Source organism: Salvelinus fontinalis, unplaced genomic scaffold, assembly GCF_029448725.1.
Source record: "Salvelinus fontinalis isolate EN_2023a unplaced genomic scaffold, ASM2944872v1 scaffold_0301, whole genome shotgun sequence".
Lineage (NCBI taxonomy): Eukaryota > Metazoa > Chordata > Actinopteri > Salmoniformes > Salmonidae > Salvelinus > Salvelinus fontinalis.
In genome coordinates this window covers 69,945-142,033 of record NW_026600510.1, presented here as the reverse complement: position 1 = coordinate 142,033, position 72,089 = coordinate 69,945, and the positions used below count along the sequence as shown (strand labels likewise).

Genomic DNA, 72,089 nt, shown 5'->3' with positions numbered 1-72,089 from the left:
TCCACTCTCCAGTTCCTACACTCAGAACACTGGGTCTATGTCCCAAATGGCACCCTATTCACTATACAGTGCACTACTTTTGACCAGAGCCCTATTCCCTATATAATGCACTACTTTTGACCAGAGCCCTATGGTCCCTAGTGCACTACTTAGAGAATAGGGTGCCATTTGGGGAATACCCCGAGGTTCCTCTCACCTGGTTCGCTGCTCACACCTGTGCCTCTTCAGGCCCCCACTCTGACTGTAGCTCCTACAGCACTCTGTGCATTTGTACGGCTTCTCTCCTGTGTGGACAACCATGTGCACTTTACAGGACGCGGAAGTGACGAAGCACTTGTCACACTCGGAGCATTTGTACGGTTTCTCCCCTGTGTGTTTCCTTCTAACGTGGTCTTTCAGTTGGCACCCCTGTTTGAACCTCTTCCCGCAGTCCTGGCAAGAGAACGGCGTCTCCCCGGTGTGCTGTCGCCGGTGGATCATAAGGGTGTGCGGCCGAGCAAAGGTCATGGGACACTCTGGGCAGGACAGCGGGCGCTCGCCGGTGTGGCTCAGCCGATGATACTTCAGACTCATGTAACGGACGAAACACTGGCCGCACTCCGGGCACACGTACGGTTTATTCCCGCTGTGGGAAATCATGTGGCTCTTGAGTTGTGCGGAGATCTTGAAGCCTTGGCCGCACTGGGAGCAGACGTAGGGCCGCGCGTCGCCGTGGAACCGCATGTGGCGGGTCAGGTTGGATTTGAACGTGAAGGTCCTGCCACATTGGAGGCAGGCGAAGGGGCGCTCCGCCGTATGGATTGGTCGGTGCTCGACCAGACCGCCTTTCCGGGAGAACGTTTTATGGCACACCTCACAGGAGTACGGCTGGTACCGGGTGTGGATCCGGGAATGTAACTCCAGCGTGGTTTTGGAGAAGAACTTCTGGCCGCAATCTGGACACGGGAACCGGCGGACCTTCTGGTTGCGAGGCCACCATTCCGTCTCGGACCGCAACGCAGCCAGATTGAATGGCTGAACGGTAGACGACCGCAGCCGCCTCCCATCATCCTGGTGGTACAGGGGGACATCCTCCGTCTTGATACCCAGGTGATGTGCATCTGTCCTGGGGTCGCTCTCTGTAGGTCCCCTGGTGTTACCCATCTCTGGGTCGTAGCTCTCTGGCTTCACAGAGTTCAACCAGTGTTCATCACTTCTTGTACCGATAGGCAGCTCGTCCATCTCTTGTTTCACCTGGTTTAGAATAAAAGAGCTTTATTGTCCCAGAGGAAACTTCAGTGGTGGTTGTATGATACGTCAAGATATCTAGTAAAACATATACCAGCAGCATTCACACAGACATATATCTAGTAAAACATATACCAGCAGCATTCACACAGACAGATATCTAGTAAACATATACCAGCAGCATTCACACAGACAGATATCTAGTAAAACATATACCAGCAGCATTCACACAGACAGATATCTAGTAAAACATATACCAGCAGCATTCACACAGACAGATATCTAGTAAAACATATACCAGCAGCATTCACACAGACAGATATCTAGTAAACATACACTGCCGGTCAAAAGGTTTAGAACACCTGCTCATTCAAGGGTTTTTCTTTATTTGTACTATTTTCTACATTGTAGAATAATAGCGAAGACATCAAAACTATGAAATGACACATATGGAATCATGTAGTAAAAAAAGTGTTAAATCAAAATAGACATTTTTCAAATAGCCACCCTTTGCACACTATTGGCATTCTCTCAACCAGCTTCACCTGGAATGCTTTTCCAACAGTCTAGGAGGAGTTCCCACATATGCTGAACTTGTTGGCTGCTTTTCCTTCACCATGCGGACCGACTCATCCCAAACCATCTCAATTTGGTTGAGGTCGGGGGATTGTGGAGGCCAGGTCATCTGATGCAGCACTCCATCGCTCTCCTTCTTGGTAAAATAGCCCTTACACGGCCTGAAGGTGTGTTGGGTCATTGTTCTGTTGAAAAACAAATGATAGTGGGACTAAGTGCAAACCAGATGTGATGGCGTATCGCTGCAGAATGCTGTGGTAGCCATGTTGGTCAAGTGTGCCTTGAATTCTACATAAATCACAGACAGTGTCACCAGCAAAGGACGCCCACACCATAACACCTCCTCCATGCTTTACGGTGGGAAATACACATGTGGAGATCATCCGTTCACCTACACCGCGTCTCACAAAGACACAGCGGTTGGAACCAAAATCTCCAATTTGGACTCCAGACCAAAGGACAAATTTCCACCGGTCTAATGTCCATTGCTCCTGTTTCTTGGTCCAAGCAAGTCTCTTCTTCTTGTTGGTGTCCTTTAGTAGTGGTTTCTTTGCAGCAATTCGACCATGAAGGCCTGATTTACACATTCTCCTCTGAACAGTTGATGTTGAGATGTGTCTGTTACTTGGGCTGCAATTTCTAAGGCTAGTAACTCTTATGAACTTTTCCGCTACAGCAGAGGTAACTCTGGGTCTTCCATTCCTGTGGCGGTCCTCATGAGAGCCAGTTTCATCATAGCACTTGATGGTTTTTGCGAGTGCACTTGAAGAAACTTTCAAAGTTCTTAATTTCCTGTATTGACTGACCTTCATGTCTTTAAGTAATGATGGACTGTCATTTCTCTTTGCTTATTTGAGCTCTTCTTGCCATAATATGGACTCGGTCTTTTACCAAATAGGGCTATCTTCTGTATACCCCCCTTCTCACAACAAAACTGATTGGCTCAAACACAAGAAATTCCACAAATTAACTTTTAACAAGGCACACCTGTTAATTGAAATGCACTCCAGGTGACCTCATGAAGCTGAGAGAATGACAAGAGTGTGCAAAGCTGTCATCAAGGCAAAGGGTGGCTATTTGAAGAATCTCAAATATATTTTGATTTGTTTAACACTTTTGGTTACTTCTTGATTCCATATGTGTTATTTCATAGTTTTGATGTCTTCACTATTATTCTACAATGTAGAAAATTCACACAGGCAGATATCTAGTAAACATATAGCTGTAACCTTCAAACAGACAGATATCTAGTAAACATATAACTGCAACATTCAAACAGACAGATATCTAGTAAACATATAGCTGTAACATTCAAACAGACAGATATCTAGTAAACATATAACTGTAACATTCAAACAGACAGATATCTAGTAAACATATAGCTGTAACATTCAAACAGACAGATATCTAGTAAACATATAACTGTAACATTCAAACAGACAGATATCTAGTAAACATATAGCTGTAACATTCAAACAGACAGATATCTAGTAAACATATAACTGTAACATTCACACAGACAGATATCTAGTAAACATATAGCTGTAACATTCAAACAGACAGATATCTAGTAAACATATAACTGTAACATTCAAACAGACAGATATCTAGTAAACATATAACTGTAACATTCACAAATGCGATACAAGATCTCAATTAAATGTTCATTTAAAAGCCACAAGTTTAAACCTACCTCTTGTTTTATCTCGTCAGGCCTCAAGATGGCGCTGGAGAGTTGTAGACTTATTTTGGGTTTGTTTTTGGTTCCCTTGGGGCGACCCCACCACTTAGGGGCCGGTGATTCCTGGCTAGAAACACTTTTGCTGTCAGCAGAGTTGTTTCCTTTTCCTGTGGATCCTTTTCCTCTGCTGGTGGTGAAGTTTTTCTTCATTGGTTTTCTGCCTGGTTTCTTATTGTTCTTCTGAGCAGCGAGAGACAGTTGATCCTTCGTTAGTCTGTGGAGTCTCACGATAGGTAAAGAAACAACAGCAGCCATTTTGAGTTGATTCAGGCTAACGCTATGCAGTAAATCTCCTCCCTCCATTTTGAGTTAATGTAAGGCGCGTTCCTCTGCTCAGAAGTTGCTGACGCCTGACCTCACATAGCCTGGATATGTATTTTAAGATTCAACTAACCAAATCATGTTATAGCAATCTGTCAGTCGAAGACACAGTTGATGGCGTGGCAGGCAACCATTGGTTGATGAATGCAACGTCTGAGCAGGGGAACATTACCCCTAGTCTCAATCTGGGCAGAGAAACTGGTTCTGTCTCAGGGTCTTGTAACTCTAGGCTGGAACCCTGTGGGGGATGTCTTGTCCTCTCCTTTAAAGACAGAGCTGGTCATCATCTGTAAGAAATAATGGATTCAATGGAGAGAAAGTAAATAAGCATTGAGAAAATTAAGAGTACAATGTAAGATTGAAGAATATAAATTTGACTCGGAAACCAATAGCATTCTCTCCAAAGTAGATATATTAAATAAACTATAATTGGTGAGAAAGACCCCCTTACTGGTTTTTAAACCTTTCACATCCCTAACCTAAAAATCCATGAAATAATTATAGGATAAATAGATCTTCATAGTGAAATTCAACACTATATTTTGCTGCAAGAGAGATCTCTTTTTTTAAGGAGAAAAAAAAAGTCAACCAAATGCATTCTGTTGGTGCAAAACGAAGCAGTACCTAAGTTACTTTTGGATGAATAATGCATTGATTACATATTGACAGTTAGATACTTGCAGCGAAGTGTATTTGATAGCTTACATTGTGGAAAGCGATAGCTACTGTAGTTACTCAGTTGATTGGCTGATTTATGACGCTTGGTCAGCTTGGTCTGGTCTAATCGCGCGAAAACAACGAGTTGCTCCTAAATAGAATAACACGCACTGGACCAGAGCTAGCTAACCATCAGCTAGCTAGTTACTACTGCAAGAGACATCAAATAGCCTACCTGCAGAGACGAAGGCAACAATCTGAGGCGGGCATGGGTGTTCAGAGTCGGTTTACTGAGAAGCCAGTACAGTAATATCAGGAAATAATTGCAATCCCCGTTTGCAATAAACACTTTTGCATTCAAAGATAAACAATAACGCACATGAATCCACAGCGCAAGGGAAGTAGTGACTGGTTCTGCTGATTTTGTTCCACGTTCACATTCTCAATGCTGCCACCTAGCGGATCGGATGAATCAGACATATCGTCCCATTTCCAAGCATGTTCTATAAGAGAAAACGATTCCTATAGACCTACCCCCTAATTCTTATGGGTTTCCCATATTGATCTGTACGTGTACTGTCTGTGAATTAATTATCTGTTCGTAAAACCATAAACATATCCACATGGTAAACCACGTATCTACTGTTTGAAGAGACAGTATATATTTGCTTTTCATTCATTTGTTAAATCATTTTATTTGGTCATAAAATTATACGCTAATTCTATTTTATTTATTTTAAAAAATATATATATATTATTATTATTAGTAGTATTTCATTTTTTTCCCATCATTTGATGTAATTATTTTTTACATAATTTTATATCAGCATACAAATGTGTTAGATAAAACAATGCATGATACAGTATTGCTTAATATTTTTACCTTGAATGACATATGACTACAATTTACATTCACACAAATTACAGGAATGAGTCTAACCAAAGCTTAGATCAAAGCTCTAATTTAGTAATAACACATTGATAATCATTTTCTCAGTAGTCAACCTTTCACTGTCCGTTTCTCTCCAAGTTCCCACCATCTTGTATTTTGCTCCATAAGTCACCAACGATCAATTTGAACACAGCTCCAACTGCCACTAACATCACCATGGTGACCACCACACCAGACCCTCCTTTCTCCCTTACTGGGTGTGTGTTGACATTGAAGTGGTTTCCACCATTGCTCTCCACCATCTCCTCTATCTTCTCCAGCAGCTCAGTGACCTGAGTGTGGTCACCTTTCTCCTTGTTGTTGAAGACATGATATCTGTCCCTGCAGGTACTGATTAGTTGTAGCAGTTGACTGTTGTCCTTCAGTAGGTCCTCCACTGGTTTCCCCTCTAGCTGTTCTCCCCCAGTGAACAGCACCATGGTGCACATTAAAGACTCTTCTCCAAAGTTCTCCTGGATCCACCTCACGACGGCGTTCCTCTCCTCCTCTGTGAACCTCACACCCAACCTGATCACCAGCAGGAACACGCGGTGTCCCGGGGCGGCGAGAACAACACACTCTGCCCTGCATCGTTTCCATGGACACCCGTTGTGTCGATGACGGTGACATGGCGGCAGCGGCAGCGGGGGAGTCGGTCCGGTCGGTCCGGTAGCGGTAGCAACAGCTGGCCCGGTCCAACACTGGCACTCTGTGGTCACGGCAACCAGAGAGAAGAACGCCTCAGAACGCCTCTCTGACCAGGATGGCGTTTCCTGCTGCACCCCGACCCTGGCAAGTGTTACTAATCAGGACCAGACTCAACACTGACACTGGTTTGATTCACAACAGTGAGGGACGACTTCCTGGACACAGATTTAACCTAGCTAGTCCTTGGCTAAAAACCAACAATTCTCTTCCTCTTTAGACCGGGACTTGGATAGTTCACCCACATTACATTCAGCTGTCTATGGACAAGAAAGACCTCTCTGATGAAGATAGGCTACCCGTCCTGTTGGGGGAGGACGCTATGACAGCAACAGATGCTTTGGACCTCTCTGATGAGGATAGGCTACCCGTCCTGTTGGGGGAGGACGCTATGACAGCAACAGATGAGGATAGGCTGCCCGTCCTGTTGGGGGAGGACGCTATGACAGCAACAGATGAGGAAAGGCTACCCGTCCTGTTGGGGGAGGACGCTATGACAGCAACAGATGAGGATAGGCTACCCGTCCTGTTGGGGGAGGACGCTATGACAGCAACAGATGAGGATAGGCTACCCGTCCTGTTGGGGGAGGACGCTATGACAGCAACAGATGAGGATAGGCTACCCGTCCTGTTGGGGGAGGACGCTATGACAGCAACAGATGAGGATAGGCTACCCGTCCTGTTGGGGGAGGACGCTATGACAGCAACAGATGCTTTGGTTTTGTTTACCTGGCCACTGTTTCAAATCAAACTGTTTAGCATTTACGGCACGAATCCAATGCAAGTCAATGGTACCTAAGCAGTTTCACACTTCATGTCCAGTTCACCTATAAGTAACTTCATTGAGCTACACAATACATTTTTATATCCTTAAGGATGATTTGAAAATTAAGCGCAAAAAAATACACACTATAGCCTTTCTCACTTTGTGCATTTCTTCACTTTGTGCATTTCTCTCCGGTATGGACGACCATGTGCACTTTTGGTTGGATTTGAACATGAAGGTAGGCACACTCTCAGTTTGATTACCAACTCATAGAAGTAAAATGGATATGGCCCTTAATGGTGTTGCCTATGCTGTCACAGAAGCCACCATGGCACAGATGCAAAGAAGGGCGCTCTATCTACCTCTATGGTTTTGACCCCGCCTACTCTGTAGATCTCTCTCTCTCTCTCTCTCTCTCTCTCTCTCTCTCTCTCTCTCTCTCTCTCTCTCTCTCTCTCTCTCTCTCTCTCTCTCTCTCTCTCTCTCTCTCTCTCTCTCTCTCTCTCTCTCTCATTGGGTGAGTTCGTTTTGCATGGCCAAATGCCCCGGGTGGGCGGAGTTTGCACATTGTAGACCATTCCATTGGTCCTTAAGTGAAATCTCCACCCACCCAGGGCCTATATTTCTTTATCTCTCTCTCTCCCACTCACTCCCTGCACCTGCTCTGTCTCTTCTTTGCCTGTTGTGAGTGTCGTGTCTGGACTTTTCCAGTGCAAATGGATATCAGTTAAGGTTTGTACTGTATGAAGAAAATATACTGTATCGTAGATTTTATATTTCAGTTTAAAGTGTTTAAAAATTTGATTCTAACAACTTCTGGGTCTTGAATTTGTAAAGAAAGTGAAACTAAATTTAACAGTGCACCAGCTGGTGGACACACGCACACAGGACCAGCAGTGAAAAACAAACCAACAACCAACGAAAGGAGAGGGATGGCGTACCGCCTCCTTTCTTCCCTCCCAGAAGAGGATCTCTCCTGTCCTGTGTGCTGTGACATCTACAGAGACCCCGTCCTCCTCTCCTGCAGCCACAGCTTCTGTAAACCCTGCCTGCAGCAGTACTGGGAACACCGGGAATACCGGGAATGCCCCATCTGCAGGAGAAGGCTGTCTGCTTCCGGATCCAGACCGCCAAGGAACCTGGTCTTGAATGACCTGTGCGAGGCCTTTGTGAAGGAGAAGGAGCTGAGGGCTGCGGCGGCCGGGTCATATTTGGAGGGTTACTGCGCTACACATGGAGAGAGACTGAAGCTGTACTGTCTGGTGGACAAGCAGCCCCTGTGTGTGTGGTGTGTCAGATCTCCAGGCTGCACGAACAACACGCCTGCTGCTCTCTGGAGGAGGCGAGGGAGGACCTCAAAGTGAGTTATTACTTCAAAGTTGAGAGAAAGTAGTTGATGCAGCTACTAAAGCAGCTGTATTGGGTAAAAACTATTTCTGATTTGAATAGCAGAGAAGACCAATATTTCATACGTTCTATTTTTTTGTCTAGCTTGTTGGGAAAGTTGTCAAATTAGATGATTTGTGTCAAAAGTCAAATTTACAGTTAGTAGAATGTTGAAAGTCCCGGCTTTAGACTGTATTTCCATTTTCTCCTTCATATACGTTTTAGATATGGGCATGTGAGGTATGGGCATGTGAGGTATGGGCATGTGAGGTATGGGCATGTGAGGTATGGGCATGTGAGGTATGGGCATGTGAGGCCACCCGTGGTTGGTTAGATAACTTTTAACTGGATAGAGAAGCTCAACTGCTATGCTGTCACTCAATTCATACCCAGCAAACAGGACCCCATTGGCCCCCAAGGGGCTGGCCCATACAAGCTCACACCAGTCCAACACGGGTTGACCCACACCAAGCCCAACATGGGCTGACCCACACCAAGCCCAACAGGCTAGCTTAATCCAGTCCAACACGGGTTGACCCACACCAAGCCCAACACGGGTTGACCCACACCAAGCCCAACAGGCTAGCTTAAACCAGTCCAACACGGGCTAGCCCAGCACAGGCCAGCCCACACCAGTCCAACACGGGCTAGCCCAGCACAGGCCAGCCAACACCAGTCCAACACGGGCTAGCCCAGCACAGGCCAGCCCACACCAGTCCAACACGGGCTAGCCCAGCACAGGCCAGCCCACACCAGTCCAACACGGGCTAGCCCAGCACAGACCAGCCCACACCAGTCCAACATGATGTAGAGGCGGGGGCTCGTTAAAATATCCGGCGGCGTGGTTTGAAAATACTCGAATTTGGTTGAGTTAAGAAGGGTTTAGCCAGGGGGGTTTAACTTGACTTATCATGTTCTAGCGACTCCTTGTGGCGTGCTGGGTGCCTGCAGGCTGACCCCGGTAGTCAGTTGAACGTGTTGTGTTAAGCGCGGTTTGGAGGGTCATGTTTCGGAGGATGCGTGAACCCAAGCCCCTTGGGGAGGTGCAGCGATCAGACAAGATTGAAAAAGGGGGTAAAATACAACAACAAAAAAATAGTACACAGCCAATGAGTCTGTAAAAGACTGAAATAAGTGCATGTTGTATGAAAAACTAAAACTGGTAACTGTGTGTGTAACGGAGGTGGCTTATGGTAGAAAAATGAACATTCAATTCTCTGGCAAGAGCTCTGTTGGATATTCCTGCAGTCAGCATGCCAATTGCACGATCCCTCAAATGTGTATGGAACATTTCTTGGATCTTTTATTTTGGCTCATGAAACATGGGACCAAGACTTTATATACTGTGTTTTATACTTTTGTTCAGTGTTTATGATAGCAACTACTTTGTCTTTCTGATACAATGTAACAAGCAGCTGATCCAAAATGGTGGGCTTATTTTAGGCAAAGTGAGGGCTGCCCTCAATGGAGAGGCCATGCGCGAAGGTACATCAACCCTATGTGGGGCTAATATTTTAGCCTGCATTGGGGCCACATTGTGCCAACGTGGACATGTTTGCTGGGTATTGTGTTAGTGTTTTGGATCCATTACAGAGATATTTTAAGCATCGTTTGACCTTATTTTGTCTCACCCATGAGAGCAACTAGATCTGCACATTATATTCACTTTTCAGTTCAGCAGGTTAATACCTGTCTGGTAGTGGTTCTCTATCTGTCCTACTCTTTTCAGTTCAGCAGGTTAATACCTGTCTGGTAGTGGTTCTCTATCTGTCCTACTCTTTTCAGTTCAGCAGGTTAATACCTGTCTGGTACTGGTTCTCTATCTATTCTACTCTTTTCAGTTCAGCAGGTTAATACCTGTCTGGTACTGGTTCTCTATCTATCCTACTCTTTTCAGTTCAGCAGGTTAATACCTGTCTGGTACTGGTTCTCTATCTATCCTACTCTTTTCAGTTCAGCAGGTTAATACCTGTCTGGTAGTGGTTCTCTATCTATCATACTCTTTTCAGTTCAGCAGGTTAATACCTGTCTGGTAGTGGTTCTCTATCTATTCTACTCTTTTCAGTTCAGCAGGTTAATACCTGTCTGGTAGTGGTTCTCTATCTATCCTACTCTTTTCAGTTCAACAGGTTAATACCTGTCTGGTACTGGTTCTCTATCTATCCTACTCTTTTCAGTTCAGCAGGTTAATACCTGTCTGGTAGTGGTTCTCTATCTATCATACTCTTTTCAGTTCAGCAGGTTAATACCTGTCTGGTAGTGGTTCTCTATCTATTCTACTCTTTTCAGTTCAGCAGGTTAATACCTGTCTGGTAGTGGTTCTCTATCTATTCTACTCTTTTCAGTTCAGCAGGTAATACCTGTCTGGTACTGGTTCTCTATCTAATCCTACTCGTTTCAGTTCAGCAGGTTAACACCTGTCTGGCGCCCGAACATAAAACTTTCTCTTTACCTCTCTAACACTGCTACAAACTGATGTCTGTATTGGTACAACATGTCAATGTCATATTCTGTTACACTGTTTCTGTCTCAAATGGCACCCTAATCCCTATATGGTGCAATACTTTTGACCGGGGGGTGGGGGTGGGGGGGGTGTGGGGAGGGGTGTTCGTTCCAGGGGATGACTGATATCATGCACTCCATCTATGATACAGTATGGTGGGAATGTGTTTGTCAGCAGCATACCACCCTGCGTCCCACTGCTGGCTTGATTCTAAGCAGGGTTGGTCCCTGGATGGTAGACCAGATGCTGCTGGAAGTGGTGTTGGAGGGCCATTAGAAGGCACTCTTTCCTCTGGTCTAAACAAATATCCCAATGTCCCAGGGCAGTGATTGGGGACATTGCCCTGTGTAGGGTGCCGTCTTTCAGATGGGATGCTAAACGGGTGTCCTGACTCTCTGGTCACTAAAGATCCCATGCCACTTATCATAAGAGTAGGGGTGTTAACCCTGGTGTCCTTGCTAAATTCCCAATCTGTCCCTCACACCATCACGGTCACCTAATCATCCCCAGCTTCCAATTGGCTGATTCATCCCCCTCCTCTCCCTGTAACTATTCCCCAGGTCGTTGCTGTAAATGAGAATGTGTTCTCAGTCAACTTACTTGGTTAGATAATATAAAAAATGTACCCCTGTATGCAGAACAATTTACCCATGGAGCGTGTCGACAACTTATTCCAGGTAACAGAACTAACCACAGGTCTGAATACTTCTGTAAATGTGATATTTCAGTATTTTTTATATACATTTGCAAACATTTTTAAATGTGTTTTTGGGTATTGTGTGTAGATTCAGGGGAAAATAAACAATTTCATCCATTTTAGAATAAGGCTGTAACTTAACAAAATGTGGAACAAGCCAAGGTGTCTGAATGCTTTCTGAATCCACTGTGGGCCTTGATTCAATCCTAATGTGCTTGTAGACAATGCTTTTATTTAAAGGCAGAGTTCCTGCGTTAGTGGAGATCACATTCAAGGTAAACACAGCAGATGTTGGCTCATTTGGAAATGACCTTTAAATGCTTTAGCACAGTTTCTAATTGGATCCAGGCCCCAGGGTTAGATACGTCTACATCCTGTGGTTTCTAATTGGATCCAGGCCCCAGGGTTAGACAATTCTACCTCCATTGTTTTCTAATTGGATCCAGGCCCCAGGGTTAAATAAGTCTACATCCAGTGTTTTCTAATTGGATCCAGGCCCCAGGGTTAGATAATTCTACATCCAGTGTTTTCTAATTGGATCCAGGCCCCAGGGTTAGACAATTCTACCTCCATTGTTTTCTAATTGGATCCAGGCCCCAGGGTTAGACAATTCTACCTCCAGTGTTTTCTAATTGGATCCAGGCCCCAGGGTTAGACAATTCTACCTCCATTGTTTTCTAATTGGATCCAGGCCCCAGGGTTAGATAATTCTACCTCCATTGTTTTCTAATTGAATCCAGGCCCCAGGGTTAGATAATTCTACCTCCATTGTTTTCTAATTGGATCCAGGCCCCAGGGATAGTTAATTCTACATCCATTGTTTATCACAAGGGTTTTAAAAGGACCCTCTAGACATAACCTCCTTATTGTTGCATTCTGACTTTGTGAACAACCAAAAGGTCAAATAGAGGTTATTTATATTTGTCCTGTTTCAGATGTAAGTGTGTAACCTGTACAGTGTGTGTGGTGTGAAATGGAAATAGTTTTTTGCATATCCCCCTCCCCTTGAGACACCCTCGGGGAGGAGAAAGGGTTGCATATTCAACTGTTTCTCTGTTAGAAAATGGACAAGAACAAAGAGGGTGTGGTCACCATTGAGGAATTTCTGGACAGGGTGCCCATATTTAGCCCCACAGCCTCCACCCTTAGCTCTCCTCTATCCCCAAACACAGACTCATTAGGGCTGTCAGGGGGGTAAAACCCCTCCATGGATCTCCACTCTCCCATCCGGCCCAATATCTACTGTCTGTTTACGGAATTCTGTGTGATTATTTAGTTAGTAAATATATAAGCCAATTTGTATATTGCTGATTCATTATGGAAACCAGAGTTCGTGCGGACAACCAATAATGTTCAGATGAGACTGAATGAGGTCAAGAATAATTGATGACTGAAATGGAAGAGATTTCGATCTGTAAGAGTTCATTCGGAAGACGGAACTCCTTTAAATAACTTCTCCGTGGTGCCCCAGGTTATTACTGAGGTAATTGTTACATGATTTAATTCAATCACGTAATCAATTAAACGTTAGGTAATCAATTTGATAAAATAGCATGTCATCACATTAATGACAGTCACAGACACTACAAAGTGATTAGAAACGTTGCATCAGAACCTTGAGGCAAAATATTACCATAACTTTGTCATAAAACCAATAATAAATGTATATGAACATACCAAGTAAACATATATTATGTGTATCATCTTACAGTACTGTAATATAATAATACAGTACTGTATAATGTAATAGAATAGTACTGTATAATGTAATAGAATAGTACTGTATAATGTAACAGAATAGTACAGTACTGTATACTGTAATAGAATAGTACAGTACTGTAGAATGTAACAGAATAGTATAGGACTCTATAATGTAATAGAATAGTACTGTATAATGTAACAGAATAGTACAGGACTGTAGAATGTAACAGAATAGTACAGGACTGTAGAATGTAATGGAATAGTACAGTAATGTAGAATGTAAAATAATAGTACTGTAGAATGTAACAGCATAGTACTGTAGAATAGAAGTATTGTTCCTGTGAGCAAACATCAAGAAGAAATTAAAACATATTTATAATGTTCTCAGCCTTCATATAAAATATAACTGGACATCGAGGCTATTTCAGAAAAACAAAGCAACGTTGTCTTCAGATTCTGTTCCACGTTACTTAAAAAATGAATGGAAAAATATTTAACATAAAAATTATTTACAAGGTTCCCCCTCTTATTCATCATAGTTTAAAAGGCAGAACTGGTCCTAGATCAGCTCTCCAACTAAGTGTGAATACAGTAGTCCTGTGTCTCAGTTGGTAGAGCCTGGTGTATGGGTTCCATTGGTTCTGGGTTTCTTGTGTTCAGGTCTTCTGGGTTTGTTGTGTTCAGGTCTTCTTGGTTCTGGGTTTGTTGTGTTCAGGTCTTCTGGGTTTGTTGTGTTCAGGTCTTCTTGGTTCTGGGTTTGTTGTGTTCAGGTCCTCTTGGTTCTGGGTTTGTTGTGTTCAGGTCCTCTTGGTTCTGGGTTTGTTGTGTTCGGGTCCTCTTGGTTCTGGGTTTGTTGTGTTCAGGTCCTCTTGGTTCTGGGTTTGTTGTGTTCAGGTCCTCTTGGTTCTGGGTTTGTTGTGTTCAGGTCCTCTTAGTTCTGGGTTTGTTGTGTTCAGGTCCTCTTGGTTCTGGGTTTGTTGTGTTCATGTCCTCTTGGTTCTGGGTTTGTTGTGTTCAGGTCCTCTTGGTTCTGGGTTTGTTGTGCTCAGGTCCTCTTGGTTCTGGATTTGTTGTGTTCAGGTCCTCTTGGTTCTGGGTTTGTTGTGTTCAGGTCTTCCTGGTTCTGGGTTTGTTGTGTTCAGGTCCTCTTGGTTCTGGGTTTGTTGTGTTCAGGTCCTCTTGGTTCTGGGTTTGTTGTGTTCAGGTCTTCTGGGTTTGTTGACTCTACTATAGATCGCAGAGGAGTCCTCAGCTGCTTGTGCTGCTGTGGGTCTGAAGAGAGAGAAACAGAAATTAAACAGAATCTGCTGCCCCTCAAAAAACCTTCATATACTCTTTATAGTGCATTACTTTGACCAAGGCCTATATGGCTCTGGTGAAAAGTAGTGCACTAAATAGGGAATAGGGTTCCATTTGGAACACAACACAGTTCCTCAAAACCACCACTCTCTCATTATATTGTTGGGTTTGTAAGGAAATGACATCACTAGTGGCCACTAGGGGTCAACTCTTTCCCTTATTAATGATGTCATGGTCTTCTCGTCCAATAAGCAGCAGCATATGAATGAGCTGTAATCAAGAATAAAGCTTGTTTACAACCAAATCTAAAAACATATGTAACTGGAATGTTATAGGAGGGTCAGATTTTCTTTTGTGACTTCACTTGTTTTTGAGAAACTATCCCCAAGCATCTATTCACTTCCTCCTCCTCGTTGTTCAGTAAGTGGCTCCAAAAACACCCACAACATCCTTTAAGAAACTAAAAAGCTCTAAGTAGTCTTTAGTGATGCAGGTCTTTACATGTTGTACACATGAAGTTGTGTCATTCTGAACTTAATCCACAACGTTATGTTCCATGTTGTTGAGACTTGAACGATGCTTCTCGTCCGTTCTAGCAGCATGATACACTGAGAATGGAACAGTTGGACGGGGAAACAGCAGGAGTCACACAAAATAGAATATAACGTTGTGGATAAAGTTTGGAATGACACTTTCATGTGTACAACTGTTACATCTAAAGACCTGCATCACTATACTGAGAGCTTTCTGTTTCTAAAAGACAGATTTGTGTTTTTGGAGCATTTGTTCATGTTTTTCAGAGCCTCTACTGCACAACGAGGATGAGGAAGTGAATTACTGGTTGGGGAAAGTTTCTCTAAAACAAGTGAAATCACAAAAAAAGGTGTCTGGACCTTTCTATAACATGGTATTTACATACAAAATAGAAATTTGGTTGGAAAAAAACAACTTCTGCTTTAATGTGGTGTATCACAATGCTCTAGAAATGTCTCTGTTATTTTAATGGCAGAATATGCTCACCGGTTGGAGTTACTGGGCCAGTTGAATTTCACAACATCGTACTGGACATCCTCGTCCTGTTTCTGGGGTGGATGCAGCTGGACGGTGGAGTACAGAGGCACTTCCTGGTTTTTGGAGTGAGAGAAGTGGACACTGGCATAGAGAACGTCATCCTGGTCGATGGTGGCCGCTGTCTGTGCTGCAGTAGGGGTGAATGCCACGCTTGATACGTTTTCATACACGGGACTAGAGTCTCCCTGATGGGAAGAGAGAACAGACAATATGAGTAGAAATGTCCCACAAAGCAATACAAATAATCTGATAATAACAGACTCACCTGTACATTCTCTGATGTGTCTCTTGTGTCAGAGGTGGATTTGGAGGCCTTCTTCCTGGTTTGCACATTAATTTATTCATTATTGAACGAATCAATGAACAAAGTAAGTTAATAAAAAAAGAGTTAGAGTGAAATAATCGTTTAAAGAATCTCTCACCTGAACCACATGAGTCCAGAGAGACAGAGGATGAGAACCAGAACAACCACTATGATTCCTACAGCTGCAGTCAGAACTGAGGTCTGTTTCCCTAAATTAAAATATGGATGATATGAGTCCTGGCATTTTATAAACTGAACATAAACATAGTTCAGGACAATAATACAACATTTGTTAACTGATCTAATCTCAACGTATATATAAAACAAAGTATGATAAGCCAAAGTATAATTATTAATATTAGTTTGTAACATAATGTTGTATTGAAATATTAAAGATGAAACTTCACCTGGTAAAATGATCATCAGAGCTGTAGAGTTCCTAGATCCTCTTCCATTCCAGGCCTCACAGTGGTAATGTCCATTGTCCTTAGACTTGAACTTACTTATGTTGTATATCTGTCCAAATCCATTTAGAAAAGTCTTATTTTGAAAGTACCAGGTGTATTTGTCCACAGGTGGGTTGGCATCACTGCTGCAGGTCAGAGTCACTGAACTGCCCTCCACTATTTCACCAGAGGGACTGACTGACACTGAGGTGTTCTTTGGGCCGTCTGGTGGACAATATGTAACAACAATGTTTTAAATAGTGTTTTACTTGTGATTGAAATATGAATTTAAATGTGATCCTCTGATCAAAAGATGAGGTTAGATGAACTAACACTGAACGTCCACAGACACAGAAGAAGAGTTGAGACGTCCATATTTATTCTCAGCCTCACAGTAATATTCTCCTCTGTCCTCAGAGCTGATGGTCGTGAAAGTGTATGTCTTTTCAGATCCTGTCAGTGAAGCTCCATTCTTCTTGTACCAGGTGTATTTGTCCACAGGTGGGTTGGCATCACTGCTGCAGGTCAGAGTCACTGAACTGCCCTCCACTATTTCACCAGAGGGACTGACTGACACTGAGGTGTTCTTTGGGCCATCTGGTAAAGGAGAATTTGTCAGAGGGGTAGGACATATTTACGACAGTAGTATATTTACAAATGACATGTCAAAAATATATTCTCTGTTAATATCATAAAACTAAAACTCTAACTCACACAAAACGTTAACAAATACTCATTTGGAGATGATATGCTTAAGGACTAATTAATTTAATTACAATTGTTTTGCTACCTCAGCATTCAAACACTGAGCTGTACTTTACTCACACTTCACATCCATGTTTATGGTCCTAGACCTGTCTGTCCCCATCTCATTCTGGGACTCACAGTAGTACTCTCCAGTGTCAGATGACTGGATTTGATTGAAGACATGCTGTGGTCCTGCCTTACTCTGATAGTCACCTCCATTCTTCTTGTACCTCCAGGTGTAACTCTGGACAGGTGGGTTGGCATCACTGCTGCAGGTCAGAGTCACTGAACTGCCCTCCACTATTTCACCAGAGGGACTGACTGACACTGAGGTCTTTGGTTTATCTGATGTAAAATACCAAAAATTATGTCAAAGTAATATTATCAATGAGTAAAACAATGATTTTGTCTAAAATGATTGATAAAGTAAGACATCTCTCTTTTCCCTGAATACATGATACTTGCTAAGTAGAATACTGTACTATTATTGTACTGTACTCACACACTGCAGGAGAGCTGAGGTCCTCATTGCCTTTCACAGCACAGAAGTAGCTGTCTACAGCATTAGGGAGGACTGAATAGAGGGACATCTTCTCAGTTACAACCTGTCCGTTCTTGTACCAGATGTAGGTGGGGTTGGGTTTGTCAGTCAGAGGACAGGTGGTGCTACAGGTCAGTGTTCTCTGTCCCTCTGCAGCAGGAGTCACCTTCACCAGCAGACCTGAAACAATATGTATAAAACCACATACACCTCTGTGTTAACAGGATGGTTAATTTATTTTCTCCTGTAATTCAATATGATATTTTATTGTAAAATACAGTGTAGTATTACCTGTGACAGACAGAGTTGTTCCTGGGAAACTATGACCCCATTCAACGTTGTATGTTTTAAAAGTGAAACGATACTCAGCTGAGTCCTCCTCTCTCACATCTGTGATTCTCAGGATGGAGGGACCTTCGTTTCTCCATGTCTCTTTGTCAGTGTACTTCACACGACCTGCATATCCTGGGTCTGTGGTTAGGTCTTCAGGTGTCGACTTATCACTTCTAAACCAGAACGTTGATGTGGTGTAATAATAACCAGCATAAATACAGGATATGTCCACTGTTGACCCCTTCAAGACACAGATTGTCTCTTGGTGTAAGTCACTCTGTTGCATCTCTGACCCTGAACACCTGAAACACAGTGACATAACAAGAGGTCAACTGGATTATATTCTCAGTTCTTTCTAGAAATTCTATAACTTCTCAAATCACACAGTGAAACCAACACACAGAGGTTAAACAGTATTGTTAATTAAATAAACACTCACACACAGCAGGAGAGTGGAGATCCTCATGGCCTTTTACAGCACAGGAGTAACTGTCTTCATAGTTACTGGAGACTGGGTCTTTGTACTGGGGGGAGGTGCTCTCATCTAGATGTTGTCCGTTCTTGTACCAGATGTAGGTGGGGTTGTCAGTCAGAGTACAGGTGGTGCTACAGGTCAGTGTCTTATACTCTGAATTCTGTTTAGGAGTCACATTCACCTGAAAACCTGAATTAAAGGGGAGTAAAAACCGAGTACATCGTTTAAAATTAATGATTCATTTCCTGACTCTTCAACACTGTATAATGTGCTGTGCAGTGTTACCTGTGACCTGTATATCATAATGTTCTGTAAGTGTAGTATTACCAGTATATCATAATTGTCACGCCCTGGCCTTAGTATTCTTTGTTTTCTTTATTATTTTAGTTAGGTCAGGGTGTGACATGGGGGAATGTTTTGTGTTTTGTCGGTTTTGGGTGGTTATATGGTAAAGGGGGGTGTTGGGTGTAGTGTATGGGTTTGTGTTGAGTGAATGTGTCTAGCTGTGTCTATGTTGGGTGTAGTTGTCTAGGAAAGTCTATGGTTGTCTGAATGGGTTCCCAATTAGAGACAGCTGATTTCTGTTGTCTCTGATTGGGAGCCATATTTAAGGTAGCCATAGGCTTTAGTTTGTTGTGGGTAATTGTCTATGTTATACGTTTGTAGCCTGTGTGTGCACTACGTTCTTAGCTTCACGGTCGTTTGTTTTGTTTTGTTAGTTTTTTTTGTAAGAGTGTTTCTTTTCGTGTTACGTCTTCGTCATCAATATTAAAAGGAAGATGTATTTCTCACACGCTGCGCCTTGGTCATCTCTCTCTCCTATTGACGATCGTGACAATAATGTTCTGTAAGTGTAGTTTTACCAGTATATCATAATGTTCTGTAAGTGTAGTATTACCAGTATATCATACTTTTCTGTAAGTGTAGTATTACCAGTATATCATAATGTTCTGGAAGCGTAGTATTACCAGTATATCATATTGTTCTGGAAGTGTAGTATTACCAGTATATCATATTGTTATGTATAATAATAATAATGTATATCATCATGTTGTGTAAGTGCAGTATTACCTGTCACAGTCAGACTGGTTCCTGGGAAACTATGACCCCATTCAACGTTGTATGTTTTAAAATTGAAGCGATACTCAGCTGAGTCCTCCTCTCTCAGATCTGTGATTCTCAGGGTGAAGGGAGCTCCGTATGTTCTAGTGTACTTCACACGACCTGCATACCCTGGGTCTGTGGTTAGGTCTTCAGGGGTCGACTTATCACTTCTAAACCAGAATGTTGATGTGGTGTAATAATAACCAACATAAGTACAGGATATGTCCACTGTTGACCCCTTCAAGACACAGATTCCCCTCTTGGTGTAAGTCACTCTGTTGCAGCTCTGACCATCAACACCTAAAACACAGTGACAAGAGGGCATGATTTTTATAGTGTAATCATGAGCTACAGCAATCCAGAATAGTTATGCCATCCTGTATTTTGTTGCAGTTTGGTTAGATAACTGTGAGGGATGTTTAGCAGACAGAAAGTTCTACTTGAAAAGTTATACTAGAAAACTGAGTTTCATTCATACTCACACACTGCAGGAGAGTGGAGATTCTCATTGCCTTTTACAGCACAGGAGTAGCTGTCTTCATAGTTACTGTAGACTGAGTATTTGTACTGGGGGGAGGTGCTCTCATCTAGATGTTGTCCATTCTTGTACCAGATGTAGGTGGGGTTACCAGTCAGAATACAGGTGGTGCTACAGGTAATTGTCACCCAATTTTGCCAAATTGAAGGAGTCAACTTCACCTGCAGAGCTGGAGTAGATCACACCATTAAAACCCTGCATCACCTGTTCTCTAGTTTAATCACATGATGCAAGACATTCTCAAACTCATTTAATTCTCAAATCTGTTTCATATATACAAATCCAATTTCTAGACCTAAATGGACAGTAGATATTAATTGAACAGACTAGCAGTATAAAGCCTGTACCTGTTACGGACAGAGTGACTCCAGGATTATAAGAGCTGTCGCTTTCCTCATCCTCAGATGAGGTGAGGAGAGAAGGATCTTCAGACCAATATGCGGAGTCAGGGAAATATGCCATCTTTTTATTTAATACAAAAACTGATGACACGAAAACAAACACTTTAACAAACTACAAAATAAGAAAACGACGTACACGCAACCTGAACATAAACTTACATGGACAAACGTAAACTCACGAACAGGAACGGACATCGAAACATACGAACAGCCAAACAGCTCCAAAAGTGAATACATCTAACATAACGAAGACATCACAGGAGACAATCACCCACAAACAAACAGTGAGAATGCCCTACCTAAATATGACTCTTGATTAGAGGAAAATGCAAACCACCTGCCTCTAATCAAGAGCCATACCAGGCAAACCTAAACCAACATAGAAACAGATAACATAGACTGCCCACCCAAAACACATGCCCTGACCATAAACACATAAAAACTAACATAAATAGGTCAGGACTGTTACAAGGATCACCATAATATCTCCCTTCAGTCTGATCTGTTATAAACCTGAACTTGTATGTAGCTGAGTCTCTCTCTCTCAGGTGTGTGATTCTCAGTGTGTGACCATTCTTCTTATCCCCATGATACTCCAGACGACCTGTATACTCCGGGTCCTGACCTATATCTTCAGGTTCTACCCCAGTCTCCCATTCAGTGAACCAGAAGGTTGATGTGACTGTACCACTGGGATATGTGTAAGAGCAGGACATCTCCACTGTTGACCCCTTCAAGACACAGATACTCTGAGTGGTGTAAGTCACACTCCAGCCATACTGGCCCAGTACAACTGAAACACACAGTCACACAACACAATGGTGTCAGAATGATGACAAGGTATATTGGCTCACACTGAAGGTAGGATTTGTCCACACTTTGTTGCCATAGTTCCTGATTTGAGTGTGAATGGAAACCACAGATAAGCATCACTCAGTGAGTTGTGAAAGATAACTATTTAAAGTGAAGTGGAGACTCCTAACAGAACACACCAGAATATCATTATGACTCTTAACCTTTTAGAAATGTCTGTAGATTGATAAACAGAGAACTAAAAGATAAGAATGAGACCATACCTGCTACAGACCAGAGAAAGACCACCAACACACTTCCTGCTGTTCTCAAGGCCATTGTTGCATCTCCCACCCTGCAGTCTTAGAAACATAAACAACAACTCACTCTATAGCTGGTGAATAACTACATACAAACCATCAGGGGCAGCAGGTAGGGCTCTAGTCAAAGTAGTGCACTCTATAGCTGGTGAATAACTACATACAAACCATCAGGGGCAGCAGGTAGGGCTCTAGTCAAAGTAGTGCACTCTATAGCTGGTGAATAACTCCATACAAACCATCAGGGGCAGCAGGTAGGGCTCTAGTCAAAGTAGTGCACTATATAGCTGGTGAATAACTACATACACACCATCAGGGGCAGCAGTTAGGGCTCTAGTCAAAGTAGTGCACTCTATAGCTGGTGAATAACTACATACAAACCATCAGGGGCAGCAGGTAGGGCTCTAGTCAAAGTAGTGCACTCTATAGCTAGTGAATAACTACATACATACCATCAGGGGCAGCAGGTAGGGCTCTAGTCAAAGTAGTGCACTCTATAGGGAATATGGTGTAATTTGGGATGCAGATATAACAACACATCATCATCACAGCCTTGAGTGGATGGTGTGTAAATAACATCACAATAGTTTGGTAATATGGAGTGTCAGCGGTGTCGGCAGGTAGCCTAGTGGTTAAGAACGTTGGGCCAGTAGCTGAAAAATTACTGGTTCAAATCCCAGAGCTGGCAAGGTGGAAAAATCTGCCAATATGAGCAAGGCAGTTACCACCAGCTTGAATGATAACTCCTATCCCCAAGCTGTGAGGCTGAACAGCAAGTCAAACATACCTTTTATATCATCATTATACGATAGTGTCTGTATTCACCAAGTGTCTCAGAGTAGGATCTAGGATTAGTTATCTCATTTAGATCATAATTATATAGACCAGGAGGACCTGATCCTAGATCAGCACTCCAAGTCTGAGACCCTTGAGAACATGACTTGTGGCTAAAAACTAAAAAACATATTTCAAGATATCAAGAGTACTTACAGACTGAAGGGGAGAGGTCTTGTAGAGTGAGTCAACTGACTGGTAGTGAGTGGGAACTGCTAGTAAGTGTCAGTTCTGTGGTTGATACATATTTAAAGTAGAACACAAGTAGCTGATGCAGAACTGTCCTTTCCTTCCTCTTTAAGTCATTAACATGCATGAGGAACAGAACAGCACATCAGAATAGTGTTTACTATAGCCTACTATTTGGAATGTTTATAATATATTAGAATGTGTTTACTATAGCCTACTATTTGGAATGTTTATAATATATTAGAATGTGTTTACTATAGTCTACTATTCAGAATGTTTATAATATATTAGAATGTGTTTACTATAGCCTACTATTTAGAATGTTTATAATATATTAGAATGTGTTTACTATAGCCTACTATTTAGAATGTTTATAATATATTAGAATAGTGTTGCCTTGCCCCTCTCAGTTCTACATGGAACAGGTCAAAGTTCTATATATATATATTTATTATTATTTATCCAGCCTTATTTTACCAGGTAAGTTGACTGAGAACACATTCTCATTTACTGCAACAACCTGGGGAATAGATAAAAGGGGGATGAATGAGCCAATTCAAATCTGGGGATGATTAGGTGGAACGAGGGCCAGATTGTGAATTTTAGCAGTGGACACCAGGGTTAACACCCCTACTCTTACAATAAGTGCCATGGGATCTGTAGTGACCACAGAGAGTCAGGACACCCGTTTAACATCCCATCCAAAAAGACAGCACCCTACACAGGGCAATGTTGCCAATCACTACCATGGGGCATTGGGATGTATATATTTTTAAACCAGAGGAAAGAGTGCCTCCTTCTGGCTCTCCAACACCACTTCCAGTAGCTTCTGGTCTCCCATCCAGGGACTGACCAGGTGAACACTGCTTAGCTTCAGAAGCGAGCCAGCAGTGGGATGCAGGGTGGTATGCTGCTAACAGTTGGCTGGTTCCATGGACTTGTAAGTAAGCATTTCATGGTAAGGTCTACACCTTCCATTAGATTTTCCTTCTATTCTACAAACCCATTCAATTCACACTCCTCATCAGCTGCATCAAAGTGGTACTGAAGGTTCCAGTGTTCTAGACTAGAGCTCTACCTACTGGAATCTCAACATTACTGCAGTGTTCTAGACTAGAGTTCTCCCTACTGGCATCTCAACATTACTGCAGCCTCCAGTCCTGATGTCCTTATTCATTTGTGCAGTAATATGAATAGAATGAATGGATACTGTTCCATTAATTCCAGCCATTCCTCCTATATCTCTGCCCACCAGCATCCTCTGTTGTACAGTACTAGTAGTAAGTTTATCTAGCAGAGGCATCAATGAACATCACCATAGCCTGCTGTATTGACTGTGTAGTGTGTTGTAGTCTGCTGTCCATAAATAATGTAATTTAGCAGATGCCTTTATCCAAAGCGACTTACAGTTAGTTATATGTGCATATATTTTACGTATGGGTGGTCCAGGGAACAAAACCCATCACGTTGCAGGTGCCATGCTCTACCAACTGAGCTACAGAGGACCATATTCTATAAAGTCTAATGTGCATATATAGATTTCTGATATGATTCAGGAGGCCTGTCAGAGGACAGACAGGAAAGGAGAACAGGAAAGTGATTGTGTTCATCTAAACCAACGAACCACCATCACTGTGTCTCATGTTAATACTACTCCTAAACACAACCCACCATCACTGTGTCTCATGTTAATACTACTCCTAAACACAACCCACCATCACTGTGTCTCATGTTAATACTACTCCTAAACACAACACACCATCACTGTGTCTCATGTTAATACTACTCCTAAACACAACCCACCATCACTGTGTCTCATGTTAATACTACTCCTAAACACAACCCACCATCACTGTGTCTCATGTTAATACTACTCCTAAACACAACACACCATCACTGTGTCTCATGTTAATACTACTACTATACACAACCCACCATCACTGTGTCTCATGTTAATACTACTCCTAAACCTCTTATGAAGCATCCACTCACTCCAATCACTCTTTCTCTCACTCTTACTTTCGGCCATTTTCAAAATATCTCCACCACAATCTGTTGCTCTCAGAGCTCTTAAAATAGCATGCACAAGTCTTTATGTGAAATCACATGTACAATGTACCTCCCATCTTTTGTAGCTCACAATATAGTTCAGTATTTGTCAATGGTGCCAATAATGTTGGTCGTGACTGTATATCCCACAATAAGATTAATATGTCAAAATACATTTATACTCACACACACACAGTTATACTTGACCCTGTTATACTTTGACAGTGAACATGACCCTATTGAATGGAGATCTGGTTATTACTGGCAAACTCTACTGATCATGTTTTAAACATGTAAATTAATAAACTGAACTAAACTAAACACATGAAATCACAGTCCAGGATCAGTATTCACAAAGTGTCTCAGAGTAGCAGTGCTGATCTGGGATCAGTTTAGCCTTTTAGATCATAATTATACGGACCATCTGAGACACTTTATGAAGACAGGCCCTGATGTAACAACCAAAACACAGTTCAAAATAAACCAACAAGTACAAAGATACAGTAAGTCATGTGATGTATGGCTAAAAACATCAAAACTAAAACTATATTTCAAGAAATCGTCAAGTGTACTTACAGAGTGAAGCGAAGGGGAGAGGTCTTGAACAGTTAGTCAACGTACTGTCACTGCGTGGAAACAAGAAGTAGTCTACTGTAAGTGTTAGTAGAAGCAGGCGTAGCCTAAGTGTGAGTTCTGTGGTTGACACATTTTAAAAGTAGCCTAGTCAGGTCATTAACATGCAGGAACAGCATGTCACATAAGGGATGTTACTGTATCTAAATAGAAAATGTGCTAAAGTCAGAATACTGTAGTTGCATTTCTTTATTTGAGGTGTGGACCTACATGTTTTACAAGAGACACAATGTGACCCATTCCCATCACTCTTCATCAGCTGGTACTGAAGGTTCCAGAACAGATGAAAGGGGAGTGTCTTTGGTTCCAGTGTTCTAGACTAGAGCTCTCCCTACTGACATCTCAACATTACTGCAGTGTTCTAGACTAGAGCTCTCCCTACTGACATCTCAACATTACTGCAGCTTTCAGGCTTCAAATGTCCCTAATAGTCCGATCAAAATATACAAAATAGAAGGTAGAACATTTTCAAAAATATATATAGATTAAACCAGGCATGCACATAAAAGTACTGTTATTGGGACTTATGTTGACCTGGCATTTGAATTGAGTGAATTAGTGATCTCAGCTAGTTTGTTAGCTACATGAAGCTGCTGTTATTCAGTGATAAACAAGTATTTTTGTGCATCACACAGCTCCACCACTGGAGTCCTGAGGGGCGGAGAGGTCCACCACTGGAGTCCTGAGGGGAGGAGAGATCCACCACTGGAGTCCTGAGGGGAGGAGAGGTCCACCACTGGTGTAGTGGCTTCCTTTCCTCTTTACCATAGCCACTGCCCAAGCCTGAAGCGGGGTTGTTTCGGACGCATACAGTCCACACTTAACGTTTCCAAACGGCCAAACATTCAATGAGATCCAGGGATATGGTGCAACAAAAAATGTTTATTCTTCTTATCTAACAAAAAGGTATTCTCCAATCAACTTAAAGCAGAGATTACTTGAAATGCAAATACATAATATAATATGACCTGTCTGTCTTTCTGTATGTATGTCTATGTCTATATGGTCAAAAAACTATACCGCTCCCGCATCTAGCAAGGACTCCCCCCCCCGAAGGCCCAACTTCCTGCCTTTATACTAACACAATTAACACAGTACAATGAATGGGCAAGAGGGGGGGCCAAAAACTGAGTTACACTAATAACAAATGAATATATCTCAATCCGGTAAATAAATCATAAAGGTACGTACCTAATATTTCATCATATACATTAATATTTAATATATTTACACAAATGTACATGGAGCTCAGTATGTTCAGTCTTTTATACAAATATGCCCAAATCGGCTCTAACATACCGGCCCCTAATTGTTGACTGCACTGAATGCACAACAATTACTTAATATTCAAACGTAGAGCCAATACAAAAACATTCTATACCAGAGCACCATTACAGTTCATAGCTATATACAAATATACAAGGTGCCATATAGGAAAATAGTCCATAGATCTCAGTCTGAGTTGAAGTGTAAAGGTGTTCAACTTCCAAAAAATGTCAAGAGTTTGACGTCCAAAAAATGTATGACATCAAAGAATGTAAGAGTACGACATCAACGAATCAGAGGTGCACATGATTCAAAGATGGAGCACTGTGTGTGTGTGTGTGTGTGTGTGTCTCACTTCGTCGCCTCAAGGAGCAGACAGAGTTTATTGATAGGTCTCTGTAAGATATTGGTCTTAGTCTTAACCATGACGCTCCGGACAAGACCTTTGGCCCCTGGCAAAGCCTTCACCACACGCCCCATTAGCCAAGAGTTCCTTGGGGCGGTGTCATCGACGATGACCACAAGGTCACCAGGACTGAAGTTTCTCTTAGTTTTGTTCCACTTGTTCCGCTCCTGCATAAGTGGAAGATACTCCCTGATCCATCTCTTCCAGAAGAGGTCAGTGATATATTGTACTTGCTTCCATCTCCTTCGTGAGTATAGGTCACTTCTCTGGAATAGTCCTGGTGGCAGGACTGGCTTTGCTTTCAGATGAAGCAGATGGTTCGGAGTCAGGGGTTCTAGATCGTTAGGGTCATTTGTTACAGTAGTGATTGGTCTGTCGTTCATAATCGCCTCAACTTCACACAAGGCTGTCTGCAAAGCCTCATCATCCAGTACTTGCTCTTTAAGGACTGAATAGAGGATCTTTTTCACCAGTCGGATCAACCTCTCCCATACCCCCCCATGGTGGGCTCCAGAGGGAGGGTTGAATGACCATGTCACTCCTTCCTTCAGTAATTTATTTTGAATCTTGTTGTGATCCAGCTCTTTCAGAGCTTCTCCTAGCTCTCTGTGTGTTCCAACAAAGTTGGTGCCATTGTCTGTTCTGATACTTGTTACTGGGCCCCTTCGACAGATGAACCTGCGCAGGGCATTGATGCAGGAATCAGTATCCAGATAACTAGCAACTTCTAGATGGACAGCTCGACTCACAAGGCAAGTAAAGATCACACCATACCGCTTCACATGAACGCGGCCTCGCTTCACCTCTATGGGGCCAAAGTAATCTATGCCCACATGGGTGAAAGGCGGCAAATCAGGTGCTACCCGATCTTGTGGAAGGTCAGCCATCTTCTGTTCTCCAGCTCTAGCTTGCATCCGCCTGCAGAAGACACAGCTCTTAAGGATCTTTCTTGCTAAGGAGTTGGCACAGGGTATCCAATATCGCTGGCGAAGTCTAGAAAGCATGTGACCTCTCCCAGAGTGGCCAACCTGCTCATGGATGTGGAGTAAGATCAGTCTGGAGATGTAGGAGTCTTTGGGCAGGATCATAGGATTCTTTAGTTCCGTAGGCATAGCAGCTTTGCTTAACCTTCCTCCTACTCTCAGAATGCCATTGTCAACTATTGGGTCAAGCTTACAGATTGAGCCGCTTCTCTTGGCACATTGTTTTCCTTTTACAACTAGTGCAATTTCTTGTTTAAAGTGCTGTCGTTGCTCAAATCGAATGATGACCTTTTCTGCTTCATCTAGGTCATCTACAGACAGACTTTCTTTTCCAAACGTCAGTTTGAACTTGTCAATTTGTTCCTTCAGTGAGTTTGTCAGACTCTGATCTGATCCTGGATCAGTTTGGGTGAGAACTTTCCTTTTCTGGCTTAACTGTAGTAGAAGTCTCTTCAGTTTCAGCATCCAGGCAACTGCTTTCTTCAAGCTGTTCCATGTTGAATAGTACTCAATCAGTTTGCTGGTCGGACTCTTTTCTTCCACACATGTACTGTTTACGATGACGTCTTTTCTCACCTCTGGATCATCTGGAGGGATGGAGCCAAGCTCCTCGGGGACTTTCGGCCATTGTGTTTCTGTTTTCTCCAGGAATTCTGGTCCTTTGCGCCATCTCTTTGAGTTCAGGAAAGTTTCAACATGTAATCCTCTTGAGGCATCATCGGCTGGGTTGTGTTTGGAGTTCAAATACCTCCACTGTTTTGCTTTCGATAGGTCACGGATCATAGCAACCCTATTAGCCACAAAAGTATGGAATCTCTTGGTATCGTTGCGGATGTATTTTAGCACCGACTGGCTGTCTGTCCAGAAAGTTGACTCCTCAAGTTCAATCTGGAGCTCCAACCTTAACATCCTGTCCACTCGCACTGCCAATGTTGCTGCAGCAAGTTCCAGTCTGGGGATCGTCATCTGCTTGAGTGGAGTCACCCTTGATTTCCCCAGTATGAATGCGATGTGGACCTTTTCCATAACGTTTGTGAACCTAAGGTAGCTTGCCGTGCCATAACCTTGTTCACTTGCATCACCGAAGTGATGCAGCTGTGCGGTCTTGATTTGACCAAAGTTCTCAGGCATCATACACCTGTCTATCTGGAATCTGGAGAGCTGGTCCAGCTCTGAGAGCCATCTCTTCCATGAAATAGAGTGTTCTTCAGGGATAACTTCGTCCCATCCACACTTTAGCTTGCAGAGCACTTGAAGAATTTGCTTTGCCTTTAATACGAATGGGGCGAGGAAACCTAATGGATCATAAATAGAGCTGACAGTTGAGAGAATACCTCTTCTTGTAAGGGGTCTGTTCTTGACAGTGACCTGGAAGGTAAACACATCCCTTTCAATGTTCCATCGGATTCCAAGTGCTCTTTCAACAGGCAGCTTTTCTCTGTCCAGGTCCAGTTCTTTTATCTGCTTGGCTTTGTGTTCATCAGGGATAGAAGCTAGTACAGTGCGGCTGTTGCTGACCCACTTGGTCAATTTGAACCCACCTTGAGAGCACACATCCCTGAGGTTTCTTGTGAGAGCTATGGCTTGTTCTTCTGTGGCCACTGACTTGAGGCAGTCATCAACATAGAAGTTGGACTTGACTGTTTGAATCACCTCTTCATCGTACCCCTCACAGTTGTCTTCTGCAGTCTTCCGCAGTGCAAAGTTTGCACAACTTGGAGAGGATATAGCACCGAAAAGATGTACTGTCATTCTGTACTCCTCCAATCTTTTGTTAGTATCACCATCCGGCCACCATAGGAATCGCAGGAAGTCTAAGTCATCTTCATGGACACGTACTTGATGGAACATTCCTTCGATGTCTGCCATCATGGCAATGTGCTCTTGCCGAAATCTTAGCAAGACTCCTATAAGCGTGTTTGCCAGGTCAGGGCCTTGAAGGAGTTCACTGTTAAGAGATGTACCTTTATAGGATGATGAACAGTCAAACACCACTCGTATCGTTCCTTTGCGCTTATGGTGAACGCCATGGTGTGGTATGTACCATACCTTGCCTTTCTCTCTGAGGAGCTGTTCTTGTGGTACCTTCTCGGCGTAACCTTTTGTTATCATCTCTTCCATGAAGCCTTTGTACTCTGCAGCGTAACCTTTGTCCTTCTTGAACTTCCTGATAATATTTAGAGCCCGCTGCTTTGCCATGTCACGGTTGTTTGGCAGGAATACATCTTTGTTGCGAAAGGGCAACGGTAAGTAGTAGTGATGGTCTTTGAGGGTTATGGAGCTTGATACAATCTCCATAAACCTACGATCCTCAGCTGACATCTCACTTTTCTCTTCATACTCTCTCTCAGGGAAGTCATGGTTGTACTGATTTACAAGAAGAACCCCCAGGTCGGCCATTGAGATACAATTGGCCATCACCGTAGGATGCCCAGATTCTTCTGCCATGGTACAACTGTTGAGAGGACCATTCATCACCCATCCAAAGAGGGTTTTCACTGCATACGGTCCGTTGCCTTGGCTATTTATGATTTGCCAGGGTTCCATTGCCTTTGGAGCATTTACGCCAATCAGAAGTTCGACGTCGGCATCAATCTCCTTCAACTGAACCTCTTTCAGGTATGGCCACCTTTTGAGATCTTTCTGAGTGGGAATGTTCTCTCTTGTCACTGGGATCTTATGTTGGGTGTAGACCTTTGGTAATGCAAGAAATGTGTCGCCTTCCACATTGCCAATCTCTAATCCAGATATCTCAAAGCTCTTGGTAGGACTCTCCTGCCCCATTGTGCGTAGCAGAATTTCAGTCGCACTGCCTTTAGCTTGCAACTGCCTCATGAGTCTCTCCGTACAAAATGTTGCTGAGCTACCAGAATCGAGAAACGCATAGGTTAACACAGACTTGCTTCCATTTGCCACCTTTACTTGAACTGGCACAATTGCAAGTGCACAATCTGTACCGGCCCCGGTATCTTCACCAGCTTCCAGTGAAACAAGAGCACTGCTGACAGTCTCCTCCCGCTTTACTGCTACACCACTCATATCTGCCTTTTGAGATCTAAATCTCTCTCTTCCCTCAATGTGCAGGATAGTGGGGTGCTTTCTTTGACAGCTCTGACAGGTCATCCTTCTTTTACATTCTCTGCTTAAGTGTCCTCTCATCAAACAGCCAAAACAAAGGCCTTTTGATCTCAGAAACTCAACCTTGAATTCATGTGGCTGTGCCTTCACCTGTTGGCAGTCGACCAATAAATGCGCACCAGCACAAAATATACATGAGATACTGGGAGCATCAGAAGGGTAGGTGCCTGGTCTCTTTACTTTGAATGTTTGTTCTTTTAAAGGTTTTTCAGAGTCACAATCTGCCACTACAGCTACTGTAGTGGCAAAGCTGCTTCCCCTACTCTTGGACTTGAACTGCTGTTTAAAGTCAGCTTCTGTTTTGGGTTTTAAAAACCTTTTGTTGTACAGGGGATCTTGAATATCTCCATACAACGGATCCTGCAGTATTTTGGCCTGTTTTTCCATGAACGTTACCAGGTCACTGAACTGGGCCCTCAGGTGACTTCTCTCTAAAATATCACATGCCATAGACCTCCATTTTTCCCTTAGTTTGTAGGGAAGTTTTGACATGATCAGCTTTATGTTGGAGGGAAGATTAAGCTCTTCCATGTTCTGTAGGTCTTGCATAGCGTTACAGCAACCTCTTAGATAGAGTGCATAACCACCCAGTCCCTTTCCATCATCGGGTTTGATGTTTGTCCAGTTCCAAGCCTTTTCCATGTAAGCAGTGGTGACTTTGATTTCATTGCCAAAGTGTTCCTTTAACAGCCTCTTAGCTACTGCATAGCCTCTTCTGGCTTCCATATGCAGACAACTACGGACCAGATCCTTGGGCTGACCAGAGGTGTATTGTTCCAGGTAATAGAGCCTATCCTGGTGACTGCTTGTCTTATCTTCTATACCATGCTCAAATGCACGCATGAATGGCCTAAAGTTTAGAGGATCACCGTCAAACATAGGTATCTCCCTAACAGGGAGTGTGGCTTGTTTGTGCTGTAGTACAAGGAGGTCAGCAATTTCATTCTGCCTTTGCATGACAGTAGAGAGGTTATCATGGCTGGTATTATGGCTGATACCCGCAGTGTTGATTCTGTGTTGATTGCTAGACCTTGCTGTTGGCTGCTGAAGAGTGTGTTTTACGACTGTTTTCGGAATAGGGTTTGATGGCTTTGTGGTCGGTTGTTGTAAAACTCTTTGTAGTGGGGTCTTTGGAACTGCACCTAATGCAGCAAACTCAACAGGTGATGGTTCAGGTTCCACATAGACCTCTGGTTCCTGTTTCTCAAAATAAGAGTTCATTCCATCTTCTTGGCTTAGTAAATGGGCTGCCACGGAATGGGATTGAGAAGTTGACTCAGTACTCTCCAGGACCTTTAGTTTGGCATTATATGCTGCTATGTCCGTTTCCAGTGCCATTTTTTCCATCCTAACATTCAGTTGAGCTTTCTCCAGTTCCAATGCATGCTTGTCTTGTAATGATGCTTGGCGAGCTAGTAGAGCTGCTCGTTCTGCCTCGGCTTTAAGGCGTTCAGAGGACACTGAGGAAGCAGTCTTAGAATACTTAGTTTTACTTGATATTTTTGACACATTGGAAATACTGTCATGTGGTTCAATGAGCGTTTGTGGCTCAACTTCAGCCTTTTTCCATATTTCCACCTCCTTCAGGAAATGTTCATAAGTTCTCATTCTTGGTTGATAATAGTTAATGCTCTCCTGTTCCTGTTCCTCCTCTGTGACCAGCTCTAGCACAGATTCATGAGCATTCTTAAAGTCATTGAGCACAGCATCAAATGCTTCAAGACTCTCATTCACAGTTGCAATGTTTCCTCCATCAACAAGAAGGACTTTTATTTCATTCATTTTGCGTGTACACACTCCAAGTTTGCCTCTCCGGGCTGCATAGAGTGAATTTAGATGCTCCTCTGCCCTCTCCAGTGGAGTCTTATTTGGGATTTCCTCCTCCATCATTCACTTTTAGTTCACTCAATTTACAATGACACGGTTGTTGGTTTGATTGTTAAACGTAATGCCCCTTTAGACCTCCTTTAATCTTTAAAAACACAGTCATCCATTTCAGCATATTGACCCATTTTGAATTGCACATGTGCAAGTTTGGCATTTTAGATGCGTTTTAAACATTTCATCCCGTTGAGGTTTTGTCCCTTTAATGAAGTTAACACGCAGTATCTTTAGATCCTTAAGTTGCATTCGTTGCGTTGATGCATTGCATTTCCACGTTAGGCCAAATATTAGATATATGATTAGGCTACATTGTGCATAGGATCTGTGTTTCCCAAACTTAAACTTCTTAATTGTTTTCACAGCGCTGTATTTTGAATTCCATTCCCAAGTTTATCAAACATTCCAATTATAAGCACATTTGCGCTTCCATAATATGCATGATCAAACGATCGCATTGAACAGGGCAGCTCATTCATTCGCAGTGGTTACTCACGGCTGGCGAAATCTAGGAGTTCAAATCCTTCCAAGCGAGCTGTCCTTATGGTCCGAATGCAATTACAAATAGAACAAAATCCAGCGTGTGTCCGAACCGGAGATTTCCTTCCGGTAGTAATCCTTCACGGAGTTTTTTGACTTGAATGTAGTGGCTTCCTTTCCTCTTTACCATAGCCACTGCCCAAGCCTGAAGCGGGGTTGTTTCGGACGCATACAGTCCACACTTAACGTTTCCAAACGGCCAAACATTCAATGAGATCCAGGGATATGGTGCAACAAAAAATGTTTATTCTTCTTATCTAACAAAAAGGTATTCTCCAATCAACTTAAAGCAGAGATTACTTGAAATGCAAATACATAATATAATATGACCTGTCTGTCTTTCTGTATGTATGTCTGTATGTCTATATGGTCAAAAAACTATACCGCTCCCGCATCTAGCAAGGACTCCCCCCCCCGAAGGCCCAACTTCCTGCCTTTATACTAACACAATTAACACAGTACAATGAATGGGCAAGAGGGGGGGCCAAAAACTGAGTTACACTAATAACAATTGAATATATCTCAATCCGGTAAATAAATCATAAAGGTACGTACCTAATATTTCATCATATACATTAATATTTAATATATTTACACAAATGTACATGGAGCTCAGTATGTTCAGTCTTTTATACAAATATGCCCAAATCGGCTCTAACAACTGGAGTCCTGAGGGGAGGAGAGGTCCACCACTGGAGTCCAGAGGGGCGGAGAGGTCCACCACTGGAGTCCTGAGGGGAGGAGAGGTCCACCACTGGAGTCCTGAGGGGAGGAGAGGTCCACCACTGGAGTACTGAGGGGAGGAGAAGCCTACCACTGGAGTCCAGAGGGGAGGAGAAGCCTACCACTGGAGTCCAGAGGGGAGGAGAAGCCTACCACTGGAGTCCAGAGGGGAGGAGAAGCCTACCACTGGAGTCCAGAGGGGAGGAGAAGCCTACCACTGGAGTCCAGAGGGGAGGAGAAGCCTACCACTGGAGTCCAGAGGGGAGGAGAAGCCTACCACTGGAGTCCAGAGGGGAGGAGAAGCCTACCACTGGAGTCCAGAGGGGAGGAGAGGTCCACCACTGGAGTCCTGAGGGGAGGAGAGGTCCACCACTGGAATTCTGAGGGGAGGAGAGGTCCACCACTGGAATTCTGAGGGGAGGAGAGGTCCACCACTGGAGTCCTGAGGGGAGGAGAGGTCCACCACTGGAGTCCAGAGGGGAGGAGAGGTCCACCACTGGAATTCTGAGGGGAGGAGAGGTCCACCACTGGAGTCCTGAGGGGAGGAGAGGTCCACCACTGGAGTCCTGAGGGGAGGAGAGGTCCACCACTGGAATTCTGAGGGGAGGAGAGGTCCACCACTGGAATTCTGAGGGGAGGAGAGGTCCACCACTGGAGTCCTGAGGGGAGGAGAGGTCCACCACTGGAATTCTGAGGGGAGGAGAGGTCCACCACTGGAATTCTGAGGGGAGGAGAGACAGACAGACAGACAGACAGACAGACAGACATTTAAGATGAGGGAGGATACACATTTCTTATGAGTTTGGCCTTATTGCGATCACAGCATTTTGGATGACTGTCATTCATATTCCATTCAACCAGCTCAATGTAACATGGATATATTTAACTACTACATGTCATGATACTCTAGTGTTCCCTGTAGCCATCATGAGGTTGTTACAACCTAGAATATGAATGGAAGGTTACAACGTAGGTGCACAGGTTGAGAGAAACATTTGAGTTATCAAGGTGACAGACAGTGACACATTCCATACCGCCTTGTACTCTCTGGCCTGCATCTAGTGGATCAAGGGTGTAATCATTAGTCCACCAGTTGCAAACAAGAGTTTCTATTGGATAAATTCAGGTATGTTTATCCCCGTTTCATTTGATTCCATTTATGGAACGTTTTTATTTTTTATTTATTTTTTTATTTCACCTTTATTTAACCAGGTAGGCTAGTTGAGAACAAGTTCTCATTTGCAACTGCGACCTGGCCAAGATAAAGCATAGCAGTGTGAACAGACAACAACACAGAGTTACACATGGAGTAAACAATAAACAAGTCAATAACATGGTAGAAAAAAGAGAATCTATATACAATGTGTGCAAAAGGCATGAGGTAGGCAATAAATCGAATAATTACAATTTAGCAGATTAACACTGGAATGATAAATCATCAGATGATCATGTGCAAGAAGAATTACAGAATTGGCGGAATGAATACACCCCCGATTACACACAAACACAGTTCACTTTCATAGCAGCCACATAGATAGAGAAGGATCACTTTGCCCGTTGTAGAATTCCTTCTCCTATTTTAGGACTCTACTCTTCTCACCTTTTCCCTTTGCTTGTGGACTTCAGTGCACAACACACCAGCTGCCTGTGTTCCTACAAAAGAGGTGACACCCCCCAACACCACCATTTTATCCAAGCCTCCTGTTCTCTTAGGAACACTGTCTCTCTTCCTCTTCTTCAGTCATCATATTCAATATTCTGTTCTTCCTCTTCCTCCTCTTCTTCCCTCTGTCATATCCGGACAGTGCGTGGTGGTCAGGGTTGTCAGGATGGTCAGGATGGTCAGGGTGGTCTGGGTGGTCAGGGTTGTCAGGATGGTCAGGGTGGTCTGGGTGGTCAGGGTTGTCAGGATGGTCAGGGTGGTCAGGGTTGTCAGGATGGGCAGGGTTGTCAGGGTGGTCAGGGATGTCAGGGTGGTCAGGGATGTCAGGGTGGTCAGGATGATCAGGGTGGTCTGGGTGGTCAGGGTTGTCAGGATGGTCAGGATGGTCAGGGTGGTCTGGGTGGTCAGGATGGGCAGGGTTGTCAGGGTGGGCAGGGTGGTCAGGGTGGTCAGAGTGGTCAGGATGGGCAGGGTTGTCAGGGTGGGCAGGGTGGTCAGGGTGGTCAGAGTGGTCTGGGTGGTCAGGGTTGTCAGGGTTGTCAGGATGGTCAGGGTGGGCAGGGTTGTCAGGGTGGTCAGGGTGGTCAGGGTTGTCAGTATGGTCAGGGTGGGCAGGGTTGTCAGTGGTCAGGGTTGTCAGGGTGGTCAGGATGGTCAGGGTGGTCAGAGTGGTCTGGGTGGTCAGGGTTGTCAGGGTTGTCAGGATGGTCAGGGTGGGCAGGGTTGTCAGGGTGGTCAGGGTGGTCAGGGTTGTCAGTATGGTCAGGGTGGGCAGGGTTGTCAGTGGTCAGGGTTGTCAGGGTGGTCAGGATGGTCAGGGTGGTCTGGGTGGTCAGGATGGGCAGGGTTGTCAGGGTGGGCAGTGTGGTCAGGGTGGTCAGGGTTGTCAGGATGGTCAGGGTGGGCAGGGTTGTCAGAGTGGTCAGGATGGTCAGGGTGGTCAGAGTGGTCAGGGTGGTCAGAGTGGTCTGGGTGGTCAGGGTTGTCAGGATGGTCAGGGTGGGCAGGGTTGTCAGGGTGGTCAGGGTGGTCAGAGTGGTCTGGGTGGTCAGGGTTGTCAGGATGGTCAGGGTGGGCAGAGATTTCCAACTTGTTGTGTAATGTTCATGTCCAATGGCCGATGAGCACCGATACGTTTTATCTATAATTTCTCTTCATATGACAAGGTTTGAGAAGGATTTGCCTGTAGATTGCCGACTTGATGCATGATGATGACTGCTTGCCAGCTAAGATTTTGAAAGTATGTTGTTGACATGATCAGTCCAATCAAAGCTACGGTAGATTTAACGTGATTTGACTTCATTTTGTCTGTGGCCTATGAGTTTGAGCCTGCTTGAATGGGCACTTCTGATGTAACTCTATTGCAGCACCCATAGATTTTACAGTGGCTTAGTAATCCCATGAGTGACAGAACACTGAGCCAATCACGGCGCAACTAGAGAACATTACCAACCCCTATGCTCCGTATTTTCCGCTGGTTGCCCCACCACCACAGAAGTCACTGAGCTGAAACACCTGCATTTTGGAGCTGCAAAAAAGAGACCATGTTTGTACGCGACTTTATTAACTCAATGCTTTATTTATTTATTTACATTGTTAGCAAACTGATATGTGACACGTATTAATGCCAAAATAACATGCAACAAAAAGCTAAACAAGTGGGGATCAAAACAGGTGCTCTGTCCCACCTGCCCTGAATGACTTTTCGCCACTGCATGTATCTAGAAATGACGGACAAGTTGATTAACAAATAGCCTACCAAAATGTCGGGAAATTATAATCAGAAACATGTCTAACTCAGGCAAAACATTAATCCTGCACCCCCTGTCAATAAAAATGGTTGTGACTGTAGCCTATAGAACATTTCTATATTTGTGGGTTAGTGTTGGGTGGTGTGGACCTCAGATCTTCACTTTATCACATATAGTGGGGTGGTTGCAGATCGGTTATAAGCGGGTGGGTGGTTGCGGGTTAACATACAGCTGACCAGCGCACCACTAGCGTGTGTGTATGTAACTGGTGAAGAACAGTGCTGGGTGTTGATCGGTTTAATGGTGACATCATGTGTCTAATAGGCAGAAATACAAGAAACAAGAGCTGAGTGGAAAATAGTTATGGATCAATGTATTTTTGTTGCCAACCTTACTTTAATAGGTGACAACTTTACGTTTTTTTCTTTTTACTTTTTAATTACCGTTTATATTTTTAGTTTTTCCATCACAACTTTTTTCCCTCATTCAACTTTTTCACTCCGGACGCTTTATCTGGACATGGTTCGTCAGCACTTTCAACAGCCGAAGCTAAGTAGTAACATTAACATGATGTATTTTAATTGCAGTCGCTGTACTCATAATATACAGGAGAACGATCGCCTTACGGCGAGGATAGCTGTGCTACAAGCCCAGCTTCAGACGCAATCGTTAGGCAAGGGCAATTTCAGTGTAGGAAAGGATGAAACAGCGTCTGTGCCACCAGTAAGTACAGATACTAACGTTAGTATAAATCCCCCCGCACAGTCCCCGCAGCCGGACAACTTTCTCATGGCTTCTGTAAGAAATACCATTGTAATAACACAAGCATATTGCTATTACATTGTTATAACTAACTTCTTTCTTATTAAACAAGGTTCTCTCACATACTCACAAGCAGAAACTGAGACACACACACACCAGAGACAGATGGCTGACACAGAACATTCATAAACACTGATAAGGCAGGGAAGGCCTTGAGCAAGAGTGTTTGGGTCTGCATCACACGAGATAATGAGACACACACACCCAGAGACAGATGGCTGACATAGACCTTTTATAAACACTGACAAAGAAAAGGGTGCTTGGTACGGTATTTCACGAGGTACTGAGACACACACATACCCAAGGACAGAGGGCTGACGTAAATCTTTCATAAACACAGATAAGACAGGAACATCAACGCACACACAAAAACTCCTCTTCAGTCTGAACATTTTTGAAGACAAAGAACTCTACTCAGAGCCAATGGGACAGTGATACTAGCCTGAAGGAGACCTCGCCCAACTCATCAGAACCAACCAGAGGACCAGAACTTCCAGACTCAACCTACTTTCTGTGCTGTATAAAATGACTATGTATTTCTGTTATCTGGGCTCTGTCTGCAGGTTCCTTACGAGTCGAATGAACGAGTCCATGCATGTTTGTATCAGATATCTTTACCTCTGAATAAAACTGCTTTTTATTATACGAATATCCACCCTGTCCAGAGTCTCTACTTCGTCTCAGTTCTCCAGTAAACTTGTGTCATCAACACTTCTGGAGGGAAATGCTGTAGGAATGCTCAACTGGTGTCGCTCATTCAGCCGACAGAAACTTTCAACCGGTTTTCCCCATTAAGTAGCGAGTCGGAGTCTGAGGCCGAGTCTTCTCTTGTCTCTACTCCTCCCGTTACGGGGTCTGAGACGCCGAAGGCTCCCACCATTAGCTCTGACAAATTGAAAACCCTAGTCATTGGCGACTCCATTACCCGCAGTATTAGACTTAAAACGAATCACCCAGCGATCATACACTGTTTATCAAGGGGCAGGGCTACCGACGTTAAGGCTAATCTGAAGATGGTGCTGGCTAAAGCTAAAACTGGCGAGTATAGAGATATTGTTATCCACGTCGGCACCAACGATGTTAGGATGAAACAGTCAGAGGTCACCAAGCGCAACATAGCTTCAGCGTGTAAATCAGCTAGAAAGATGTGTCGGCATCGAGTAATTGTCTCTGGCCCCCTCCCAGTTAGGGGGAGTGATGAGCTCTACAGCAGTCTCACAACTCAATCGCTGGTTGAAAACTGTTTTCTGCCCCTCCCAAAAGATAGAATTTGTAGATAATTGGCCCTCTTTCTGGGACTCACCCACAAACAGGACCAAGCCTGACCTGCTGATGAGTGACGGACTCCATCCTAGCTGGAGGGGTGCTCTCATCTTATCTACCAACATAGACAGGGCTCTAACTCCACAATGAAATAGGGTGCAGGCCAGGCAGCAGGCTGTTAGCCAACCTGCCAGCTTAGTGGAGTCTGCCACTAGCATAGTCAGTGTAGTCAGCTCAGCCATCCCCATTGAGACTGTGTCTGTGCCTCGACCTAGGTTGGGCAAAACTAAACATGGCGGTGTTCGCCTTAGCAATCTCATTAGGATAAAGACCTCCTCCATTCCTGCCATTATTGAAAGAGATCGTGATACTTCACATCTCAAAATAGGGTTACTTAATGTTAGATCCCTCACTTCAAAGGCAGTTATAGTCAATGAACTAATCACTGATCATAATCTTGATGTGATTGGCCTGACTGAAACATGGCTTAAGCCTGATGAATTTACTGTGTTAAATGAGGCCTCACCTCCTGGTTACACTAGTGACCATATCCCCCGTGCATCCCGCAAAGGCGGAGGTGTTGCTAACATTTACGATAGCAAATTTCAATTTACAAAAAAGAAAATGACGTTTTCGTCTTTTGAGCTTCTAGTCATGAAATCTATGCAGCCTACTCAATCACTTTTTATAGCTACTGTTTACAGGCCTCCCGGGCCATATACAGCGTTCCTCACTGAGTTCCCTGAATTCCTATCGGACCTTGTAGTCATAGCAGATCATATTCAAATTTTTGGTGATTTTAATATTCATATGGAAAAGTCCACAGACCCACTCCAAAAGGCTTCGGAGCCATCATCGACTCAGTGGGTTTTGCCCAACATGTCTCTGGACCTACTCACTGCCACAGTCATACTATGGACCTAGTTTTGTCCCATGGAATAAATGTTGTAGATCTTAATGTTTTTCCTCATAATCCTGGACTATCGGACCACCATTTTATTACGTTTGAAATCGCAACAAATAATCTGCTCAGACTCCAACCAAGGAGCATCAAAAGTCGTGCTATAAATTCTCAGACCACACAAAAATTCCTTGATGCCCTTCCAGACTCCTTCTGCCTACCCAAGGACGTCAGAGGACAAAAATCAGTTAACCACCTAACTGAGGAACTCAATTTAACCTTGCGCAATACCCTAGATGCAGTTGCACCCCTAAAAACGAAAAACATTTGTCATAAGAAACTAGCTCCCTGGTATACAGAAAATACCCGAGCTCTGAAGCAAGCTTCCAGAAAATTGGAACGGAAATGGCGCCACACCAAACTGGAAGTCTTCCGACTAGCTTGGAAAGACAGTACCGTGCAGTATCGAAGAGCCCTCACTGCTGCTCGATCATCCTACTTTTCCAACTTAATTGAGGAAAATAAGAACAATCCAAAATGTATTTTTGATACTGTTGCAAAGCTAACTAAAAAGCAGCATTCCCCAAGAGAGGATTGCTTTCACTTCAGCAGTAATAAATTCATGAACTTCTTTGAGGAAAAGATCATGATCATTAGAAAGCAAATTACGGACTCCTCTTTAAATCTGCGTATTCCTCCAGGGCTTAGCTGTCCTGGATCTGCACAGCTCTGCCAGGGCCTGGGATCGGGAGAGACACTTAAGTGTTTTAGTACTATATCTCTTGACACAATGATGAAAATAATCATGGCCTCTAAACCTTCAAGCTGCATACTGGATCCTATTGCTACTAAACTACTGAAAGAGCTGCTTCCTGTGCTTGGCCCTCCTATGTTGAACATAATTAACAGCTCTCTATCCACCGGATGTGTACCAAACTCACTAAAAGTGGCAGTAATAAAGCCTCTCTTGAAAAAGCCAAACCTTGACCCGGAAAATATAAAAAACTATCGGCCTATATCGAATCTTCCATTCCTCTCAAAAAAAAATGAAAAAGCTGTTGCACAGCAACTCACTGCCTTCCTGAAGACAAACAATGTATACGAAATGCTTCAGTCTGGTTTTAGACCCCATCATAGCACTGAGACTGCACTTGTGAAGGTGGTAAATGACCTTTTAACGGCGTCAGACCGAGGCTCTGCATCTGTCCTCGTGCTACTAGACCTTAGTGCTGCCTTTGACACCATCGATCACCACATTCTTTTGGAGAGACTGGAAACCCAAATTGGTCTACACGGACAAGTTCTGGCCTGGTTTAGATCTTATCTGTTGGAAAGATATCAGTTTGTCTCTGTGAATGCTTTGTCCTCTGACAAATCAACTGTACATTTCGGTGTTCCTCAAGGTTCCGTTTTAGGACCACTATTGTTTTCACTATATATTTTACCTCTTGGGGATGTTATTCGAAAACATAATGTTAACTTTCACTGCTATGCGGATGACACACAGCTGTACATTTCAATGAAACATGGTGAAGCCCCAAAATTTCCCTCGCTAGAAGCCTGTGTTTCAGACATAAGGAAGTGGATGGCTGAAAACGTTCTACTTTTAAACTCGGACAAAACAGAGATGCTTGTTCTAGGTCCCAAGAAACAAAGAGATCTTCTGTTAAATCTGACAATTAATCTTGATGGTTGTAAAGTCGTCTCAAATAAAACTGTGAAGGACCTCGGCGTTACTCTTGACCCTGATCTCTCTTTTGACGAACATATCAAGACTGTTTCAAGGACAGCTTTTTTCCATCTACGTAACATTGCAAAAATCAGAAATTTTATGTCCAAAAATGATGCAGAAAAATTAATCCATGCATTTGTTACTTCTAGGCTAGACTACTGCAATGCTCTACTTTCCGGCTACCCGGATAAAGCACTAAATAAACTTCAGTTAGTGCTAAATACGGCTGCTAGAATCCTGACTAGAACCAAGAAATTTGATCATATTACTCCAGTGCTAGCTTCCCTACACTGGCTTCCTGTTAAGGCAAGGGCTGATTTCAAGGTTTTACTGTTGACCTATAAAGCGTTACATAGGCTTGATCCTACCTATCTTTCCGAGTTGGTCCTGCCGTACATACCTACACGTACGCTACGGTCACAAGACGCAGGCCTCCTAATTGTCCCTAGAATTTCTAAGCAAACAGCTGGAGGCAGGGCTTTCTCCTATAGATCTCCATTTTTATGGAATGGTCTGCCTACCCATGTGAGAGACGCAGACTCGGTCTCAACCTTTAAGTCTTTACTGAAGACTTATCTCATCAGTAGGTCATATGATTGAGTGTAGTCTGGCCCAGGAGTGTGAAGGTGAACGGAAAGGCTCTGGAGCAACGAACCGCCCTTGCTGTCTCTGCCTGGCCGGTTCCCCTCCACTGGGATTCTCTACCTCTAACCCTATTACAGGGGCTGAGTCACTGGCTTACTGGTGCTCTTTCATGCCGTCCCTAGGAGGAGTGCGTCACTTGAGTGGGTTGAGTTACTGACGTGATTTTCCTGTCTGGGTTGCCCCCCCCCCCCTTGGTTTGTGCTGTGGTGGAGATCTTTGTGGGCTATACTCGGCCTTGTCTCAGGATTGTAAGTTGGTGGCTGAAGATTTCCCTCTAGTGGTGCGGGGGCTGTGCTTTGGCAAAGTGGGTGGGGTTATATCCTTCCTGTTTGGCCCTGTCTGGGGGTATCATCGGATGGGGCCACAGTGTCTCCTGACCCCTCCTGTCTCAGCCTCCAGTATTTATGCTGCAGTAGTTTGTGTCGGGGGGCTAGGGCCAGTTGGTTATATCTGGAGTACTTCTCCTGTCTTACCCAGTGTCCTGTGTGAATTTAAGTATGCTCTCTCTAATTCTCTCCTTCTCTCTTTCTTTCTCTCTCTCGGAGGACCTGAGCCCTAGGACCATACGTCAGGACTACTGGGCATGATGACTCCTTGCTGTCCCCAGTCCACCTGGCCTTGCTGCTGTTCCAGTTTCAACTGTTCTGCCTGCAGTTATGGAACCCCTACCTGTCCCAGACCTGCTGTTTTCAACTCTTAATTATCGGCTATGAAAAGCCAACTGACATTTATTCCTGATTATTATTTGACCATGCTTGTCATTTATGAACATTTTGAACATCTTGGGTCTCTCTAATTCTGTCCTTCTCTCTTTCTTTCTCTCTCTCAGAGGAACTGAGCCCTAGGACCATACGTCAGGACTACCGGGCATGATGACTCCTTGCTGTCCCCAGTCCACCTGGCCTTGCTGCTGTCCCAGTTTCAACTGTTCTGCCTGTGGTTACGGAACCCCTACCTGTCCCAGACCTGCTGTTTACAACTCTTAATTATCGGCTATGAAAAGCCAACTGACATTTATTCCTGATTATTATTTGACCATGCTTGTCATTTATGAACATTTTGAACATCTTGGCCACGTTCTGTTATAATCTCCACCCGGCACAGCCAGAAGAGGACTGGCCACCCCTCATAGCCTGGTTCCTCTCTAGGTTTCTTCTTAGATTTTGGCCTTTCTAGGGAGTTTTTCCTAGCCACCGTGCTTCTACACCTGCATTGCTTGCTGTTTGGGGTTTTAGGCTGGGTTTCTGTACAGCACTTCGAGATATTATCTGATGTACGAAGGGCTATATAAAATAAACTTGATTGATTGATGGATGGATGTATTAATAGTTCATCAACTATTTAATGTGTTTATTGTCTTAAACTTTGAGCTTATTTACAACATGAAGCTGAATTGATGTTTATCCTGTATTGACACTGAACCACCAATGTATCTAAAATAGGTAATAATAACAATTTTGATGATTAAATAAGTGATCATGACACTGAACAATATGGTATTACATAATATAAAATAATAATTAATATAAAACGTGCAATAATGTTTTCAGCAATACAAAGTATGACACTGAACCACCATGTAAAAACTGTATGTAATGTATTGATAATATTATTATAAAAAAACAAGCAATATCATCACACTGAACAATATGGTATTACATGAAGTAAAAAATAAAATGTGGAATAATGTCTGACAGCAATACAAAGTAAATCATCATTAAACACATCAGGAGAAACTTGACCCAAGAGCTAAATATATTAAAAAGCTTTTATCAATATTATCCAAATGAGTTGCTGAGGAAAGTAGGACTATTGATGTTCTAAAAAAATGTGTATATGGCAAAATCCCAAAGAAAAAGATCAGAAATATAATCTTAAACTATAGATAGTAAACTGACCGGTACGCAATACAAGTAGGCTGTTTATATCATCAAAAATATGGAAAAATATAACCCATCTCAATGTACATCATTATCATTATAAGAAAATAAAATTTACTGAAAAGTTAGAGGTCTGGAAAACCTTCTAGATATAATGGCAAGAGAATAGAGGTTTGAGGCCTGGCTTTAGATTGGAATTGTAGCTCTTCAGTCCAGGATCTGTGGTGGTTCTCTTCAGCACAGGGTCTGTGGTGCTTCTCTTCAGTCCAGGTTCTGTGGTGCTTCTCTTCAGTCCAGGTTCTGTGGTGGTTCTCTTCAGTCCAGGTTCTCTGGTGGTTCTCTTCAGTCCAGGTTCTGTGGTGGTTCTCTTCAGTCCAGGTTCTCTGGTGGTTCTCTTCAGTCCAGGTTCTGTGGTGCTTCTCTTCAGTCCAGGTTCTGTGGTGGTTCTCTTCAGTCCAGGTTCTCTGGTGGTTCTCTTCAGTCCAGGTTCTGTGGTGGTTCTCTTCAGTCCAGGTTCTGTGGTGCTTCTCTTTAGTCCAGGTTCTGAGAGAGAGAGAGAGAGGAAGCAATAAAAAATAGTATGAAAGAGAATGTCATGACACAGTAAATGAATGAAAATGGAGTTATAACTCAGGGTTTCCCAAACTCAGAGCTGTTGACCCCCCTGGTTGCACGTTTTGTTTTTTGCCATAGCACTACACAGCTGATTCATATAATCAAAGCCTGATGAGTTGGTTATTTGAATAAGGGGGGGTCCTGGTGTAACTGATGGGATCACCTGTTTGTCGGATGTGGCATCACCTACTCCTGTGGATCTCCTGTAAAGAGGGACAGAGTGAGTTCTGCTCTCTACTGCCCTCTAGTGGTCGTTGATTCGTTACAAATACAGTTTAGCAGTTAATGGCGTTGGACCAATAAATGAATGAATGAATAAAGTTAATAACAAATCAGAGAGCTAAGGTGAAAGAATGATACAAATACCATTTTCCCAAATATCCATTTCAACTCACCTGAACCACATGAGTCCAGAGAGACAGAGGATGAGAACCAGAACAACTTTGATTCCTACAGCTGCAGTCAGAACTGAGGTTTGTTTCCCTAAAAGATAATATAGAGAATATGAGTACATGTTATTATGAACTGAAAATGAATATACAGCAATACAGGACATTAATGCAATACTTGTATATAGAAGCCTATGTATAGTTATAAACAAAAGTGTAATAAGGAAAACTAGAAGAAGATTACCTTGAAACATCATTTCTTATTAAACATCATTTTGTATTGAAGTTTTGAAGATGTAACTTTACCTGCTACAATGATCATCAGAGCTGTAGAGTTCATAGATCCTCGTCCATTCTGGGCCTAACAGTAATATTCTCCTCTGTCCTCAGAGCTGATGTTAGTGATGCTGTAACTCTGTCCTGATGCTTTTAGTGAGGTTACGTTCTTCTTGTACCAGGTGTATTTGTCCACAGGTGGGTTGGCATCACTGCTGCAGGTCAGAGTCACTGAACTGCCCTCCACTATTTCATCAGAGGGACGGGCTGACACTGAGGTGTTCCTTGGGCCATCTGGTGTAAAAAACAGTGGATTTAAATATGTGTTTACATTTACAGCAAATATCTGTCACTACAATGTTAGTATAGCAAACTAAAGGTTTAAACCCCATGTACTTACATGTGACAGTGAGAGTCTCTTCAGCAGAGGGGAGATCCTCATGGCCTACTACAGCACAGAAGTATATGCCTGTATCCTCACTGCTGACTGAGAATAGGATATAGACAGGAGAGGAGGTGTTGCTGTTTGGTATAGGCTGTCCATTCTTATACCAACTGTAGGCTGTGATGGGGTCCAGTGTACATTTGGTTCTACATGTCAGTGTGACATTCTCTCTCTCTGACACAGATGTAGGATCCATCACCAACACAACATCTAGAGTAAAAGGAAACAAATGATTATTCTCCTCCTATTTATGTCCTCATATGTGAAGTACTACACTTTTTTTCTCTGTTACATACCACTACATGTCTGTATAACTGCCCTTAATAAGGTAATTGCAGTCATTTAATACATTTATTTAGCCAGGATAGTCAACTCTGTAATAATTCCACAGTTTTCCAGGAAGTCCTGTCTTCCATAGAATAAATAAAAACACAAAATGCTCATTAGCATACAAAAGCATAGTTAAAATCACAGCATACACTGAAGCACACACATCATATGCATTAGCATACATACAAAACCACACTCATATTACAGCGATCTACAGTTGAAGTCAGAGGTTTACATACACCTTATCCAAATACATTTAAACTCTGTTTTTCACAATTCCTGACATTTCATCCTAGTAAAAATTCTCTGTCTTAGGTCCGTTTGGATCACCACTTTATTTTAAGAATGTGAAATATCATAATAATAGTAGAGAGAGATATATTTCCGCATTTCTTTCTTTCATCACATTCCCAGTGGGTCAGAAGTTTACATAAGCTCAATTAGTATTTGGTAACATTGCTGTTAAATTGTTTAACTTTTTTCAAACGTTTCGGGTAGCCTTCCAAAAGCTTCCCACAATAAGTTGGGTGAATTTTGGCACATTCCTCCTGAAAGAGCTGGTGTAACTGAATCAGGTTAGTAGGCCTCCTTGCTTTTTCAGTTCTGCCCACATTTTCTATAGGGTTGAGGTCAGGGCTTTGTGATGGCCACTCCAGTATCTTGACTTTGTTGTCCTTTAGCCATTTTGCCACAACTTTGGAAGTATGCTTGGGGTCATTGTCCATTTGGAAGACCCATCTGTGACCAAGTTTCACTTCCTGACTGATGTCTTGACATGTTGCACAATGTAGATGTCCTAACCGACTTGGCAAAACTATAGTTTGTTAACAAGAAATTTGGGAGTGGTTGAAAAACTAATTTTAATGACTCCAACCTAAGTGTATGTAAACTTCTGACTAAAATTGTATGTGTCATGGATGTGAAATGTGTGACAGATTACCTGTGACAGTCAGGGAGACAGGTGAGCCAGCAAACTTTTCTCCAGATGTTATGAATCTGAACCTGTACACAGCAGAGTCACTCAATCTCAGGTCTGTGATTCTCAGGGTACAGTCACTCTTCTTATCCCCAAGGTACTCTATATGACCCTCATACCCTGGCACTGAGCTCAGATCTTCAGGATCCTTACCAGACTCCCATTTAGTAAACCAGAAAGCTTGTTTGATCTCATGATAACTGGGATATGTGTAAGAGCAGGATATGTCCACTGTTGACCCCTTCAAGGCACAGATACTCTGATGGGTGTAAGTCACACTCCAACACTTCTGACCTGAAATACAAAAAGACAATATAACACCTTTATAAATCTTTCATTACAATATCTACCAGTATACATTGATGTTGTTTATAAAGTAAATAAAAAATAATAATAAACAGTTTACAGTAGTGAAAACCATCATTATTAAATAATGATCATTATTCATTGATTAATTGAGATAAGTCTCACAACCTGAAGAAAATTGCATTTATATAAAAAAGTCCAGACTCACACACTGCAGGAGAGTGGAGACCCTCATGTCCTTTTACAGCACAGGAGTAACTGTCTGCATCACTAAAGTAATCTGAGTACAGGCTGGAAGTGCCCTCCTTTACTATGGTACCGTTCTTGTACCAGATGTAGGTGGGATTGTCAGTCAGAGTACAGGTGGTGATACAGGTCAGTGTCTTGTCCTGATGTCCACCAGTCACCTTCACCTGAAGACCTGGAGAATAAACAATATCACTGTAAATCTCTTTATCACTGGCGTATCACTCTAATACAAAGATGGAAGAAATCCTATGTTATACAGACATAAATACAAACCAAGACATTAATCATGAAATAATTGGAATTCAACAGTTTAACTATATTGAAATATTGAAATCCGAGCAAGGGTAACATTCCAGAGAGACATCAGAGATTGTAACGTTCTCTGCTTCACGGAAACATGGCTCACTCAAGAGACGCTAACGGAGTCGGTGCAGACAGCTAGTTTCTTCACGCATCGCGCCGACAGAAACATACATCTTTCTGGTAAGAAGAGGGGCGAGGGTGTATGCCTTATGATTAACGAGACGTGGTGTGATCATAACAACATACAGGAACTCAAGTCATTCTGTTCACCTGATCTAGAATTCCTCACAATCAAATGTCGACCGCATTATCTACCAAGGGAATTCTCTTCGATTATAATCACAGCCGTATATATTCCCCCCCAAGCAGACACATCGATGGCCCTGAACGAACTTTATCTGACTCTTTGTAAACTGGAAACCACACACCCTGAGGCTGCATTCATTGTAGCTGGGGATTTTAACAAGGCTAATCTGAAAACAAAACTCCCTAAATTCTATCAGCATATCGATTGTGCTACCAGGGCTGGTAAAACCTTGGATCATTGTTATACTAACATCCGCGACGCATATAAGGCCCTCCCCCGCCCTCCTTTCGGAAAAGCTGACCACGACTCCATTTCTTGCTTCCAGCCTACAAACAGAAACTAAAACAACAAGCTCCCTCGCTCAGGTCTGTTCAACGCTGGTCCGACTAATCTGATTCCACGCTTCAAGACTGCTTCGATCACGCGGATTGGAATATGTTCCACATTGCGTCCAACAACAATATTGACGAATATGCTGATTTGGTGAGCGAGTTTCTTAGAAAGTGCATTGACGATGTCGTACCCACAGCAACGATTAAAACATTCCCAAACCAGAAACCGTGGATTGACGGCAGCATTCGCTGAAACTGAAAGCGCGAACCACTGCTTTTAACCAGGGCAAGGTGACCGGAAACATGACCGAATACAAACAGTGTAGCTATTCTCTCCGCAAGGCAATCAAACAAGCTAAGTCCCAGTATAGAGACAAAATAGAGTCGCAATTCAACAGCTCAGACACAAGAGGTATGTGGCAGGGTCTACAGTCAATCACGGATTACAAAAAGAAAACCAGCCCCGTCGCGGACCAGGATGTCTTGCTCCCAGACAGGCTAAATAACTTTTTTGCTCGCATTGAGGACAATACAGTGCCACTGACAGGGCCAGCTACCGAAACCTGCGGGCTCTCCTTCACTGCAGCTGAGGTGAGTAAAACATTTAAACGTGTTAACCCTCGCAAGGCTGCAGGCCCAGACGGCATTCCCAGCCGCGTCCTCAGAGCATGCGCAGACCAGCTGGCTGGTGTGTTTATGGACATATTCAATCAATCCTTATCCCAGTCTGCTGTTCCCACATGCTTCAAGAGGGCCACCATTGTTCCTGTTCCCAAGAAAGCTAAGGTAACTGAGCTAAACGACTACCGCCCCGTAGCACTCACTTCCGTCATCATGAAGTGCTTTGAGAGACTAGTCAAGGACCATATCACCTCCACCCTACCGGACACCCTAGACCCACTCCAATTTGCTTACCGACCCAATAGGTCCACAGACGACGCAATCGCAACCACACTGCACACTGCCCTAACCCATCTGGACAAGAGGAATACCTATGTGCGAATGCTGTTCATCGACTACAGCTCAGCATTTAACACCATAGTACCCTCCAAACTCGTCATCAAGCTCGAGACCCTGGGTCTCGACCCCGCCCTGTGCAACTGGGTCCTGGACTTCCTGACGGGCCGCCCCCAGGTGGTGAGGGTAGGTAACAACATCTCCACCCCGCTGATCCTCAACACTGGGGCCCCACAAGGGTGCGTTCTGAGCCCTCTCCTGTACTCCCTGTTCACCCACGACTGCGTGGCCATGCACGCCTCCAACTCAATCATCAAGTTTGCGGATGACACTACAGTGGTAGGCTTAATTACCAACAACGACGAGACGGCCTACAGGGAGGGGTGTCAGGAAAATAACCTCACACTCAACGTCAACAAAACAAAGGAGATGATTGTGGACTTCAGGAAACAGCAGAGGGAGCACCCCCCTATCCACATCGACGGGACAGTAGTGGAGAAGGTCGAAAGTTTTAAGTTCCTCGGTGTACACATCACGGACAAACTGAATTGGTCCACCCACACAGACAGCGTTGTGAAGAAGGCGCAGCAGCGCCTCTTCAACCTCAGGAGGCTGAAGAAATTCGGCTTGTCACCAAAAGCACTCACAAACTTCTACAGATGCACAATCGAGAGCATCCTGTCGGGCTGTATCACCGCCTGGTACGGCAACTGCTCCGCCCACAACCGTAAGGCTCTCCAGAGGGTAGTGAGGTCTGCACAACGCATCACCGGGGGCAAACTACCTGCCCTCCAGGACACCTACACCACCCGATGTCACAGGAAGGCCATAAAGATCATCAATCAATCAATCAATCAATTTTATTTTATATAGCCCTTCGTACATCAGATAATATCTCGAAGTGCTGTACAGAAACCCAGCCTAAAACCCCAAACAGCTAGAATGCAGGTGTAGAAGCACGGTGGCTAGGAAAAACTCCCTAGAAAGGCCAAAACCTAGGAAGAAACCTAGAGAGGAACCAGGCTATGAGGGGTGGCCAGTCCTCTTCTGGCTGTGCCGGGTGGAGATTATAACAGAACTATGCCAAGATGTTCAAAAATTTTCATAAGTGACAAGCATGGTCAAATAATAATCATGAATAATTTTCAGTTGGCTTTTCATAGCTGATCATCATCAAGGACAACAAACACCCAAGCCACTGCCTGTTCACCCCGCTATCATCCAGAAGGCGAGGTCAGTACAGGTGCATCAAAGCAGGGACCGAGAGACTGAAAAACAGCTTCTATCTCAAGGCCATCAGACTGTTAAACAGCCACCACTAACATTTAGCGGCCCCTGCCAACATACTGACTCAACTCCAGCCACTTTAATAATGGGAATTGATGGAAATTATGTAAAAATGTACCACTAGCCACTTTAAACAATGCCACTTAATATAATGTTTACATACCCTACATTACTCATCTCATATGTATATGTATATACTGTACTCTATACCATCTACTGCATCTTGCCTATGCCGTTCTGTACCATCACTCATTCATATATCTTTATGTACATATTCTTTATCCCTTTACACTTGTGTGTATAAGGTAGTAGTTGTGGAATTGTTAGGTTAGATTACTTGTTGGTTATTACTGCATTGTCGGAACTAGAAGCACAAGCATTTCGCTACACTCGCATTAACATCTGCTAACCATGTGTATGTGACAAATACAATTTGATTTGATTTGATTTGAACTGTACCTGTGACAGACAGAGTGACTCCAGGATCGCCAATATATTTCCCGTTCTGATCTGTTTTAAATCTGAACTTATACTCAGCTGAGTCACTCTCTCTCAGGTCTGTGATTCTCAGCGTACTGTCATTCTTCTTATCCCCATGATACTCCAGACGACCTGCATACTCTGGGTCCTGACCTAGATCTTTAGGTTCTACACCAGTCCCCCATTTAGTGAACCAGAAGGTTGTTGTGACTGTACCTCTGGGATATGTGTAAGAGCAGGTCAGCTCCACTGTTGACCCCTTCAAGGTACAGATACTCTGAGTGGTGTATGTCACACTCCAGCCATCCTGACCCAGTACCACTGAACAGTCACGGAACACAAGGGTATTACATTAAGCCAATTCCTATTGGCTCACACTAACAGTAAAGGCTTTGTCCGTACTTTGTTACCATAGTTGCTGAGTTGAGTGTGATTAGAAAACACATAAGCATCATTCAGTAAGGTAAGTGAGGTGTGAAAGATAAGTACTGAAGTGAACTGGAGACGCCTAACAGAACACACCAGAATAATAAAACACGAATGTAATTTTAATATTTTACAAAAGTCTGTAGATTGACAAACATATCAAGTAATGAATGAGACCATACCTGCTACAGACCAGAGAAAGACCACCAACACACTTCCTGCTGTTCTCAAGACCATTGTTGCATCTCCCACCCTGCAGTCTTAGAAACATAAACAACAACTCACTCTATAGCTGGTGAATAACTCCACCTGATACATTGAAGTATAAACTGTAAATGGGGTACAGGGCCTCATTACTGAAAATGAACCAGGCTCATATTGTGTTGTGTTGTATTGTGCTACATGGTTGTCTATGTGATTACTGTCTGTCTGTAAGTCTATATCACTATGTATGTAATGTGTGTGATGTGTTGCATGTCTGTCTTCGTCTGTCTTTTTAAGATGTTATGTTATAATGCAAAAATAATTTCCTAATGGATACAAAGTCATCAACAACAACAACAACAAGTTATTGAACAGATGTGTAGAACTGTAAACACATATTTCTACATTGATTGTTCTGAAGCTGTTTTATTCTCAGAACCCCAAATATAGGAGGATAAATGTTCAATCCTCTACGGTCCGCCAAGCTGTACAGCAGCCTAAAGACTGACCACCAGGTTCAATAATAGCTCCTATCCCCAAGCTGTGAGGATAAACAGCCAGTGACTCTCTCACACACACACACACACACACACACACACACACACACACACACACACACACACACACACACACACACACACACACACACACACACACACACACACACACTGCAATGTTAGTCTGCATGTCTATTTTACCCTGGTTAATCGTCTCATCACTATGTAGATCAACACTCCTACACTGAGACACTTTATGAATACTGACCCTGATGTAACAACCAAAACACAGCTCAAAACATAACAACAAGTAAAATGATACATTACCCTCAAGTATATGACTTATGACTAAAAACAAATAACTAAAACTATATTTCAAGATAATGTCAAGAGTACTTACAGACTGAAGTGAAGGGGAGAGGTCTTGTACAGTGAGTCAACTGACTGGTAGTGTCTGGGAACTGCTTGTAAGTGTCAGTTCTGTGGTTGATACATATTTATAGTAGAACACAAGTAGCTGATACAGAACTGTTCTTTCCTTCCTCTTTAAGACATTAACATGCATGAGGACCAGAACAGCATGTCAGAAAAGGGAGGTTACTGTATTAAAATGGGCCCTACATTTCTATAATTGACACAATGTCCCCCATTTCCACTTTTATTTAAATACAGAACCATGTTAATATGTTGACTATTCTATATGGAATGTTTATAATATCTTAGAAGGTGTTGCCTTGTCCCTCTGAGTTCTACATGGAACAGGTCAAAGTTCCATTTACATTTGGTCAGTTCCATGATGTCATTCATTCTATTCTACAAACCCATTCAATTTACACTCCTCATCAGCTGCATCAAAGTGGTACTGACTGTTCCAGTGTTCTAGACTAGAGTTCCCCCTACTGGCATCTCAACATTACTGCAGTGTTCTAGACTAGAGTTGTCCCTACTGGCATCTCAACATTACTGCAGCCTCCAGTCCTGATGTCCTTATTCATTTGTGTCGTAATATGAATAGAATGAATGGATAGTGTTCCATTAATTCCAGCCATTCCTCCTATATCTCTGCCCACCAGCCTCCTCTGTTGTACAGTACTCGTAGTAGCTTTATCTATCAGAGGCATCAATGAACATCACCATAGCCTGCTGTATTGACTGTGTAGTGTGTTGTAGTCTGCTGTCCATAAATAATGCCATTTAGCAGATGCCTTTATCCAAAGTGACTTACAGTTAGTTATATGTGCATATATTTTACATATGGGTGGTCCAGGGAACAAAACCCATCACGTTGCAGGTGCCATGCTCTACCTACTGAGCTACAGAGGACCATATTCTATAAAGTCTAATGTGCATATATAGATTTCTGATATGATTCAGGAGGCCTGTTAGAGGACAGACAGGAAAGAACAGGAAAGTGACTGTGTTTATCTAAACCAACGAACCACCATCACTGTGTCTCATGTTAATACTACTCCTAAACACAACCCACCATCACTGTGTCTCATGTTAATACTACTCCTAAACACAACCCACCATCACTGTGTCTCATGTTAATACTACTCCTAAACACAACCCACCATCACTGTGTCTCATGTTAATACTACTCCTAAACACAACCCACCATCACTGTGTCTCATGTTAATACTACTCCTAAACACAACCCACCATCACTGTGTCTCATGTTAATACTACTCCTAAACACAACCCACCAATACTGTGTCTCATGTTAATACTACTCCTAAACACAACCCACCATCACTGTGTCTCATGTTAATCCTATCACTGTGTCTCATGTTAATACTACTCCTAAACACAACCCACCATCACTGTGTCTCATGTTAATACTACTCCTAAACACAACCCACCATCACTGTGTCTCATGTTAATACTACTCCTAAACACAACCCACCATCACTGTGTCTCATGTTAATACTACTCCTAAACACAACCCAACATCACTGTGTCTCATGTTAATACTACTCCTAAACACAACCCACCATCACTGTGTCTCATGTTAATACTACTCCTAAACACAACCCACCATCACTGTGTCTCATGTTAATACTACTCCTAAACACAACCCACCATCACAGTGTCTCATGTTAATACTACTCCTAAACACAACCCACCATCACTGTGTCTCATGTTAATACTACTTCTGGACACAACCCACCATCACTGTGTCTCATGTTAATACTACTCCTAAACACAACCCACCATCACTGTGTCTCATGTTAATACTACTCCTAAACACAACCCACCATCACTGTGTCTCATGTTAATACTACTCCTAAACACAACCCACCATCACTGTGTCTCATGTTAATACTACTCCTAAACACAACCCACCATCACTGTGTCTCATGTTAATACTACTCCTAAACACAACCCACCAATACTGTGTCTCATGTTAATACTACTCCTAAACACAACCCACCATCACTGTGTCTCATGTTAATCCTATCACTGTGTCTCATGTTAATACTACTCCTAAACACAACCCACCATCACTGTGTCTCATGTTAATACTACTCCTAAACACAACCCACCATCACCGTGTCTCATGTTAATCCTATCACTGTGTCTCATGTTAATACTACTCCTAAACACAACCCACCATCACTGTGTCTCATGTTAATACTACTCCTAAACACAACCCACCATCACTGTGTCTCATGTTAATACTACTCCTAAACACAACCCACCATCACTGTGTCTCATGTTAATACTACTCCTAAACACAACCCACCATCACTGTGTCTCATGTTAATACTACTCCTAAACACAACCCACCATCACTGTGTCTCATGTTAATACTACTCCTAAACACAACCCACCATCACTGTGTCTCATGTTAATCCTATCACTGTGTCTCATGTTAATACTACTCCTAAACACAACCCACCATCACCGTGTCTCATGTTAATCCTATCACTGTGTCTCATGTTAATACTACTCCTAAACACAACCCACCATCACTGTGTCTCATGTTAATACTACTCCTAAACACAACCCACCATCACTGTGTCTCATGTTAATACTACTCCTAAACACAACCCACCATCACTGTGTCTCATGTTAATACTACTCCTAAACACAACCCACCATCACTGTGTCTCATGTTAATACTACTCCTAAACACAACCCACCATCACTGTGTCTCATGTTAATACTACTCCTAAACACAACCCACCATCACTGTGTCTCATGTTAATACTACTCCTAAACACAACCCACCATCACTGTGTCTCATGTTAATCCTATCACTGTGTCCCATGTTAATACTACTCCTAAACACAACCCACCATCACTGTGTCTCATGTTAATACTACTCCTAAACACAACCCACCATCACCGTGTCTCATGTTAATCCTATCACTGTGTCTCATGTTAATACTACTCCTAAACACAACCCACCATCACTGTGTCTCATGTTAATACTACTCCTAAACACAACCCAACATCACTGTGTCTCATGTTAATACTACTCCTAAACACAACCCACCATCACTGTGTCTCATGTTAATACTACTCCTAAACACAACCCACCATCACTGTGTCTCATGTTAATACTACTCCTAAACACAACCCACCATCACTGTGTCTCATGTTAATACTACTCCTAAACACAACCCACCATCACTGTGTCTCATGTTAATACTACTCCTAAACACAACCCACCATCACTGTGTCTCATGTTAATACTACTCCTAAACACAACCCACCATCACTGTGTCTCATGTTAATACTACTCCTAAACACAACCCACCAATACTGTGTCTCATGTTAATACTACTCCTAAACACAACCCACCATCACTGTGTCTCATGTTAATCCTATCACTGTGTCTCATGTTAATACTACTCCTAAACACAACCCACCATCACTGTGTCTCATGTTAATACTACTCCTAAACACAACCCACCATCACCGTGTCTCATGTTAATCCTATCACTGTGTCTCATGTTAATACTACTCCTAAACACAACCCACCATCACTGTGTCTCATGTTAATACTACTCCTAAACACAACCCAACATCACTGTGTCTCATGTTAATACTACTCCTGAACACAACCCACCATCACTGTGTCTCATGTTAATACTACTCCTAAACACAACCCACCATCACTGTGTCTCATGTTAATTCTACTCCTAAACACAACCCACCATCACTGTGTCTCATGTTAATACTACTCCTAAACACAACCCACCATCACTGTGTCTCATGTTAATACTACTCCTAAACACAACCCACCATCACAGTGTCTCATGTTAATACTACTTCTAGACACAACCCACCATCACTGTGTCTCATGTTAATACTACTCCTAAAGCTCTTATGAAGCATCCACCAAATCACTCTCACTCTTACTTTCGTCCATTTTCAAAATATCTCCACAACAATCTATTGCTCTCAGAGTCCTTACAATAGCATGTACAAGTCTTTATGTGAAACCCCAGGTACAATACTGTATCAGATTGATATGCAAAAATATATCTACAGAGTATACTGAACATAACAGAAAATCCATACAATATACATTCCAATAGCATCGCCATGCACATAACAGGATACAGAAGTTCATGTTTACAAACAAATTATAAAAGATACATATTTTAAGATATCCTCAAGCATACTTACAGAGTGAAGGGTAGACGTGTTTTAAGTTACTTTACTGTCAGTCTAAATAAATAGACACTGAGTGTGAAGTTTGAGATCTGTGGTTGATAAAACTTTGAATGAGTCAGTGTCCATAGAGTTTAATAGAGGGTGTATTTGTTTCAAATCATGTTTTAGCATGGCTAAAGCAATTGAATACACCGTTTCAGTTGGTTTACCAACTGTCATTAAACTTATGGAAATTGAAGAAGAAGACATTAACTGCTTTAAAATGGAAAAAGCCCTCAATGGCACTTCCCATTCTGTTACAGAAGCTGTCATGACAAAGATGCATAGATGTACCCTCTATCCAACTCTATGTTAGGGACCAAGAAGCTGATGCAGAGAGGGCTTCCTTCCTCAGTCACACAGACAGTGTTCGAGAGCATCAAAACTGTGATGTATCATGGGTAAATTGTGACTGACTGATCTATAATTAATATTGAGTAGTTTTTATCATGCAAGGTGATTTGTAGATCTCGACTTGCCTATAAAGTCAGTTGCAATGTTGAACACTCCCACATTTACAAAAATTCCATTCAAGTCACATGACTGATATTAAGATTTCACATATTAACGTTCTCACATCATGTTCAAATCATCTGTAAGTGACTTTGTTGAGCTTCACAACGCATTTTTTACTTTTGAATGATTTCGAAATTATGTGCGAGAAATGCCTCTTATCAGTCACATGACAAATGGGATTTGTGCCACGAATGCTAAAACGTTAGCAAGTGGAAACAGTGTCAGGGGAAAATAAACCAAAGCATGGACTGCTGTCACACCATGTTCATAGACAGCTAAAAGGGTAAGGAAACCAATGTGTCATTTTGTAATTTGGGTGAACCTTCAAGATATGATAACAATATATTAGCAAGAGAATAGAGGTGTAAGGTCTAGATTTGGTTTGGTGCCATAGCTCTTCAGTCCATGTTCTGTGGTGGTTCTCTTTAGTCCAGGTTCTGTGGTGGTTCTCTTCCCTCCAGGTTCTGTGGTGGTTCTATCAGTCCAGGTTCTGTGATGGTTCTATCAGTCCAGGTTCTGTGGTGGTTCTCTTCAGTCTAGGTTCTGTGGTGGTTCTCTTCTCTCCAGGTTCGGTGGTGGTTCTCTTCCCTCCAGGTTCTGTGGTGGTCGTATCAGTCCAGGTTCTGTGGTGGTTCTCTTCAGTATAGGTTCTGTGGTGGATCTCTTCTCTCCAGGTTCTGTGGTGGTTCTCTTCGCTCCAGGTTCGGTGGTGGTTCTCTTCCCTCTAGGCTCTGTGATGGTTCTCTTTAGTCCATGTTCTGTGATGGTTCTCTTTAGTCCATGTTCTGTGATGGTTATATCAGTCCAGGTTCTGTGGTGGTTCTCTTCCGTCTAGGTTCTGTGATGGTTCTCTTTAGTCCATGTTCTGTGATGGTTCTCTTCAGTTTAGGTTCTGTGGTGGTTCTCTTTAGTCCAGGTTCTGTGGTGGTTCTCTTCAGTCTAGGTTTGGTGGTGGTTCTCTTCTCTCCAGGTTCGGTGGTGGTTCTCTTCCCTCCAGGTTCTGTGGTGGTTCTATCAGTCCAGGTTCTGTGGTGGTTCTCTTCAGTCCAGGTTCTGTGGTGGTTCTCTTCAGTCTAGATTCTGTGGTGGATCTCTTCTCTCCAGGTTCGGTGGTGGTTCTCTTCTCTCCAGGTTCGGTGGTGGTTCTCTTCCCTCTAGGCTCTGTGATGGTTCTACCAGTCCAGGTTCTGTGGTGGTTCTCTTCAGTCTAGGTTCTGGGATGGTTCTCTTTAGTCCATGTTCTGTGATGGTTCTCTTCAGTCTAGGTTCTGTGGTGGTTCTCTTCAGTCTAGGTTATGTGATGGTTCTCTTCAGTCTAGGTTCTGTGGTGGTTCTCTTCAGTCTAGGTTCTGTGATGGTTCTCTTCCCTCCAGGTTCTGTGGTGGTTCTATCAGTCCAGGTTCTGTGGGGGTTCTCTTCCCTCCAGGTTCTGTGATGGTTCTCTTCAGTCCAGGTTCTGTGGTGGTTCTATCAGTCCAGGTTCTGTGGTGGTTCTCTTCCCTCCAGGTTCTGTGGTGGTTCTCTTCAGTCCAGGTTCTGTGGTGGTTCTATCAGTACAGGTTCTGTGGTGGTTCTATCAGTCCAGGTTCTGTGGTGGTTTTCTCCCCTTAATGGTCTGATAAACGGAGGGCTGATTGTCTCTCTGAAGAGATGTGAACGTGTCACTGGGGGAGATTTTCACACTCTGAGAGAGACAGCGACACAGGAAACACAGTATGATCACTTTACACACTGCTCTATAGCATTCTCTCTCACTTCTACTTTCTGTGTTCATCTCTCTCCTCTGTCTCTGTCTTTCTCTCACTCACCCACTTACCCACTCACACAAACAAACACAAATACTATATACAAAATAAACACATTAATGAATATGTTATAACATACGTACTGCCAGAGTGTCTGGTCCTCATTTTCACTGGTGTGTGTGTCCCAGTTAGGGTCAGGATGGACACTGTGGACAGAGAGCTGTGTCAACGGTACAGTGAAAATAGTAGAAAGAGTAAAAAAGAGCAGTTACTTATCAACAGGAAGTTTGTTGATATCATGACCACCGGTAGAGCTTCTATCCAGACCATCCAAATAAAGTGTGACTAAGAAACTATATCACTGTAAATCCCTTTATCACTGACTTATCACTCTAATACAGAGATGGAAGAAATCCTGTGTTATACAGATGTAAATACAAACCAAGACAATTTTCCTGAAATAAATGGAATTCAACAGTTTAGCTTAATTGAATGTAACTGTACCTATGACAGTCAGAGTGACTCCAGGAGTACTATATTTCCTATATTTCCTTACGGTCTGATCTGTTATAAATCTAAACTTGTAAGTAGCTGAATCACACTCTCTCAGATCTCTGATCGTCAGGGTGTGACCTTTCTTCTTGTTGCTACAGTACATCACATGACCAGTGTAGTCTGGTTCATCACTCAGAGTCACAGGATTCCCCTCAGCATCATTTTTAGTGAACCAGAAGGTAGTTGTTACTGTACCACTGGGATATGTGTAAGAGCAGGTCAGATCCACTGTTGACCCCTTCAAGGTACAGATACTCTGAGTGGTGTACGTAACATCCTGACCCAGTACCACTGCTACACAATCACACATTATAGTGATTATACATTGCAGACCCATTTCCTCACACTAACAGCATTTGTCCATACCTTGTTGCCGTACTCTACTTGCTGAGTGTGAATGGAAACCACAGAAAGGGCCTAAGTGTTACTCAGTGAGGTGTAGAAGACAACTATTTCAGAAAAGAAGAAACCCCTAACAGACGATGTCACTGAACACACCAGAATAACATTACGATAACATTACTAAAACATTATGAATGAGACCACACCTGCTAGAGACTAGAGAAAGACCACCAACACACTTCCTGCTGTTCTCAAGGACATTGTTGCATCTTCCACCCTGCAGTCTTAGAAACATAAACAACAACTCACTCTATAGCTGGTGAATAACTCCACCTGATACATTAAACCAGTCCAGGGTCCATATTCACACAGTGTCTCAGAGTAGGAGAGCTGATCTAGGACCAGTTTAGCCTTTTAGATCATCATTATATGGACCGGTAGGACCTGATCCTACATCAGCACTCCTACTCTGAGACAATTCATGAATACTGGCCCTGATGTAACAACCAAAACTATAGGTCAAAAATGTAAGTAGAAGTAAAATGATACAGTACACACATATATATATATATATATATATAATGACAAGATCATTAAATATATATATATATATATTTAATGATCTCGTCAACTTACATAGTGAAGGGGAAAGATCTTGTACAGTGAGTCAACGTACCGTTGTAGCAGTGCATAGAAAGAAGAAGTGTGATTTTAGTGATTGACACATTTAGAAAGTAGCCTAGTCAGGGATGTAAGACAATCACATGCATCAACAGCATGTCAGAAAGGGATGTACTGGATCTACTGCTAAAGACCACATAGCTATTTACATTTCTTCATTTGAGGAGTGGGCCTACATTTTTTAACGAGACTAAATGCAGCCCATTTTCACTGTAGTCTTTTCTTTAAATACAGATCCACAACAAAGTGTTGACTGTTCTATATGGTTTCTTAATGTGTTTCCTCACATAATGTGACCCATCACTCCTCATCATCTGCATCAAAGTGCTACTGAAGGTTCCAGTGTTCTAGACTAGAGCTCCTCCTACTGGCATCTCAACATTACTGCAGCCTCCTGTCTCTCTTCATATGTCCCAATCATGTCCTCATCCATTTGGATCAATAACAAAATAACAATCTGGTAATAAGATGCCTGAGACTGAGATACCGAATCCCAACCCTTTCCCAAGTGTGCAAGTTCACTCTTCCCGTCATGGATTTAAAAGTATGAGACTGGTGTGAACATTGGAGTTTCCATATTTGTTAGCTGAATCCATATCAGTGGAACAGGCGAAGCTGAAGTCTTTGCCCCATACACAGTGTATGTCTTTGCCAGGGGCCAGGGAAACGGACGAGGGATTCACATTTTCTCAAAATGTATTTTCATCCATGTTGTTTTTTTCTGTGATTGACACTCGACTAGTGAATTCAGACAATCCGATCAGAGAGCGAAACATGCAAATCTACGATGCTCATAAGGTCTACTTCAGGGAAGAAGTGGGCGGATTCAGGGGATACCAGCGGAGGATTCAAACAGAAGATGGCATCAGATAAAGATACACATGAAAATACACAAAGTAAAATGTCAAATAACATTTGAAAATGTAAAAAAATCGATACAGAATGAACCACGCATGTAAAGATATCGTGTTATTAAGAGTTGACGTGGAACTGACATATGAATTCAGCGAACTAGCTATCTCAGCTGGTTTGTTAGCTACATGAAGCAGACGTTGTTCAGTGAACTAGCTATCTCAGCTGGTTTGTTAGCTACATGAAGCAGACGTTATTCAGTGAAGTAGCTATCTCAGCTGGTTTGTTAGCTACATGAAGCAGACGTTATTCAGTGAACTAGCTATCTCAGCTGGTTTGTTAGCTACATGAAGCAGACGTTGTTCAGTGAACTAGCTATCTCAGCTGGCTTGTTAGCTACATGAAGCAGACGTTGTTCAGTGAAGTAGCTATCTCAGCTGGCTTGTTAGCTACATGAAGCAGACGTTGTTCAGTGAAGTAGCTATCTCAGCTGGCTTGTTAGCTACATGAAGCAGACGTTATTCAGTGAACTAGCTATCTCAGCTGGCTTGTTAGCTACATGAAGCAGACGTTGTTCAGTGAAACCGAAAGCTAGCCATCTAGAAATTAACTCTGTTACCTCTGACAATCAAGTGATGTGACTTCCATAAGCTGGCATTGTTGTGCATCACACAGCTGCTCTGAACAAAGTGGATTGTGAACTATACGGCGCGTTGCCGCTGAATTACAGCGGCATGTTTATGATTTGTTTACGATTTGTTTACACTTCACACATTAGTAATGTTTTGATAAAAGTAATAAGAAACATTGCATCAAGCAGAACTACTTCCTGTTTTATGTGGCAAAATTGTGCTGTAACTTTGTCATAGAAACATTTAAACAAATATTTGAAAAAATCTAGCAAACTATATATAAAGTGTATAGAAACTAATGTAATTTATTTGGGTAACAGACAACAAAATGTACTTGCTGTATAAAAAATGTTTAAGCTGGTAGCATGATACCCAAGAAAGACTCGCTGCCAATGGTGCTTTAACAAAGTACTGAGAAAAGAGTCTGAATACTTACGTAATGTGATACTTCAATTTTGTATTTTTAATCAATTTGCAAACCTTTCTAAAAACCTGTTTTTGCTTTGTCATTATGGGGTATTGTGTATAGATTGATGAGGGGGAAAAAATTATTTAATTAATTTTAGAATAAGGCTGTAACGTAACAAAATGTGGAAAAAGTCAAGGGGTCTGAATACTTTCTGAATATACTGTATATTATTAGATACTATTATAAACCAGGTAGTTTGTGTCCTGGATTGGCTGAATAAGCATTTCATTTCATGTACTGTATATCAGACAATAGAACACTGGTATGACACAAAAATATTTGTTTACTTTCTATTTATGTTGGTAACCAGTTTATAATAGCAATAAGGCCCTCGGGCTTGTAGTATATGGTCAATATACCACGGCTAAGGGCTGTATCAAGGCACTCTGCATTGTGTTGTGCAGAGGAACAGTCATTAGCCGTGGTACAGTATATTGGCCAATATACCACACCACCTCTGACCTTATTGCTTAATTATACCACTAGTTTGAATATACGGGTCCAGATATACAAGGTCTTCTTGGTTCTGGGTTTGTTGTTTTCAGTTCTTCTTGGTTCTGGGTTTGTTGTGTTCAGGTCTTCTTGGTTCTGGGTTTGTTATTATCAGTTCTTCTTGGTTCTGGGATTGTTGTGTTCAGGTCTTCTTGGTTCTGGGTTTGTTGTGTTCAGTTCTTCTTGGTTCTGGGTTTGTTGTGTTCAGGTCTTCTTGGTTCTGGGTTTGTTGTGTTCAGGTCTTCTTGGTTCTGGGTTTGTTGACTGTGCTGTAAAGAACAGAGGAGGCCTCCTCAGCTGCTTGTTCCACCGTGGGCCTGGAGAAAGAAACAGACGTTAAACTGAATTTGAGTCCCAAATGGCACCCTACTCCCTTATAGTGCACTACTTTAGACCAGTAGTGAACTAAATAGGGAATAGGGTGCCATTTGGAATGCAAACAGAACAGTTACTCAAAACCATCATCACATCACATCACTCCTTCATTATAGACATGTCATAGTAACTGTCTTGAGATGTATATTGTAGAGTTTGTAGTTTCATGAAATGCCATTTGGCCTGACGAATACCCCTGGAACCTTTCAGACATTAAAACTGTGACTTTTCAAAATGTCCACTGTTACACCATAGAATGAGTTCAATGAAATGTCATATGACATGAAGATTTCTCCTTCAACCCTTCAGATAGTAATGGAGGGAGTTATCAGGGAGCAATGAGGGGTCACTAGGGGTCAACTGTTTTGCTTATTTTAATGACATCATTGTCCTCTCCTCCAATAAGCAGCAGCATATGAATGACCTTGATGCTGTCTGTGTGTTCACAATGTTCTATAGAGTATAGACTCTATGTTGTTGTAATGGCAGAATATGCTCACTGGGTGACAGAACTGGGGAGGTTGAATTTCACAGCAGCGTATTGGACATCTTGGTCCTGTTTCTGTGGTTGATGCAGCTGGACGGTGGAGTACAGAGGCACTTCCTGGTTTTTGGAACGAGAGAAGTGGACGCTGGCATAGTGAACATCATCCTGGTCGTCCGATGCTGCTGTCTGTGCTGCAGTAGAGGTCATGGTCATGCCTGAGATGTTGTCATACACTGGACTAGAGTCTCCCTGATGGAGAGAAAGAACAGACAACATGAGGAGTAGAAATGTTCCACAAAACATACACAGTCATCACAGTCATCTTCTGATTCCAACAGACTCACCTGTCCATCGTCTGCTGTGTCTCTTGTGTTGGAGGTGGATTTGGAGACCTTCCTGTTGTACATTAATGAATGTATGAAGATATCAATCAATTAATAAATTAAGTACATTTTATTTTTTTAACTTTTATTTAACTAGGCAAGTCAGTTATGAACAAATTCAAAATTACAATGACTAAAGTGAAATTATGTAAAAAATATGCAATCTCACTCACCTGGACCACATGAGTCCAGAGAGACAGAGGATGAGAACCAAAACAACCACTATGATTCCTACAGCTGCAGTCACAACTGATGTTTGTTTCCCTACAATAAAATATGGATGATATGAGTACATGGCATGTTCTTATAATCTAAAATCTAACACATTATAAAATATCAACACAATGTTAATATTTTGGGATCTTATAATACTTGTGACATCATAAACCAACACATAATTATCAACCAAAGTGTAATCAGTCAAAACACAATGATTAAGATCAGCTTGAAACCTGTCAATTTGTATTGAAGTATTGAAGATGTAACTTTACCTGCTACAATGATCATCAGAGCTGTAGAGTTCATAGATGCTATTGTATTCTCAGCCTCACAGTAATATTCTCCTCTGTCCTCAGAGCTGATGTTAGTGATACTGTAACTCTGTCCTGATGCTTTTGGTGAGGTTATGTTCTTCTTGTACCAGGTGTATTTGTACACAGGTGGGTTGGCATCACTGCTGCAGGTCAGAGTCACTGAACTGCCCCCCACTATTTCACCAGAGGGACTGACTGACACTGAGGTGTTCCTTGGACCATCTGGTGTAAAATACCGTGGATTTAGTAAGAGTACAATTTAGGTCAGTTAAACATATTCTATACATTTTCGACAATTGTACTTTTCCACACAATGACTTTTAGTTCCATCCTCTTATTGAAGATGATCAATTAAAGAATCACATGGAGCTAATTTATGTCACTACAATATTAATATAGCAAGCTAAAGATGTAAACCCCATGTACTCACATCTGACAGTGAGAGTCTCTTCAGCAGAGGGGAGATCCTCATGGCCTTCTACAGCACAGGAGTATCTGCCTGTATCCTCACTGCTGACTGAGAATAGGATATAGACAGGAGAGGAGGTGTTGCTGTTTGGTAAAGGCTGTCCATTCTTATACCAACTGTAGGCTGTGATGGGGTCCAGTGTACATTTGGTTCTACATGTCAGTGTGACATTCTCCCTCTCTGACACAGATGTAGGATCCATCTCCAACACAACATCTAGAGAAAAATGGAAACAAATCATTGTTCTCCTCCTATATATGTTTTCTTATGTGAAATACTAGATTTGATATTTTTCCATCACATACCACTACTGTGTCTGTATGACTGCCCTTAATAAGGTAATTACAGTAATAGATGTGAGATGAGTGACAGATTACCTGTGACAGTCAGGGAGACAGGTGAGCCATGAAACTTTTCTCCAGATGTTATGAATCTGAACCTGTACCCAGCAGAGTCACTCAATCTCAGGTCTGTGATTCTCAGGGTACAGTCACTCTCCTTATCCCCAAGGTACTCTATATGACCCTCATACCCTGGAGCTGAGCTCAGATCTTCAGGATCCTTACCAGACCATTTAGTAAACCAGAAAGCTGTTATGATCTCATGATAACTGGGATATGTGTAAGAGCAGGATATGTTCACTGTTGACCCCTTTAAAGCACAGATCTTCTGATGGGTGTAAGTCACACTCCAACACTTCTGACCTGAAACACAAGACAATATAACACCTTTATAAAAATCTTAATTACAATATCTACTGTATACACTTATGCTGTTACGTTCCTCAGCAAGAAAACCTAAAATGTAACCAAAACAAAAGTGGGAATTAATAAAAGAGTCACTGACAAAGACAAAAATGAGACCAGTGGGTTCTGAAAGACACTCATGGGGGTGTCCATTGAAAATTGACTATCAACAACAACTGGAACCAAAAAGACATGAGCGCCCACAAGATTTGCCCAAGAAGAGGCAATCAAAATAAAACTCCACATGCCAGCACAGTTGTAACACATACTGACTAACGAGTGATGCCAATCGGGGCACCCCACCTCCAAATATAAATGGGGGGGAAAATCAACAATGTTTAAATCAAATGCTGTGAAAATAACCAGGAAGTGACTATCCCCTCAGCTTTGTAGTTTTTAAACTTTGGTAGTTATTTTATCATGGGTCTTCAGTGCTCAAAAAGTAGTGCAATGGTGTACAAGTGCAAACACGTAATGAAAGGTATCTGGTAGAAGTAAATTTATCCATTCACTGCATTTTCATGAATTTGATTATATATCTTGAAGTTCGTTCAACACTGCGTGGCAAAGCATACGCAACTAAAGCAGAAGTGAACGTCTCCTTCACAGCAAATTAAATAATGATTGTCTGACAACCTGAAACAAATGTTGTATGTAAAAGTCCACACTTACACACTGCAGGAGAGTGGAGATCCTCATGGCCTTTTACAGCACAGGAGTAACTGTCTGCATCACTAAAGTAGTCTGAGTACAGGCTGGAAGTGTCCTCCTTTACTTTGTGTCCGTTCTTGTACCAGATGTAGGTTGGGTTGTCAGTCAGAGTACAGGTGGTGCTACAGGTCAGTGTCCTCTTCCCTGCCTCTGTGGCAGGAGTCACCTTCACCTGCAGGTCTGAATACAGAGTAAATGACAATAACATAATAAAACCAATAGTGTATTATGGATTAAAAAAATGTAGATTTAAACATCAAATAGAAATATATGTATAAACATGATCATTTGTTCAGTGTAACCTGTGACAGTCAGAGTTGTTCCAGGGAAGCTGTATCCCCATCTTGAGGTCTGTGTGTTAAATATGAACTTGTACTCAGCTGAGTCCTTTCTCTCAGATTTGTGATTCTCAGGGTGGAGCGACCTCTCTCCATGTAGACGTTGTCCGTTCTTGTACCAGATGTAGGTGGGGTTGTCAGTCAGAGTACAGGTGGTGCTACAGGTCAGTGTCTTCTGTCCCTCTGCAGCAGGAGTCACCTTCACCTGCAGACCTGAAACAATATGTATAAAACCACATACACCTCTGTGTTAACAGGATGGTTAATATATTTTCTCCTGTAATTCAATATGATATACAGTTGTATCATACAGTGTAGTATTACCTGTGACAGACAGAGTTGTTCCTGGGAAACTAGGACCCCATTCAAAGTAGTACATTTTAAAAGTGAAGCGGTACTCAGCTGAGTCCTCCTCTCTCAGATCTGTGATTCTCAGGGTGAAGGGATCTTTGTATGTTCCAGCATACTCCACACGACCTGCATACCCTGGGTCTGTGGTTAGGTCTTCAGGGGTCGACTTATCACTTCTAAACCAGAATGATGATTTGGTGTAATAATAGCTAACATAAGTACAGGATATGTTCACTGTTGACCCCTTCAAGGCACAGATTGTCCTCTTGGTGTAAGTCACTCTGTTGCAGCGCTGACCCGGGACACCTAAAACACAATGGAATCACATAAATACATTATACAGTATTGTCAGTTATTTTCATAAAGGCCAAGCCCTATCAAATTATACAGTGAGACCAAAAGGGCTTAGTACAAACATTCTGTATACATGAGATTCCATATTAGATTCACACACAGTGGTTGTACAGTATTGTTAATTAAAGAAACACTTACACACTGCAGGAGAGTGGAGATCCTCATGGCCTTTTACAGCACAGGAGTAACTGTCTTCATAGTTACTGGAGACTGGGTCTTTGTACTGGGGGGAGGTGCTCTCATCTAGATGTTGTCCATTCTTGTACCAGATGTAGGTGGGGTTACCAGTCAGAGTACAGGTGGTGCTACAGGTCAGTGTCTTCCTATTACTTGTGTATGTTACCTCCACCTGCAGTTCTGAATGCAGAGAGTGTATTAAAACACAACTGAACAATCCGCTCTAGATTAATACAATTGTACTGTTCTCATTGGGCCTAGTCCTAATTTGAGACAAACATGTGTAAATCTGTATGCCATAAATCATGTAATCTATTGATTTAAGTAAACATATTACTGTGGATCTGTTGTGTCACAAGTTAAGATTAATCTTTTGTGGAGGATTAATATAATATTTGTCATTTGAAGTGGTGCGTTATTCCATGTACAATATCACAATACCTGTAATAATGAGAGTGACATAGTCAGAGCGAGGAGTCCATGAGTAGGACGTTGTTGTAAACGTGAAATAATATGTTGCAGCATCACTCCATTTCAGGTCTGTGATTCTCAGGGTGCAGTCATTCTCCTTGTTCCCTCGGTACTCCATACGGCCCTCGTTCTTATCTTGGATGTCAGAAGTATACCTAACACCACTCTTCCAGTTATACCATGTGGTTGCTGTGACTGTTTGACCTCTGGGATATGTGTAAGAGCAGGACAGATCCACTGTTGAGCCCTTCAAGGCACAGATACTCTGAGTGGTGTGTGTCACTCTCCAGCCATCCTGACCCAGTACCACTGAAACAGTCACACAACACAATAGTATCAGAATTAGGACAAGGTCTATTGGTTCGCGCTGACAGTTGGGTTTGTCCACACTTTGTTGCCATAGTTGCTGAGTTGAGTGTGAAGGAAACCACAGATAAGCATTACTCAGTGAGGTGTGAAAGATAACTATTTACAGTGAAGTGGAGACTCCTGACAGAACAGATCAGAAAAACATTATGACTCTTATCCTTTTAGAAATGTCTGTAGATTAATAAACAGAGCAACTAAAAGATAAGAATGAGACCATGCCTGCTACAGACCAGAGAAAGACCACCAACACACTTCCTGTTGTTCTCAAGGCCATTGTTGCATCTCCCACCCTGCAGTCTTAGAAACGTAAACAACAACTCACTCTATAGCTGGTGAATAACTACATACAAACCATCAGGGGCAGCAGGTAGGGCTCTAGTCAAAGTAGTGCACTCTGTAGCTGGTGAATAACTACATACATACAATCAGGGGCAGCAGGTAGGGCTCTAGTCAAAGTAGTGCACTCTATAGGGAATATGGTGTCATTTGGGATGCAGATATAACAACACATCATCACAGCCTTGAGTTGATGGTGTGTAAATAACATTCATCATAATGGTTTGGTAATATGGTGTGTCAGCTGTTTTGGCAGGTAGCCTAGTGGTTAAGAGAGTTAGGCCAGTAACTGAAACATTGCTGGTTCAAATAAATGTGCAGGCAAGGTGGAACAATCTGCCAATTTGCCCTGGAGCAAGGTAGTTGCACCCCACAACAGCTGATCCTGGGTGGTGCTGACATGAACGTTGATTAAGGCAGCCCCCCACACCTCTCTGATTCAGAGGGGTTCGGTTGAATGCAGAAGACACATGTTGGTTTAATGCATTCAATTGTGCAACTGACTAAGTATATTATCAACAACAACTTATTGAACAGATCTGTAGAACTGTAAACACATATTTCTACATTGATTGTTCTGAAGCTGTTTTATTCTCAGGAGCCCAAATATAGGAGGATAAATGTTCAATCCTCTACGGTCCGTCAAGCTGTACAGCAGCCTAGAGACTGAACACCAGGTTCAATGATAGCTTCTACCTGAAAGCTGTGAGTCTAAACAGCAAGTGACTCTCCCCCCCCCCCCCCCCCCCCCCTAATCTGTGGTGAAGGCCCATAAGGCCCATGGAGTCTGTATCAAAGTCTAGAGAGCTGGTTGTTATGGATGTAGAAAAGTTAAAACACACATCCTACACAGTATAGATGTCAACCCTACTCCCTATCAGTCTGGTCCTAAAGGGCCGTCAGCTAAATCCATTGTGTCATTCACACACATGGGGGCGAACACGTACACACAAACAGACTGACACAAACAGACACACACACTGCAGTGTTACAATGTTTGTCTGCATGTCTTTTTTACCCTGGTTAATCATCTCATCACTATGTAGATCAACACTCCTACACTGAGACACTTTATGAATACTGGCCCTGATGTAACAACCAAAACACAGATCAAAACATAACAAGAAGTAAAATTATATATTACCCTCAAGAATATGACAAATGACTAAAAACAAATAACCAGAAACCATATTTCAAGATATTGTCAACAGTACTGACAGAGTGAAGTGAAGGGGAGAGGTCTTGTACAGTGAGTCAACTTACTGGTAGTGAGTGGAAACTGCTAGTAAGTGTCAGTTCTGTGGTTGATACATATTTATAGTAGAACACAAGTAGCTGATACAGAACTGTCCTTTCCTTCCTCTTTAAGACATTAACATGCATGAGGACCAGAACAGCATGTCAGAAAAGGGAGGTTACTGTATTAAAATGGGCCCTACATTTCTAAAATGGACAAAATGTCCCCCATTTCCACTTTTATTTAAATAGTGTTCTGTGTTCTGGACTAGAGTTCTCCCTACTGGCATCTCAACATTACTGCAGTGTTCTAGACTAGAGCTCTCCCTACTGGTATCTCAACATTACTGCAGTGTTCTAGACTAGAGCTCTCCCTACTGGCATCTCAACATATCTGCAGTGTTCTAGACTAGAGCTCTCCCTACTGGCATCTCAACATTACTGCAGTGTTCTAGACTAGAGCTCTCCCTACTGGCATCTCAACATTACTGTAGTGTTCTAGACTAGAGCTCTCCCTACTGGCATCTCAACATTACTGCAG

At 42.6% G+C, this 72,089-nt stretch overlaps 2 protein-coding genes and 1 pseudogene across 4 annotated transcripts in view; all 3 read right to left on the bottom strand.

Annotated features, from left to right (window-relative positions):
• The window catches only part of LOC129845418 (zinc finger protein 184-like), an 11,760-nt gene extending 6,722 nt beyond the window's left edge, over positions 1–5,038 (bottom strand). For 2 of the 3 annotated variants that reach the window (XM_055913338.1, XM_055913340.1), the window contains exons 1-3: positions 4,758–5,037; positions 3,497–4,152; positions 1–1,233 (exon numbers count right to left, since the gene is read on the bottom strand). The exon at positions 1–1,233 is cut by the window's left edge and continues 1,532 nt beyond it. In XM_055913338.1, coding sequence (XP_055769313.1) covers positions 193–1,233; positions 3,497–3,847 — 1,392 coding nt within the window. In that variant the 5' untranslated portion in view covers positions 3,848–4,152; positions 4,758–5,037 and the 3' untranslated portion in view covers positions 1–192. Of the gene's footprint in view, positions 1,234–3,496; positions 4,153–4,757 lie in introns of all 3 variants that reach the window. The other variant, XM_055913339.1, reaches the window with a different exon arrangement.
• Positions 5,039–12,915: 7,877 nt separating this feature from the next.
• LOC129845417 (B-cell receptor CD22-like) lies at positions 12,916–53,726 on the bottom strand (annotated as a pseudogene).
• Positions 53,727–63,018: 9,292 nt separating this feature from the next.
• LOC129845428 (B-cell receptor CD22-like) lies at positions 63,019–69,725 on the bottom strand. The gene is made up of 13 exons (XM_055913350.1): positions 69,665–69,725; positions 69,303–69,316; positions 69,098–69,218; positions 68,579–68,911; positions 68,219–68,467; positions 67,878–68,096; positions 66,837–67,163; positions 66,421–66,675; positions 65,949–66,212; positions 65,631–65,721; positions 65,419–65,470; positions 65,088–65,323; positions 63,019–64,529 (listed from the first exon to the last, which is right to left on the bottom strand). The coding sequence occupies exons 1-13, from the start codon at positions 69,723–69,725 to the stop codon at positions 64,448–64,450; spliced, it is 2,304 nt and encodes a 767-aa protein (XP_055769325.1). The 3' UTR covers positions 63,019–64,447.
• Positions 69,726–72,089: the final 2,364 nt, after the last annotated feature.

Bases quoted from the DNA above. Each gene is read 5' to 3' on its own strand.
- LOC129845428 (XM_055913350.1), bottom strand. From the start codon at position 69,725: ATGGAGTACCGAGGGAACAAGGAGAATGACTGCACCCTGAGAATCACA. The intron at 66,213-66,420 runs GTGAGTACATGG...ATTTTACACCAG, and splicing joins AGAGACTCTCACTGTCAGAT to ATGGTCCAAGGAACACCTCA. The intron at 65,722-65,948 runs GTAAAGTTACAT...ATTTTATTGTAG, and splicing joins TCTGATGATCATTGTAGCAG to GGAAACAAACATCAGTTGTG.